Source organism: Staurois parvus, unplaced genomic scaffold (assembly GCF_062004578.1).
Source record: "Staurois parvus isolate SC_StPar_1 unplaced genomic scaffold, SC_StPar_1.0 ptg000893l, whole genome shotgun sequence".
NCBI classification, from domain to species: Eukaryota; Metazoa; Chordata; class Amphibia; order Anura; family Ranidae; genus Staurois; species Staurois parvus.
The window spans coordinates 239,428-311,516 of NW_028318689.1; the positions used below are offsets into that span (position 1 = coordinate 239,428).

General features: G+C 46.7%; 1 protein-coding gene across 1 annotated transcript; it reads right to left on the reverse strand.

Moving 5' to 3' along the window:
- Window positions 1-10,104: 10,104 nt before the first annotated feature.
- LOC149442378 (vomeronasal type-2 receptor 26-like) lies at window positions 10,105-60,729 on the reverse strand. Its single transcript, XM_089656169.1, has 3 exons — window positions 60,685-60,729; window positions 44,882-45,005; window positions 10,105-11,503 (listed from the first exon to the last, which is right to left on the reverse strand). The coding sequence occupies exons 1-3, from the start codon at window positions 60,712-60,714 to the stop codon at window positions 10,611-10,613; spliced, it is 1,047 nt and encodes a 348-aa protein (XP_089512295.1). The 5' UTR covers window positions 60,715-60,729; the 3' UTR covers window positions 10,105-10,610.
- Window positions 60,730-72,089: the final 11,360 nt, after the last annotated feature.

Here is a 72,089-nt window from a genome sequence, read left to right on the forward strand (position 1 = left end):
CTTACATTTTTTTAAGCAGTGTATTATTATGTACTGTGGGGACAATACTGATTTGAACCCCTGCAGATTTTGGTCTATAATTTTTATCATATGTGTGTTTTAAATGGTAGAGACAGAATATCAACCAAAAATCCAGAAAAAAACACGATACAAATGTTATAAATGAAGTTGCAGTTCAGTGAGTAATATAATTATTGGATCCCCGAGCAAAACATGACTTAGTACTTGGTTTGGAAACCCTTGTTGTCAAGCACAGAGGTCAGACGTTCCTTGTAGTTGGTTCCCAGGCTTGCACACATCTCAAGAGGATTTTGGTCCACTCTTCTTTACAGATCTCCTCTAAATCCTTAAGGATTCATGGCTGTCGCTTGGCAACTCAAAGTTTCAACTCCCTCCATAAATGTTCTATAGGATTAAGCTCTGGGGACCGGCTAGACTACTCCATGACCTTCATGTGCTTCTTCTTGAGCCACTCCTTTGTTGCCTTGGTGGTATGTTTTGAGTCATTGTCATGCTAGAAGACCCATTTTCAGTGTTCTGGTTGAGGGAAGAAGGCGCTTATCCAAGATTTTACAATACATGGCCCCATCTATTGGCCCCTCAATGTGGCAAAGTCGGCCTGTACCTTTAGCAGAGAAACAGCCCCAAAGTATAATGTTTCCACTTCTGTGCTTGACTGTAGGGATGGTGTTCTTAGGGTCATAATCAGCATTTTTCTTCCTCCAAACACGGCAAGTTGAGTTAAAGCGGAGCTCCACCCAAAAGGGGAAGTTCCACATTAAAGACTGGTCCCCCACTCCCCATTAAGGATTGCCACCTTTGGGGAGCGGGTCCCTGAAACTGGCAGGTACCCGCTCCCACTTCTGCTGCCATTGCCTAGGTGACCTGAAGCAGAAATTGTCCTCCCCCCTTCCTCCCTGTAATTTTCTGGGACACGTGACAGGTCCCAGAAGACTACGGGACCATTCAGAACGCGTAGTGCTTATTACGCATGTGCAGTGGGCACCCAGCTGTGAAGCTGCAAGCTGTTACAGCAGGGTGCCGACCCTGAAGATGCTGGCATTGAGAACACTGGACGGCTGGTGAAATGGGCTGCGGAGAGGAGACAGTGGGATTGAGGAACAGGTAAGTGGATGTTTTTAACCTCCTTAGCGGTATTCCCGAGTGTAGTTCGGGGTAAAATTCCTATACCAAAAGTGGTAACCCTGAGCTACACTCGGGCTTACCATGCGGCACTGCTCTGGGGGTCCCTGCAGCACTTACCTTGTCCTTCGCTCCCGCGATGTGTCCCCTGCAGCGTCCCCGGCCATCTCCTCCAGCCGAGGCCGGCATCCGGCTTCTGTGTTCCGGTCCCTGTGACATCGGGACGTACGGGTGCCGGAACCGGCGGGAAATTTGAAATTTTAAAAAAATGTCATTTTTGCTGTCATTGCTGTTACAATGCATTTCACATACATTTTGTCCCGAGTGCTTTGTCCGGCGCCCTGCCTGCATTTTGAATGTTCTTTCTGCCTGGAAACTGAGAAAAGTCCATGGCGTCCAAAAAGCGTCCCTTTAGGTCAGAAGCGGTTTTAGACCGGCTAGAGAACAGCGATAGTAAATCAGAACCACTTGCAGAATTGAGTGATAATGATTCGTGGGGGAAATTCCTCATCAGACACTGAAAACGATTTTGCGACTGAGCTCAGCGATGTGCGAATTTGCCTCTGTATTTCACATTTCAGTGTTTTTGGTTTGATTATATTATTGAATTAAATTTATTATTATTATATTATTATTTTTTATGATTATTTATTAAATTATAATTTATGATTTCGTGTTTCAAAGTTTATCCTACCCGGGATGTTTACTAGACTCTTGTTCGGACAGATTTCAGTGAGTTTTTCCTAAAAAACTACAATAAAAAACTACATATTTCCATGCAAAAAAATGGTACCACTTTCAGCACAAAAAATCGGAAAGAATCATACCGCCAGGGAGGTTAAAAGTCAGCAGTTACAGTTTTTTTTACTGGAATTCTGCTTTAATGCCAAAGAGCTGAATTTTGATCTCACCTGACCACAGCACTTTCTCATAATCCTTCTCTGAATCATTTAGATGTTCACTGGCAAACTTCAGACGGGCCTGGACATGTGCCTTGGTGACTGTGGTCCACACTGCCTTGAGATCCTTCACAAGTTCCTCCCATGTAGTTCTGAGCTGATCCCTCACTTTTCTCATGATCATCCTTACCCCATGAAGGGAAATCTTGCATGAAGCTCCAGACCGAGGGCGATTGATGGTTATTTTGTATTTCTTCCATTTGTGAATAATCGCTCCAACAGTTGTCTCCTTCTCACCAAGCTTCTGCTGATGGTCTTGTAGCCCATTCCAGCCTTGTGCAGGTCTACAGTCTTGTCCCTGATGTCCTTTGATAGCTCTTTGCCCATGGTGGTGAGGTTTGAATGGAAGACAGAGATTCTGTGGACAGGTGTCTTTTATACGCATAACGAGTTGTCGTGAGGAGAACCTTCTTGCATTGACAGGACTGATCTGTGTACCACATGAGCACATCGCCAGTCTGTGGGAGCCAGAATCATTGGTGGTTGGTAGGGGATCAAATACTTATACTACTCACTGAACTGCAACTCCATTTATAACATTTGTATCATGTGTGTTTTCTGGATTTTTGGTTGATATTCTGTCTCTCTCATTTAAAATACATCTATGATAAAAATTATAGACCAAAATCTGCAGGGGTTCAAATCATTATTTTCCCCACAGTACATAATAATACACTGCTTAAAAATGATAGACCCTTCATTTCATTGTAAGTGGGCAAACATACAAAATCTGCAGGGCATCAAATAATTATTTTTCCTACTATATTTAATTACTTTAGACAGAATGGGGATGGGGAAACTTTTCACTGGAACAGGAAATGTGAGAAAATATAAATGGGGTCACAGATTTGATCGTTAAACTAAATTTAAAAAATGAAAACGTGCCATGTTGCAGGAAAACATTGGTTGTGCCTAAGCCGGATCCTGAAAGGTTTAACCTTTTTCTGGGATTCCTCTTGAAAAATATCCTTGTGTTTCTTGGTACTGGTGATGTGCCAAACACCCCCCTCTTCGGTTCGCGGTCGAACATTCAAACCTAAAGAATATTCAGCTGCGAACTTCGAACACAAACCCAACAACTGGACGGTATCTTACTGCATCTGAGTATGGGGTGAGATCCCGCTCAGTTACTAAAATACCGCATGAGTTCTATTATGAAGTCACGCGGTATTTCTGTAGTGAGTCATTCATTCATGTTCCAGCTGTCAATGGGGCTCCTTGCTGACAGACCTTCGGGTCTGTTATGGATTTTGAGGGGAATCCCCATGCCAAAAATAAAAAAAAATCCATACCAGACCCTTATTTGAGCATGCAGCCTGGCAGGTCAGGAAAGAGGGGAAATGAGCGAGAGCCCCCCCCCTGAATCATACCAGGCCACATGCCCTCAACATGGGAGAGTGCTTTGATGGGGATGGGGACAAGGGCCTCTTCCCTACAACTGTGGCCTGTGACTGTTGGGGTATGTGTAAGATGGGAAACAGCTCTCATTGTTTGAATACTGTGTGAAGTAAATTAGAGAACGTCCTGACTGACGTTATGCAGTTTGGCCACAAGATGTCACTGTTTTCTAACACAGCCTGAGACTGCATAGCTATTTCTATATTCAATAAGGGGCGGGGTTTTCTCAAGGAGAGTGAACAGGAAGAGAAAGAGAAGCCATACTGGAGAGAGAGAGAGAAGAAGGCTGAGTGATCAGAGAATCCATAGCCATCCAGCTGTGAAGACTGCCCTCCGTAATCAGAAATCCCATTGAGTGAAGCTGATGGTGTTCAAGATGCTAATCCTGTTCAAAGAGGGGAAGATTTGCTGCCAGGAAGCTGATGAGGACAGAGGAGCAAAGCAACATACATTGCTGATAATATCGCATGCTTAGTGGAGAGACATTTGTTCTGTTCGGAGTCACCAGCGGATGTGAAGCAGACCCGGGTCGGTAAGATCGTGCACACACCTCATTTCAGTGTTGGCTCCTATAAGACTGAGTCCAGGCCTATAGTTAGTTAGTTAGGGTCCCTGTTTGTGTCAGGCCACATGTTGTTACTGATCATTGGAAGGACTCCACAACTTAAAGTGACATTTCACATTGGAGAGCTGATAAAATCCCACAAACTCACCCCAGACTGGCGTTTTGCTCAGAAGGAATACTCAGGCACGTGCTACAGGACCAGTTATGGGGGAGGGGGAATACTGTAGATTTGTGTAGGATTGTAAGCTGTTGTGCTGCACCGCAGGCTAGCCCATACCGTACCCCCATACACTGATTCCTGCTCTGTAGGGTAATAACAGGTAAGGTGTGGCAGCTTAGTTGTGCCCCCCAGTAGGTAAATTACTGCACCTTCTGCCTTCATCCATCAGAGGGCGCCATGCTGTGCAGCACAAGGGTCTCAGCCTTTGGGCTGGGTGTATGTAAATATATTGTATGTTCCCAGCATTTGGGGTTGTGTTTATTTGCCACATCTAAGTAACATTCTGTTGTGGAAAAAGCTGGTGTTGGGGTTGCTTTCCTCGTTCGTGACTTCACTGTATCCTGGGGAGCCCACCCCGGTACACGGCTTACTACTGCGGCGTGTTTTTTTTTTTTTTCTACAAATAAATGATGCAGAATGTATGTTGTCAGTCGTGTCCATATCGGGGTCTGTTGAACACAGCCCTGGTGCATATACTGCACACCTAGGCACTGCCATCCTTTTGGGCTATTTTTTGCAAGTAAAGGACTCTCTAATGTTGATTTATAGATTTAGAAATGGATGCTGGGGGTTCTGTGTAAAATTGGGGCCAAGTGCAAATAACTGAATCGTGTGCACATAGGCAGAAAAATATATTGATTTGTTTTCTGTCAATAAATGACCTTTTTACGGTGATTTCAAGATCATATTTCTACATTTTAAAAAGCTGTTTGTGGGTCCTGTTCAGAATTGGTCCGAGTGCCCATCATTTAATCCTGCCCATGCAGATGCTGCAATCTTTTACAGCATTTTTTGTGAATGAATTACTGTGTTTTTCACTCCATAAGACGTACCTAGGTTTTAGAGGAGAAAAACAAGGAGAAAAAATTCTGAACCAATGGACTGCAGACACAGTACAGGAGATGACCAGAGACTGCGGACATAGTACAGGGGATGACCAGAGACTGCGGACATAGTACAGGGGATGACCAGAGACTGCAGACACGGTACAGGAGATGACCAGAGACTGCGGACATAGTACAGGAGATGACCAGAGACTGCAGACATAGTACAGGAGATGACCAGAGACTGCGGACATAGTACAGGAGATGACCAGAGACTGCGGACACAGTACAGGAGATGACCAGAGACTGCGGACACAGTACAGGAGATGACCAGAGACTGCGGACACAGTACAGGAGATGACCAGAGACTGCGGACACAGTACAGGAGATGACCAGAGACTGCGGACATAGTACAGGAGATGACCAGAGACTGCGGACATACAGGAGATGACCAGAGACTGCGGACACAGTACGGGAGATGACCAGAGACTGCGGACATAGTACAGGAGATGACCAGAGACTGCGGACACAGTACAGGAGATGACCGGAGACTGCGGACATACAGGAGATGACCAGAGACTGCGGACACAGTACAGGAGATGACCAGAGACTGCGGACATAGTACAGGAGATGACCAGAGACTGCGGACATGGTACAGGAGATGACCAGAGACTGCGGACACAGTACAGGAGATGACCAGAGACTGCGGACAGAGTACAGGAGATGACCAGAGACTGCGGACACAGTACAGGAGATGACCAGAGACTGCGGACACAGTACAGGAGATGACCAGAGACTGCGGACACAGTACAGGAGATGACCAGAGACTGCGGACACAGTACAGGAGATGACCAGAGACTGCGGACATAGTACAGGGGATGACCAGAGACTGCGGACACAGTACAGGAGATGATCAGAGACTGCGGACACAGTACAGAAGATGACCAGAGACTGCGGACACGGTACAGGAGATGATCAGAGACTGCGGACACGGTACAGGAGATGACCGGAGACTGCGGACATAGTACAGGAGATGACCGGAGACTGCGGACACAGTACAGGAGATGACCGGAGACTGCAGACATACTACAGGAGATGACCAGAGACTGCGGACAGTACAGGGATGACCAGAGACTGCGGAGACAGTACAGGAGATGACCAGAGACTGAGGACACAGTACAGGAGATGACCAGAGACTGAGGACACAGTACAGGAGATGACCAGAGACTGCGGACACAGTACAGGGGATGACCAGAAACTGCGGACACAGTACAGGGGATGACCAGAGACTGCGGACACAGTACAGGAGATGACCAGAAACTGCGGACATAGTATAGGAGATGACCAGAGACTGCGGACGTAGTACAGGAGATGACCAGAGACTGCAGACATAGTACAGGAGATGACCAGAGACTGCGGACATAGTACAGAGGATGACCAGAGACTGCGGACATAGTACAGGAGATGACCAGAGACTGCGGACACGGTACAGGAGATGATCAGAGACTGCGGACACAGTACAGGAGATGACCAGAGACTGCGGACACAGTACAGGAGATGACCAGAGACTGCGGACACAGTACAGGAGATGACCAGAGACTGCGGACACAGTACAGGAGATGACCAGAGACTGCGGACACAGTACAGGAGATGACCAGAGACTGCAGACACAGTACAGGAGATGACCAAGGACTGCACACAGTACAGGGGATGAAAAGGAGACTGTGTACCTTTGGGGAGGGAGGGGGAGGGGGGTATCTGAATTTGACAGGTACCTACTCCCACTTCCACGGAGGTGTCCTCCCTTTAGTGTGGGCTCTCGGCTGTGACAGCCGGGTGTCCACTGCGCATGCGCGAGAAGCGCTGCACTTTGTGAATGGCCCGACATCTGGAACACATGACAGGTCCCATTCACAAAGCGCAGAGCCGGGTTCCCGCAATAAAGATGGCGGCGCGGGAAGAATAAGGTAAGGTCCTGCTGCAGGGAAGAGCTGAGCGGCCGGCCCGTTATTCTGACACGGTGTCGGCGGCGGAAATACCGGTCCGGCCGCTCTATATTCGCTCCATAAGACGCACTGACATTTTCCCCCTTTTTTGGGGGGGGGGGAAAGTGCATCTTATGGAGTGAAAAATACGGTAAACTGTAATGTTGATTTGTAGATATTACAATGGCTGTTGTGGTCGTTTAGGATCTCCCGGAGCCATTATCTGAACTCTCTGCATTGAGGTTGTACAATCCGAATATAAAGGGGATTCAGCGCTGAGATGATGAGAACATAAACTGCTGATACACTGCAAGGAAACCACAGAACCTCCTGAATATATACAATATGAAAGAAATACTCGGCTAGACTGACAAAACGTCTCACATGTGGTACCCCCATACTCAGGAGAAGGAGCAGAATGTATTTTGGGGAGTAATTCCACATATACCCATGGCTTGTGTGAGCAATAAATCATTTAAGTGACAATTTTGTGTAAAAAAAAAAAATATTTATTTTTGTCATTTTCCAAAAACTTGTGGTAAAAAAATAAATTCTTCTATTGATTCAACATTCCTCTCAGAAAATAGTTTGGGGTGACTACTTTCCAAAAAGGGGTCGTTTTGGGGGGTGGGGGTGTTTTATGCCCAGCATTAGAAGTTTATGCCACACATCACTCACTCTTCTAACCACCTGAAGACCACGCCTTTTTGTTCACGTGAAAAAAATCTGTATTTTTTGCTAGGAAATTAATTTAAACCCCCAAACATGATATATTTTTTTAAATCAGACACCCTAGTGAATACAATGGTGGGTACTACAATTTTTTATGGCACATAGTACTCGCGCAATGATTTTTCAAAAGCAAATTTTTTTAAAAAAATACACTTTTTTTACTTTTAATGCACAAAATCACAATATATTGGCCAATTGTTTGGTAAAATATAAAAAATGATGGTATGCCGAGTAAATAGATACCAAACATGACATGCTTTAAAACTGTGCATGCCCCGTGCAATGGCGACAAACTGCATACATTTTTAATATCCATAGGCAGTGCTTTAAAAGCCACCATTTTAGATTTACAGAGGAGGTCGGGTGTTAGAATTACTGCCCTGGATCTGATGTTCATGGTGATACCTCACATGCATGGTGCATAACGGCACAGGGTCAAGGCTTGTGCACACAGGTGTGCGCGCATGGGAGGGGCAATTTTTTTTTAGCACTTTTAATGCTATCACAGGGAATGTAAATATCCCCGATAACTTCAATGGGCATTGTCATATATTCTTTTTTGAGAAATCTGGGGTCTATCAGACTCTAGATATCTCCTCTGCCCTTACATCATCTAATCAAACCAAGATCGGTGATCAGATGCTTTCCCAATTTACAAATGGCGCTGTTTATATCCTGCGAGACTGAAGTGATGAAATGCTTGTAGCTTCCGAATTCTTAGACTATAGAGATGATTGGCACCATTCTGGTCTCCAATCAGCTCTATGGTCAGCTGGCAGAGACACTGGCTGCATTCTCAGGTTCCCCCGATGACACGGGACTGCCCGAGAAGGCTGTGGAAGGCAGCGGGGGAGGGGGGACATCATCTCCCGCTGCTTGTAAAAGCAATCTTGCAGCTAATTGGCCACTAGGATTGCTTTTTTTGTATGCAGCCTGTGGACTGAATGAAAAAATGAGAAGAAAACTGCCAGAAAAAGTGTGTGGTATGCCCACCATTAGAATATACCGCCCTGCATCCACCCACTTCTAATGGTGGGCACACATTAGGTCACACGGTGCCACATGCGCCAGTTCCAAGACTGAATAAATGTCTAAATAGTGGCACGCTTGAATACCAATACAATACAGTGATCAGAGAAAACAAAACCCACCGACACTGTACTAATAGCACTGGGGAGGAAGGGGTTAACATTTTTTTTCACTGAAAGGGTTAACTGTGTGAGGGGAGTGTTTTACTGGGGGGCGGGGTGTGTGTTGGACGGGGACAGGCTGATCCGGATAGATAAACTTTTCTGTCCCTATCAGCTTGTCAGGAGCTGTCAGGGAACTGACAGAGAGCAGGGCTGTGTGTAAACAATGCAGCCCTGCTCTCTGTCAGCGATTGCCGCTAATCACCAGAAACGGCTGGTAATTACCAGCCGTGACCCGGCGGCTGAGACCCGCTGCTGACACCCTCGGGACAGGTAGGGCGGGCGCTCGCCCCACGCGCACCCCCTACCTGTTTTGCAAAACTACGTTTTTAACGAGGTTTTGCACAGCCCTGCAGCCCTGCAAACGTTTTGATGCAGTGGCTGGGGTTCAAGTGGTTAATTACCCTCTTCCAGTATTTCTCCTCCTTCTACCCTGCCTTAACTGTAAAGCGGAGTTCCACCTGGAAAAAAAATAAAAGTCAGCAGCTACAAAAACTGTAGCTTCTGACTTTTAAAATACAGCCACTTACCTGTCCCTGGGTCCAGCGGTGTCCTCACCACCACCGCTGATTTCACCGGCTGTCTTCTCTCCCCGGCATCTTCAGTGTGGGCACCTGGCTGTGACAGCTTGCAGCTTCACAGCCGGGGTGCCCACTGCGCATGCGGGAGAAGCGTTGCACTTCCTGAATGGCCCCATAGTCACGTGACACAAAAGACTACGGGGAGGGAGGGAGGAGGACAACTTCCACTTCCGATTGCCCAGGCGATTGCAGGGGAAGTGGGAGCGGGTACCTGTTAAATTCGGGTAACCGCTCCCCAAAGGTGCCAATCCTTAATGAGGAGCGGGGGACAAAGGCTTCAAGCGGAGATTCCCCTTTTGGGTGGAGCTCCACTTTAACTTCCCTCTCTATACTCCCTTTTCCTTCCCTCTTACATCCCCAAGATGAAGACATTTGTTCTCCACCATTTCTATGGCTGTAAACTTCCGTTCAGTCTACTAATTCTATGTGACCTGCTGTTTGCATTACTGTTTTTCTTCATGTCATTTATGTTCCTGTAATTTGTATGACTTCATTCTTCTGTACACCTTTACTGCTTTATGAATTTATTGATATAGTCGGATACATCTACATACAATGATAAATATAATGAATGTGACACTGACAAATGACATCACAATCATCTTCTAAGAGAACGTGTTTAATATTCACCTTTATGGAAGATGATGACAGAAATCTTCCCTCTCTTGAGTGATGGGTGGTTCTGGTATCTGACGGTTTAGGATGTTTTTGATACTTTGTCCCCCTCTGGTCACTGTGGTTTCTCCTCAATAAGTGACTACATTGTTCTGTAGTGATGTAACGGCTGATGGGAGGAATCACTACACCCAGCAGGGGACAAGGTTTCCAACACACCCAAAGTATCTGATACTAGTGGCATCCATAGCTCTTCAAGAGAGACTCAATTAGACTCACCATCTACCGAAGAGGTAAGTATTAAATATTTAAATTCCCAAACACGAGTACAATACTAAAATAAATAATAATAGAGATAATGCCATAACTACAGGTAGCCCAGTGTTGCTCCATACATATTAGCGGATAACTGTCTTTGTATTCAGGTCAGGTCTGAACAGAATTATGTAACATTTTGGGAAGAATATACAGCCAAGAAGTCCAGAACTTGATGCCATTATAGCAAAGACCTCCACAGCCACCATGTATTTCCCTCTGGTGCTCAGATAGGCCGGGATCATGGCAATCCAGACACTGCAGAACACCAGCATGCTGAAGGTGATGTACTTGGCCTCATTAAAACTGTCCGGTAATGTCCTGGCCATAAAAGCGATAATGAAGCTCACAGCTGCCAGAAGCCCCATATATCCCAGGACAGAGTAGAAGCCGATAACTGAACCCTCATTACACTGAATGATGATCTTCCCCTGATAAGAGTGAGTGTCTCGATCCTGGAAGGGGGGAGAAATAGACAACCAAGTGACACAGATTATGACTTGGACCAGTGAGAAGACACAAATGATACAATTGGGCAGTTTGGCTCCCATCCATTTCCTCCAGGGACTCCCAGGTTTGGTGGCCTTAAAGGCAATACACACCATGATACTTTTGGCAAGTAGAGAAGAGACGGCAACTGAGAAGATGACACCAAAAGAGGTGACACGCAGCATGCAGGTTACATCTATTGGATGGCCGAGGAACAAGAAGACACAGAGGAAGCTCAGCATGATGGAGACCAGGAGAAGATAGCTCAGGTTCCGGTTATTGGCTTTAACAATGGGGGTGTCCTGGTAATATATAAATATCCCCAATATTAAACCAGTCAGAAGGCAACAGAGGATGGAGACGGCTGAAAATACTGCAACAATGGTGTCATCAGTGTAGGAGAGAAATTCCACCACTCTTGGAACACACCGATCCTTCTTCTCATTTGGCCATTCATTGTCAGGACATTTCATGCAGTTTTCACTGTCTGCAGGAAGAACAATACAAACACAATGAGCATCGGGGTCAGAGCTTCTTGTGTTGTCTCTCAGCTAGCAATGGGATTTCCATCAGTTAAGTGTGGGAGATAGATAGATATTATTATTATTAATATTACATAAAGTTTATATAGCGCCAAAGGGTTTACTCAGCGCTGTACAATAGAGTGGGGGGACAATACAAGAAACAGAACAACAACAGCACACAAGGGGTTAGAGGGCCCTACTCTTTCGAGCTTACAACCTAGGAGGGAGGGGGTAGTGGTACAGGAAGAAGTGGCTGTGGGGGATGGAGTGGTAGGAGGAATGAAGGAGAATGGCTGTTAGGTGAGGGTGGGGTAGGCTTCCCTGATGAGGTGGGTTTTCAGGGAGCGCCTGAAGGTGAGGAGGGAAGGTGACAGTCTGATGGACTGGGGCAGTGAGTTCCAGAGGATGGGGGAGGACCTGGAGAAGTCTTGCAGTCGTGCGTGGGAGGAGGAGACCAGAGAGCAAGATAGAAGGAGGTCATGTGAGGAGCGAAGGGTACGGGTAGGGTGGTACTTGGGAATAAGGTTGGTGAGGTAGTTAGGGGCAGTGTTGTGAATGGCTTTGTAGGTCAGGATTAGTAGTTTGAATTTGATGTGTTCGGCAGTCGGGAGCCAGTGGAGGGATAGGCAGAGGAGGGTGGCAGAGGTGGAACGGTTGGTGAGGTAAATGAGTCTGGCCGCTGAGTTCAGGATGGTCTGGAGTGGGGAGAGCCTGCGCTGGGGTAGGCCAGTGAGAAGGGAGTTGCAGTAGTCAAGGCGTGAGATAATCAGGGAGTGTACGAGTAGTTTAGTGGTGTCTGGGGAAAGGAAGGTATGTATCTTGGCGATGTTCCGGAGGTGGAGCCTGCATGTGATGTAAGTAATTTGACATGAGGTTGGAAGGAAAGCTTAGAGTCCAGAATGACGCCAAGGACTTTGGCTTGCGGGGCGGGATTGATGGTGGTGTTGTTGGTAGTGATGGATAGGATGGAGGGGTGAGAGGGCAGGGGGAAAGATGAGGAGCTCGGTTGTGGAGAGGTTAGGCTTGAGGAAATGGAGCGACATCCAATCTGAGATGTCATTTAGGAGGTGAGTGATGCGGGCGGAGAATGTGGGGGTGAGGTGAGGGGTGGAGAGGTAAATTTGAGTGTCATCAGCGTAGAGGTGGTAGTTGAAGCCGTGGGAGTGTATGAGTTTATCAAGGGAGGAGGTGTAGATGGAGAAGAGAAGGGGTCCAAGGACAGAGCCTTGGGGGACCCCGACAGAGAGGGGGAGGGAAGGGAAGGTGGCACCGTTGTAGGAAACGCTGAAGGATCGTCGGGATAGGTAAGAGGAGAACCAGGAGAGAGCAGTGTCTCTGATGCCAAGGGAGAGAAGTTTATTAAGGAGGAGGGGGTGGTCAACTGGGTCAAAGGCCGCGGAGAGGTCCAGGAGAAGGAGGACAGAGTAGTTGCCTTTGGCTTTGGCGGTTAGCAGGTCGTTAGTGATTTTGAGGAGGGCAGTTTCAGTGGAGTGTAGGGGACGGAAGCCGGACTGTAGTGGATCAAGGAGGTTGTTGTCAGTTAGGTGGGCACTTAGGCGATCGTAGACTAGGCGCTCAAGGAGCTTGGAAGTGAGTGGCAGCAGGGAGATGGGTCTGAGGTTGTTTGGGTCAGTGGGGTCCAGGGAGGGCTTTTTGAGTATGGGGGTGATGTGCGCATGCTTTAGGGGGGAGGGGAATGCACCAGTAGAGAGGGAGAGATAGAAGATGTGGGTGGGGGAGTGGATGAGGGAAGAGGGTGGTGACTGGAGGAGTTAAGAGGGTCCAGGGGGCAGGTGGTGATGCGGGCTTCTGAGAAGACCCTGGTGACTTCCTCAGTGGTAGCAGGGCTGCAGGAGTACATTGTTGGGGGGGTTATGGTAAGCAGGGCCTTGGGTGTGGTGGGGGGCAGTGCGGATGTGAGGTCAGAGGAGGGGAGAGATGGGGGGGTGATGGGGGGGGGCTGGGTGGGGAGGTAGATTGTCAGTTGACTATGTCCTTACGGATTGTGTCAATCTTGTTGTGGAAATGAGTGGCAATCTCGTGGGCGGTGAGTGAGGTGCTGAGTGGAGGAGGGGGGGGAGAGAGCAGGGTGTTGAAGGTGGAGAAGTGTCGGCGAGGGCAGGTGGAGAGGGTGTTGATCAGGTTTATGAAGTAGGCCTGCTTGGCGGCGTGGAAGGAGGAGGTGTAAGTGAGGAAGGCAGATTTGTAGAGGGATAACGCATGAGGGGACCTGGTTTTACGTCATAGTCTCTCCAGTGCGCGACTGCGACGTTTGAGGCATTTAGTATGGTCGTTCTGCCATGGTTGAAGTGGTCTAGGTTTGATGTTGCGTGTGGTTAGGGGTGCCAGAGAGTCTAGGGCAGCTGACAGTGAGTCGTTGTACGTGGAGGTGGCTAGGTCAGGACATGACAGTGGAAGGATGCTGTCGTGTAGGCGATCGGCAGCCGAGTGGAGGGGGGCCGGGTTCAAGTTGTGGAGGTTGTGGCTGGTGATGGTTTGGCGCTTTGGGGGGGGGAGTTAGGGGAAGGGGAGACGGAGAACATGAGGAGGTGGAGGTCGGAGAGAGGGAAGGGGGTGTTAGTGAACTGGTTGAGGGTACAGAGGTGGGAGAAGACAAGGTCCAGGGTGTTCCCATCAATGTGGGTGAAGGATTGGGTGTATTGTGTGAGCGCAAAGGAGGAGCTTAGGTGGAGGAGTTGGGAAGTAGCCGGGTTGTTGTTGTTGATGGGGATATTGAAGTCCCCAAGAATGATGGTCGGTAGCTCAGAGGAGAGGAAGAAGGGAAGCCAGACGGCGAAGTCATCTAGGAAGCGGGGTATGGATCCGGGAGGCCTGTAGATCACTGCGATCCTTAGGGGTGTGGGGGAGAAGAGCCAGATGCAGTGAGCCTCGAAGGAGGAGAATGATAGAGAGGGGGGGTTAGGGAGGACCTGGAAGGTGCTCAGCTGTGATAGGAGCATTCCAACACCACCACCTCTGCGACCGCTCGGTCTGGGTGAATGGGACCAGACGAGACCTCCATAGGAGAGTGCCGCAGGGGAGGTAGAGTCAGTGACCTGTACCCAGGTCTCGGTGACTGCTAGGAGGTTGAGGGAGTGGAAGATAAAGAGGTCGTGGATGGCGGTAAGCTTGTTGCATACCGAGCGGGCGTTCAGGAGTGCAACCGAGAGAGTAGGGTTGGATGCGGGGAGGAGGGGCACAGGTACGAGGTTGAGGGGGTTGCGGCGGCAGGTGGGAGCAGGGGGGTCCCTACGGGGGGTGGGCTGGTGAGGGGCCAGGGTTCGGAGAGATGTCCCCAGCGGATAGGAGAAGGGTGAGGAAGGCGGCATGGGAATGGGAAGTGCAGGAGCGTGTGGGTCTGATAGTGGTGGCACGTGGGTCGACGGGGGAGTGAAGTAGCAGGAGGAGGTGGTGAGTGCCGTAGTGGGGAGAGGGGAGAAGTGAAGGGGCAATGTAGAGCTGTTTTGGGGGGGTAGGCGGGTAGAGGGAGGCGATTTTTGGGATGGAGGAGAGGAATACGAGGAGGAGGAGTGCAGGTGGCATGTTGGGGTGAGTGGAGTGCTGGACAGGTCGGGGGAGGTGGCGGGATACAGGTCAGGGCAAGGTGATGTGGAGAGTCTGTATCACCATGGAGGAGTCCATTTGAGTCCTTCTGAAGGGGGAGAGTGAGAGTGGAGGGCAGCTGGGTCAGCAGCTGTCTGGTTGCAGTCTGTGGATGCAGTATGCTGGCGTCCGTGGGTGCTGTGGCGCGTCTTCAGTGGGTACGGTGGTTCGGCGAGCGGAGGGGTCGTAGGGCACGATGTCCGGGGGTGTTGGTAGGCATGGCGTCTGGTGATGCTGGCTGCTCAGTGACTGGAGATGTTGAGGCCAGGCGTCAGATGCTGAGGGCTCGGCATTGGGAAGCGCTGAAGGTACGTCTGGAGGTGGAGTGGGCTAGGTGTAGCTAGGTGCAGTAGGACTCGGCGTCCATGGGCGAAGTGAGCCAGTGCATGCGGATGCTGTGGGCCAACGACTGAGGGTGCTAGGGGTCCAGTGTCTGTGGGAGCGGTAGGGCCTGGTAGATAGATAGATAGATAATAGATAGATAGATAGATATATAATAGATAGATAGATAGATAGATAGATAGATAGATAGATAGATAGATAGATAATTACACAGTTGAACTCCTATGTGTAGAGACTGCACATTATGCACATTAGCATGTGGTGAAAAAAAAATGATATGCACAATAAATAGACAAAAAGTCACAATGGGGAGTTTTAATTTAAATTGTCTGAAAACCCTGAAAATGAACATCTCTTTTTTCCTACCGTTTGGCCTGGTAAATATACCATTGTAAACATTTTGTTTCAATAATGAATGAAAATTAAAAAAAATACCTGTTTATTATGTCAGAAATTCAGAGCTGTCCTGTTATTATTATACAGGATTTTTATAGCTCCCACAGTTTGCACAGATCTTTAAAGGGATATAAAGGGAGACAATACAGTTACAATGCAATAAAAACTAGAGTATTAAGAGGGCCCGGCACATAAGAGCTTACAATCTAATAAGGTCTGGCAAGTGGTACAAAGGGTTATAACTGTGGGGGTAGAGCTGATGGAAGAGATAAATGTATAATTAGAGCCCTAAAAAGACAAAAGTCCATCCAGTTCAATCAAAAAACAAATAGTTATAATCCTACACCCACAATAGATCCAGAAGAAGACAAAAACCCAGCAAAGCACGATCCAATTTGCTCCTGCAGGGAAAAAATTCCTTCCTGACCCCCCGAGAGGCAATCGGATATTCCCTGGATCAACTTTCCCTATAAATGTTCTATCCAGTTATATTCTGTGTATCCAAGAAAGGATCCAGGACTTTCCTACAGCAATCCACTGAGCTGGCCACAACCAACTCTTGAGGGAGTCTATTCCACATTCTCACAACTCTCACTTTCCGTGTTTGGAGATTAAATCTCTTTTCCTCCAGAAGTAAAGAGCGCCCCCTTGTCCTCTGTGATGACTTCAGGGTGAATAACTCTAAACCGAGTTCACTATATGTCGAAGATGGCGACCGGAGTAGTCCTGTAGTCAGGAGCTCCATCGCCCAAGTCACCATCCGCTGCCATCCGGGCGGCAGCGGAATCCAGAGGGGCCCCCGCCACCCTTTGGCCCCCGATAAGCACCCAGGGAGGGGTGCTGGGCCAGTTTCAGCCCAATCCCGGAGCTCCGGGATTTGCGGCCTACGAAGCCGCGGCCTCAATTTTTGCCATGGCTGAGACCCGAAACGCCGATCAACGGCCAAGATCGCCGCCGCTCCACCCCCTGCTGACTTTCCTGCTCCCGGGGGCCCTCTCCATCGGTCCAGGGGCCCACCCCAGGCCACCCAGCACCTTGCCACAGACAGCAACCTGCACCCAGCCTCGGCCCACGGTCCACTCCAGGCCACCCAGCAACTAGCACCCAGCTAGCACCCAGCACCCAGCCTTGGCCCAGGGGCTAATTCCAGGCCTCCCAGCACTCTGCAACAGCCAGCACCCAGCAACCAGTTCCCAGCCTCGGCCCAGGGACCGCTCCAGGTCACCCTGCACTGACAGAGCACGCGGCTCACAGCGCCAAAATCCAGCCACCAGCACATGGCCTACAGCACCCAATCTGGCTGCCCTCTGGTCTCCTGCTGCCCCAACAACCGAGGGAGCAGAAGTGAGCCTGCATCCATGCCGCCGTACCCAACAGACGACCACAGCCTGGTGAGGCCTACCATCGCCTTCTACGATGCAACCCTGACCGGACCTGCTAAGCCCAACGGACGACCTCGACCTGGTGAGGCCTACCTTCACCTACCCCGGCACAACCCTGCCCTGACCCAAAGTCCATCCGATGACCTCCACTGTGGATGTTCACCTCACATCTCCTCAAGCCCGCAGTGAGCCTACTTCCACACCGCCAAACCCACCAGACGACCCCAGCCTGGCAAGGCCTAACATTGCCCTCCACGCCGCTACCCTGCCCAGACCTGATGAGCCCAACAGATGATCTCGACCTGCCCAATGGACGACCTTGACCTGGTGAGGCCCACCATCGCCTACCCCGGCACAACCTAGCCCTGACCCGCAGCCCTTCCGGCATCTACCTATCCCGATCCCAAGCACGAGAACTCTTGTCACGGAAAGATCCTAATCACTAGAATGCCTGCTACGAGAAGCTACTTCAATGTGATACGCCACTGCACGACGGACTATCCACAACAATGCGCCCTGAGAAACCTTTCACCTCCCTCAACTGTCCACCACTCTGCTTACCCTCCTAAAATGCCACCTGTACTCCTCCTCCTCATACTCCTCTCCTCCATGCCCAAAATCTCCTCTCTCTACCCCCCTACTGCTCCAAAACAACTACACATCATACCCTCACTGCTTCCATCTCCCCACTATGGCTCTTACCACCTTCTCCTAATACTTCACTCTCCCACCAACCCACACGCCACCACTAGCAGACTCACACGCTCTCGCTCATCCCGCTCCCATGCCACCTTTCTCACCCTCCTTCTTCTCCTAACCGCCGGGGACATCTCCCCAAACCCTGGTCCCTCACCACCTCACTCACCCACAGGGCACCCTCCTACTTCCACAAACTGCCGCAACCCCCTTAACCTAATACCTGTCCTCCTGCTCCCTGCAACTGCCCCTCCATTCTCGTGTGCACTCCTGAATGCCCGATCGGTTTGCAACAAGCTCACCGCCATCCCTGACCTCTTTACCTCCCGCTCCCTCAACCTCCTAGCGGTCACCGAAACCTGGATCCAGGCCACAGACTCTACCTCCCCTGCGGCACTCTCCTATGGAGGTCTCGTCTGGACCCATTCACCCAGACCAAGCAGTCTCAGAGGTGGTGGGGTCGGCATGCTCTTGCACCGCTGAGCACCTTCCAGGTCCTCCCAAACCCCCCCTCTATCATTCTCCTCCTTTGAGGCCCACTGCATCCGACTATTCTCTCCCACCCCTCTGAGGATTGCAGTAATCTATCGGCCTCCTGGACCCGTATCCCACTTCCTCGATGATAACTCCACCTGGCTACCATTCTTGCTCTCCTCTGAGCTAACCACTATCATCCTTGGAGACTTCAATATCCCTATCAACGTCAATAACCTGGCTACATCCCAACTCCTCCACCTAACTTCTTCCTTTGCACTCACACAGTGTACACAGTCCTCCACCCACTCCGATGGGAACACCCTGGATCTTGTCTTCTCTCATCTCTGCACCCCCCACAACCTCACAAAAGCCCCTTTCCCTCTCTCTGACCACAACCTCGTTATGTTCTCCGTCTCCCCGTCCTCAAACACCTCCCCCCATTCATCAAACCATCACCAGCCATAACCTCCGCAACCAGAACCCTGCCCCTCTCCACTCTGCAGCTGACCGACTCTACGACAGTATCCTTCCACTGTCCTGCACTGACCTGGCCGCTACTGCTTATAACAATTCACTGTCAGCCGCCCTAGACTCCTTAGCACAACACGTAGCATCAGACCCCGACTGCTTCAACCCTGGCAGAACGACCACACCAAAAATCTTCAACGACGCTGTCGTGCGCTGGAGCGACTATGGTGCAAAACCAGATCCCAACAAGCGTACACCCTATACAAATCTGCCTTCCTCACCTACACCTCCTCCCTCTATGCTGCCAAACAAGCCTACTTCGTAACCCTGATCAATACCCTCTCCTCCAGTCCTCGCCAGCTCTTCACTTTTAATTCCCTACTCTCTCCCCCCCACCTCCACCCAGTATCTCACACACCGCTCACGAGATTGCTAACCACTTCCAAAACAAGATCGTCGCAATTCGTAGGGACATCGCCAATGCTCAGTCCTCCACCCCACCTAGCCTCCCTCCAATGATAACCCCTCAACACTCCCCTCCTCTGACCTCTCAACTGCCCAGACCCCCACCCCACCCACCATCCCGAGCACTAAACCCCCTCCAACACTCCACTCCTTTGACATTGCCACCACTGAAGAGGTAACAAAGGTCTTCTCCGAAGCCCGCCTCACCACTTGCTCCCTTGACCCTGTCCCCACACAACTCCTCCTCGATCCTATGCTCCCTCACCCACATCTTCAATCTCTCCCTCTCTACTGGCACATTCCCCTCCCCCTAAAGCACGCGCACATCACTCCAATACTCAAAAAACCCTCCCTGGACCCTACCGACCTGAACAACCTTAGACCCATCTCCCTGCTGCCATTTACATCCAAACTCCTTGAACGCTTAGTCTATAATCACCTGAGTTCCCACCTCAATGACAACAACCTCCTCGATCCACTACAGTCTGGCTTCCGTCCCCTACACTCCACCGAAACCCCCCTATTCAAACTTACCAACGACCTGCTAACCGCCAAAGCTAATGGCCACTACTCAGTCCTCCTACTCCTCGACCTCTCCGTGGCCTCCTCAAAAAACTATACACCCTTGGCATCAGAGACTCTGCTCTCTCCTGGCTCTCCTCCTATCTATCCCAGCGCTCCTTCAGTGTTACCTATAACTCTGCCACCTCCCCCTCTCTCCCCCTCTCTGTTGGGGTCCCCCAAGGCTCTGTCCTCAGGCCCCTTCTCTTCTCCATCTACACCTCCTCCCTTGGCCAACCGATACACTTCCACGGCTTCAACTACCACCTCTACACTGATGACATGCAAATCTACCTCTCTCCCCCTCGCCTCACCCCTTCAGTCTCCACCCAAATCACCTACCTACTGAACGACATATCAGACTGGATGTCACTCCACTTCCTCAAATTAAACCTTTCCAAAACTGAGCTCCTAGTCTTCCCCCCAGCTCGTGCCCCCCCATCCTCTCAATCACGACCAATAACTCAATAACGCCACCATCAGTCCCACCCCGCAAACAAAGTCCTAGGGGTCACCTGTCCTTCCAGCCCCATGTCCAATTGCTGGCAAATTCATACAGGCTCCACCTCCGCAACATCTCCAAAATACGTTTGTTTCTAACCCCAGACACTAGTAAACAACTCATTCACTCCCTTATTATCTCACGTCTGGACTACTGCAACTCCCTCCTCACCGGCCTACCTCACCACAGACTATCAGTCCATCCTAAAATCATCGGCCAGACTCATCCACCTTACCAACCACTCCTCTTCTGCCTCCCCCCTCTGTCATTCCCTCCACTGGCTTCCGATTGCCCAACGCATAAAATTCAAACTACTAACACTGACATACACTGACATACAAAGCTATTCATAATACTGCCCCAAACTACTTCACCGACATGATATCCAAATACCACCCAACCCGTAATCTTCGCTCCTCACAAGACCTCCTACTCTCTAGCTCCCTGGACTCCTCCTCCCATTCCCGACTCCAGGACTTCTCCAGGTCTTCCCCCATCCTCTGGAACTCACTACCCCAATCATTCAGACTGTCACCTACCCTCTTCACTTTTAGGCGCACCCTGAAAACCCATCTCTTCAGGGAAGCCTACTCACCTAACAGCCGATCTCCTCCACTCCTCCTACCACTCCAACCCCCACAGCCTCTTCCTCTTGTACCACTTTCCCCTCCCTCCTAGATTGTAAGCTCGAAGGGGCAGGGCTCTCGAACCCCTCGTGTATTGTATTGTTACTGTATCATCTCATGTTCTGTCCCCACTATAATGTACAGCGCTGAGCAAACTTTTTGGTGCTATATAAATAATGTATAATAATAATAATAATAATAATATATGAACCACTGATGTATTATACATGGAGATCATATCCCCCCTTATGTATTATACATGGAGATCATATCCCCCCTTATGTACTATACATGGAGATCATATCCCCCTTATGTATTATACATGGTGATCATATCCCCCCCTTATGTATTATACATGGAGATCATATCCCCCCTTATGTATTATACATGGAGATCATATCCCCCCTTATGTATTATACATGGAGATCATATCCCCCTTATGTATTATACATGGAGATCATATCCCCCCCCCCTTATATATTATACATGGTGATCGTATCCCCCCTTATGTATTATACATGGTGATCATATCCCCCCTTATGTATTATACATGGAGATCATATCCCCCCTTATGTATTATACATGGAGATCATATCCCTCCTTATGTATTATACACGGAGATCATATCCCCCTTATGTATTATACATGGAGATCATATCCCCCCCCCCTTATATATTATACATGGAGATCATATCCCCCCTTATGTATTATACATGGAGATAATACCCCCCTTATGTATTATACATGGAGATCATATCCCCCCCCCTTATGTATTATACATGGAGATCATATCCCCCCTTATGTATTATATATGGAGATCATATCCCCCTTATGTATTATACATGGAGATCATATCCCCCCTTATGTATTATACATGGAGATCATATCCCCCCTTATATATTATACATGGAGATCATATCTCCCATATGTATTATACATGGAGATCATATCCCCCCTTATGTATTATACATGGAGATCATATCCCCCCTTATGTATTGTACATGGAGATCATATCCCCCCTTATGTATTATACATGGAGATCATATCCCCCTTTTTTATTATACATGGAGATCATATCCCTCCTTATGTATTATACATGGAGATCATATCCCCCCCTTATGTATTATATATGGAGATCATATCCCCCCCTTATGTATTATACATGGAGATCATATCCCCCCTTATGTATTATACATGGAGATCATATCCCCCCTTATGTATTATACATGGAGATCATATCCCCCTTATATATTATACATGAAGATCATACCCCCCCTTATATATTATACATGGAGATCATATCCCCCTTATATATTATACATGGAGATCATATCCCCCTTATGTATTATACATGGAGATCATATCCCCCCCCCCTTATGTATTATACATGGAGATCAAATCCCCCCCTTATGTATTATACATGGAGATCATATCCCCCCTTATGTATTACACATGGAGATCAAATCCCCCCTTATGTATTATACATGGAGATCATATCCCCCCCTTATGTATTATACATGGAGATAATATCCCTCCTTATGTATTACACATGGAGATCATATCCCCCTTATGTATTATACATGGAGATCATATCCCCCCTTATGTATTATACACAGAGATCATATCCCCCCTTATGTATTATACATGGAGATCATATCCCCCCCTTATGTATTATACATGGAGATCATATCCCCCCTTATGTATTATACATGGAGATCATATCCCCCCTTATGTATTATACATGGAGATCATATCCCTCCTTATGTATTATACATGGAGATCATATCCCACTTATGTATTATACATGGAGATCATATCCCCCCCCCCTTATATATTATACATGGAGATCATATCCCCCCTTATGTATTATACATGGAGATAATACCCCCCTTATGTATTATACATGGAGATCATATCCCCCCCCCTTATGTATTATACATGGAGATCATATCCCCCCTTATGTATTATACATGGAGATCATATCCCCCTTATGTATTATACACAGAGATCATATCCCTTCTTATGTATTATACATGGAGATCATATCCCCCTTATGTATTATACATGGAGATCATATCCCCCTTATGTATTATACATGGAGATCATATCCCCCTTATGTATTATACATGGAGATCATATCCCCCTTATGTATTATACATGGTGATCATATCCCCCTTATGTATTATACATGGAGATCATATCCCCCTTATGTATTATACATGGAGATCATATCCCCCCTTATGTATTATACATGGAGATCATATCCCCCCTTATGTATTATACATGGAGATCATATCCCCCTTATATATTATACTTGGAGATCATACCCCACCTTATGTATTATACATGGAGATCATATCCCCCTTATATATTATACATGGTGATCGTATCCCCCCTTATGTATTATACATGGAGATCATACCCCCCTTATGTATTATACATGGAGATCATATCCCCCCCCTTATGTATTATACATGGAGATCATATCCCCCTTATGTATTATAAATGGAGATCATATCCCCCCCCTTATGTATTATAGATGGAGATCATATCCCCCCTTATGTATTATACATGGAGATCATATCCTCCCTTATGTATTATAAATGGAGATCATATCCCCCTTTTTTATTATACATGGAGATCATATCCCCCCTTATGTATTATACATGGAGATCATATCCCCCTTATGTATTACACATGGAGATCATATCCCCCCCTTATGTATTATACATGGAGATCATATCCCCCTTATGTATTATACATGGAGATCATATCCCCCTTATGTATTATACATGGAGATCATACCCCCCTTATGTATTATACATGGAGATCATATCCCCCCCCCTTATGTATTATACATGGAGATCATATCCCCCTTATGTATTATAAATGGAGATCATATCCCCCCCCTTATGTATTATAGATGGAGATCATATCCCCCCTTATGTATTATACATGGAGATCATATCCTCCCTTATGTATTATAAATGGAGATCATATCCCCCTTTTTTATTATACATGGAGATCATATCCCCCTTATGTATTATACATGGAGATCATATCCCCCTTATGTATTACACATGGAGATCATATCCCCCCCTTATGTATTATACATGGAGATCATATCCCCCTTATGTATTATACATGGAGATCATATCCCCCTTATGTATTATACATGGAGATCATATCCCCCTTATGTATTATAAATGGAGATCATATCCCCCCTTATGTATTATACATGGAGATCATATCCCCCCTTATGTATTACACATGGAGATCAAATCCCCCTTATGTATTATACATGGAGATAATATCCCCCCTTATGTATTACACATGGAGATCATATCCCCCCTTATGTATTATACATGGAGATCATATCCCCCTTATGTATTATACACGGAGATCATATCCCCCCTTATGTATTATACATGGAGATCATATCCCCCCTTATGTATTATACATGGAGATCATATCCCCCTTATGTATTATACATGGAGATCATATCCCCCCTTATGTATTATACATGGAGATCATATCCCCTCTTATGTATTATACATGGAGATCATATTCCCCTTATGTATCATACATGGTGACCGTATCCCCCCTTATGTATTATACATGGTGATCATATCCCCCCCTTATGTATTATACATGGAGATCATATCCCCCCCCCTTATATATTATACATGGTGATCGTATCCCCCATTATGTATTATACATGGAGATCATATCCCCCTTATGTATTATACATGGAGATCATATCCCCCCCTTATCCCTTATGTATTATACATGGAGATCATATCCCCCCTTATGTATTATACATGGAGATCATATCCCCCCTTATGTATTATACATGGAGATCATATCCCCCCTTATGTATTATACATGGAGATCATATCCCCCTTATGTATTATACATGGAGATCATATCCTCCCTTATGTATTATACATGGAGATCATATCCCCCCTTATATATTATACATGGAGATCATATCCCCCTTATGTATTATACATGGAGATCATATCCCCCCTTAAGTATTATACATAGAGATCATATCCCCCCTTATATATTATACATGGAGATCATATCCCCCCTTATGTATTATACATGGAGATCATATCTCCCCTTATGTATTATACATGGAGATCATATCCCCCCTTATATATTATACATGGAGATCATATCCAACCCATATGTATTATACATGGAGATCATATCCCCCTTATGTATTATACATGGAGATCATATCCCCCCTTATGTATTATACATGGAGATCATATCCCCCCCTTATATATTATACATGGAGATCATATCCCCCCTTATGTATTATACATGGAGATCATATCACCCCTATGTATTATACATGGAGATCATATCCCCCTTATGTATTATACATGGAGATCATATAACCCCTTATGTATTATACATGGAGATCATATCCCCCTTATGTATTATACATGGAGATCATATCCCCCCCTTATGTATTATACATGGAGATCATATCTCCCCTTATGTATTATACATGGAGATCATATCCCCCCTTATATATTATACATGGAGATCATATCCAACCCATATGTATTATACATGGAGATCATATCCCCCTTATGTATTATACATGGAGATCATATCCCCCCTTATGTATTATACATGGAGATCATATCCCCCCCTTATATATTATACATGGAGATCATATCCCCCCTTATGTATTATACATGGAGATCATATCACCCCTATGTATTATACATGGAGATCATATCCCCCTTATGTATTATACATGGAGATCATATAACCCCTTATGTATTATACATGGAGATCATATCCCCCTTATGTATTATACATGGAGATCATATCCCCCCCTTATGTATTATACATGGAGATCATATCCCCCCTTATATATTATACATGGAGATCATATCCCCCCTTATGTATTATACATGGAGATCATATCCCCCTTATGTATTATACATGGAGATCATATCCCCCCCTTATGTATTATACATGGAGATCATATCCCCCCTTATATATTATACATGGAGATCATATCCCCCCTTATGTATTATACATGGAGATCATATCCCCCCTTATGTATTATACATGGAGATCATATCCCCCCTTATGTATTATACATAGAGATCATATCCCCCCTTATGTATTATACATGGTGATCATATCCCCCCTTATGTATTATACATGGAGATCATATCCCCCCTTATATATTATACATGGAGATCATATCCCCCCTTATGTATTATACATGGAGATCATATCCCCCCTTATGTATTATACATAGAGATCATATCCCCCCTTATGTATTATACATGGAGATCATATCCCCCCTTATGTATTATACATGGAGATCATATCCCCCTTATGTATTATACATGGAGATCATATCCCCCCTTATGTATTATACATGGAGATCATATCCCCTCTTATGTATTATACATGGAGATCATATTCCCCTTATGTATCATACATGGTGACCGTATCCCCCCTTATGTATTATACATGGTGATCATATCCCCCCCTTATGTATTATACATGGAGATCATATCCCCCCCCCTTATATATTATACATGGTGATCGTATCCCCCATTATGTATTATACATGGAGATCATATCCCCCTTATGTATTATACATGGAGATCATATCCCCCCCTTATCCCTTATGTATTATACATGGAGATCATATCCCCCCTTATGTATTATACATGGAGATCATATCCCCCCTTATGTATTATACATGGAGATCATATCCCCCCTTATGTATTATACATGGAGATCATATCCCCCTTATGTATTATACATGGAGATCATATCCTCCCTTATGTATTATACATGGAGATCATATCCCCCCTTATATATTATACATGGAGATCATATCCCCCTTATGTATTATACATGGAGATCATATCCCCCCTTAAGTATTATACATAGAGATCATATCCCCCCTTATATATTATACATGGAGATCATATCCCCCCTTATGTATTATACATGGAGATCATATCTCCCCTTATGTATTATACATGGAGATCATATCCCCCCTTATATATTATACATGGAGATCATATCCAACCCATATGTATTATACATGGAGATCATATCCCCCTTATGTATTATACATGGAGATCATATCCCCCCTTATATATTATACATGGAGATCATATCCAACCCTTATGTATTATACATGGAGATCATATCCCCCCTTATGTATTATACATGGAGATCATATCCCCCCTTATGTATTATACATGGAGATCATATCCCCCCCTTATATATTATACATGGAGATCATATCCCCCCTTATGTATTATACATGGAGATCATATCACCCCTATGTATTATACATGGAGATCATATCCCCCTTATGTATTATACATGGAGATCATATAACCCCTTATGTATTATACATGGAGATCATATCCCCCTTATGTATTATACATGGAGATCATATCCCCCCCTTATGTATTATACATGGAGATCATATCCCCCCTTATATATTATACATGGAGATCATATCCCCCCTTATGTATTATACATGGAGATCATATCCCCCTTATGTATTATACATGGAGATCATATCCCCCCCTTATGTATTATACATGGAGATCATATCCCCCCTTATATATTATACATGGAGATCATATCCCCCCTTATGTATTATACATGGAGATCATATCCCCCCTTATGTATTATACATGGAGATCATATCCCCCCTTATGTATTATACATAGAGATCATATCCCCCCTTATGTATTATACATGGTGATCATATCCCCCCTTATGTATTATACATGGAGATCATATCCCCCCTTATATATTATACATGGAGATCATATCCCCCCTTATGTATTATACATGGAGATCATATCCCCCCTTATGTATTATACATAGAGATCATATCCCCCCTTATGTATTATACATGGAGATCATATCCCCCCTTATGTATTATACATGGAGATCATATCCCCCTTATGTATTATACATGGAGATCATATCCCCCCTTATGTATTATACATGGAGATCATATCCCCCTTATGTATTATACATGGAGATCATATAACCCCTTAATCACCTGTTCTCAGTAGAGAATACATTCAGTTCCTCTAATCTCTCCTCATAGCTGATCTCCTCCATGCCTCATATCAGTTTAGTTGCCCTTCTCTGTACTTTCTCTAGTTCCCTAATGTTCTTTTTCAATTGTTACCCAAAACTGAACTGCATATTGCAGATGAGGTCTTACTAATGATTTGTACCGGGGGGGGGGGGGGTAGTATGATATCTCTCTCTCTGGAGTCTATACCTCTCCTAATGCAAGAGAGGATTTTGCTTGCATCAGAACCCGCAGCTTGGCATTGCTGCCATTATTAAGCTTGTTATCTACCAGAACCCCCAGATCCTTCCCCACCTTTGACCCCCTAGATCCTTCTCCATTGACTCCCCCAGATCCTTCTCCACCATTGACTCCCCCAGATCCTTCTCCACCATTGAACCCCCCAGATCCTTCTCCACCATTGAACCCCCCAGATCCTTTTCCACCATTGACTCCCCCAGATCCTTCTCCACCATTGAACCCCCCAGATCCTTCTCCACCATTGAACCCCCCAGATCCTTCTCCACCATTGACCCCCCCAGATCCTTCTCCACCATTTACACCCCCAGATCCTTCTCCACCATTGACCCCCCCAGATCCTTCTCCACCATTGACCCCCAAGATCCTTCTCCACCATTGACCCCCCAGTTGTACCCCCCCTAGTATGTATGATGCATGCATATTCTTAGCCCCCAAGTGCAGAACCTTACATTTATAAACATTAAACCTCATTGGCCCCATAGTCCCCCAATTACACAGAGCATTGAGGTCGGCTTGTAAGTTGGAGACATCCTGTAAGGGCATTATTCCCCGGCACAGCTTGGTGTCATCTGCAAAGACTAAAATGGGATTTTTAATCTCAGACCCTATATTGTTTATAAATATATTAAAAAGTAAGGGTCCCAACACTGAACTTCGGGGTACACCACTGATGACCCCAGACCATTCAGAGTATGAATCATTAACCACTACTCTCTGAATACGATCTTTTAGCCAGTTTTCTATCCATTTACATACAGATTTTTCCAGCCCGTAGAGTTTACCTTACACATTAGCCGTGTGAGAGGAACTGTGAGTAACGCTTTTGCAAAATTCAGGTATACCACGTCCACCGCCACCCCTCTGTCCAAGTATACAACATCCACCGCCACCCCTCTGTCCAAGTATACCACATCCACAGCCCCCCCCTCTGTCCATGGATACTACGCCCACCGCCACCCCTCTGTCCAAGTATACCATGTCCACCCCCACCCCTCTGTCCAAGTATACCATGTCCACCGCCACCCCTCTGTCCAAGTATACCACGTCCACCGCCACCCCTCTGTCTGAGTATACTATGTCCACTGTCACCCATCTGTCCAATATACCATGTCCACTGTCACCCCTCTGTTCAAGTATACCACGTCCACCACCCCCCTCTGTCCAAGTATACCACGTCCACCACCACCCCCCTCTCCAAGTATACCACATCCACAGCCCCCCCCACCCCTCTGTCCATGGATACTACGCCCACCGCCACCCCTCTTCCAAGGTTTTGCTCACCTCCTCATAAAAAGAAATCAGATTTGTTTGACAACTTCTGTCTTTCATGAATCCATGCTGTCTGTTGCTTACAATATTTTTCCCAGCAAGAACTCCTCTATGTGGTTTTTTTATTAAACTCTCCAATATCTTCCCAACTATAGAAGTTACACTTACAGGTCTATAATTTTGACCCCTTTTTAAATATTGGCCCCACATTGGCCTTACACCAATCCAGTGGTACTATGCCAGTTATTAAAGAGTCCCTAAAAATGAGAAACAATGGCTGTGAAATGACAGAGCTGAATTCTGTAAGGCCCCGTGGGTGTATGCCATCCGGTCCAGGGGCTTTATTCACCTTTATTCTGTCTAAATATTTCTGGATCATATCAATTGTGAGCCAATGTGGATCATCTGGAGCTGTGTCAGTACCATCCCCCATTATGGACAAGAGCTCCCCATGCTCCTTTGTATACACAGAGCTGAAGAAGGGATTTCATACATTGTCCTTCTCTTTGTCCCCAGTCACCCCTCTAGATGGTTCTGTAAAGGGCCTACATGCTCGGACCGGACCTTTCTACTATTAGTATATTGGAAGAATTTTTTGGGGGTTGGTCCTGCTATCTTTTGCAATCTGTCACTCATTTTAAATTTTTGTCCCTTTATTTCCTTTCTGCATATTCTGTTCTATTCTTTGCAATGTGTAAACGATGATCGCTTCCTTCATTTTTATATTTAATAAAAGCTCTTTTCTTTATTTTCTATAGCTTTTGTAACTTTGGCCGTAAGCCACATTTGATTTTTAGCCTTTTAAACTTTTTGCCCATGGGAATATATTGTGCAGTGTGGTCATATACAGTCTTTGTGAAGAACTCCCATTTCTATGTTGGGTTTCATCGATGCCAATATTCCCTCCCAGTCTATGTCTTGGAGAGCAGCTCTCAGCCTTGGAAAATTAGCTCTCTTAAAATGGAGCGTTTTTATTTTTCTTATATGTGCTCACTAGAGATGAGCGAATCGAATCAGGCGAAGTGGAATTCGTTTCGAATTTCAGGAAAAATTTGATTTGCGGCGAATCCGAATTTTTGACGACTTCGGATGGTCGAATCAAATTTTTCCTGATCGGCCATTTTCATCCCTTCAAAAGCCGGCAAAAATGTCCCTGCAGAGAGCTCCGCTATTTCTGACAGCTGTCTGACAGTTCTTTCACATTTCCAGCGGTTGAAACATTGTATGTATTTGTTTCCATTTAGGATACAGATGTTTTTATTAGGAAACAAATAGATACAATGTTTCAATCGCTGTAAATGTGAAAGAACTGTCAGAGAACTGTCAGAAATAGAGGAACTCTGCAGAAACACTTTTTGCTTTACTGGAATTATTCTTATTTTTATTCTTCTTCTTCTTATTTTCATTCTTCTTTTCATTCTTTTCATTCTTTTTTTCATTCTTTTCATTCTTCTTCTTATTTTCATTCTTCTTTTCATTCTTTTCATTCTTCTTTTCATTCTTCTTCTTATTTTCATTCTTCTTTTCATTCTTCTTGTCATTCTTTTCATTCTTCTTTTCATTCCTTTCATTCTTCTTTTCATTCTTTTCATTCTTCTTTTCATTCTTCTTCTTATTTTCATTCTTCTTTTCATTCTTTTCATTCTTCTTTTCATTCTTCTTCTTCTTTTCATTCTTCTTTTCATTCTTTTCATTCTTCTTCTTCTTTTCATTCTTCTTTTCATTCTTTTCATTCTTCTTCTTATTTTCATTCTTTTCATTCTTCTTTTCATTCTTCTTCTTATTTTCATTCTTCTTTTCATTCTTTTCATTCTTCTTTTCATTCTTCTTCTTCTTTTCATTCTTTTCATTCTTCTTTTCATTCTTCTTCTTATTTTCATTCTTCTTTTCATTCTTTTCATTCTTCTTTTCATTCTTTTCATTCTTCTTCTTCTTTTCATTCTTCTTTTCATTCTTCTTCTTATTTTCATTCTTCTTTTCATTCTTTTCATTCTTCTTTTCATTCTTTTCATTCTTTTCATTCTTCTTCTTCTTCTCATTCTTTTCATTCTTTTCATTCTTCTTCTTCTTCTTCTTTTCATTCTTTTCATTCTTCTTCTTCTTCTTCTTTTCATTCTTTTCATTCTTCTTCTTCTTCTTCTTCTTCTTCTCCTTCTTCTTCTTTGGCCCCGTGACTGCCCAAATGAGTGAAGTGTGCGATGATTCTAAGATGGACGGCACTCATCTGCATGTCATACTGACTGACAGTATTATTTCTCTTCCCCAGCAGACTCCAAGGACATTTAAATTAAAGGTACAGAGTTCTGCACTAATATAAAGGCTCTCTGAAGCCTAGAAACCCTTTTTATAAGTAAAATTTGCGGCGAATAAATTCGAATCAAATCAAATTTTTTCGGAAAATTCGGCGAATCAGGCGAATCGAACTTTTGAAAAATTCGCTCATCTCTAGTGCTCACTGTTTACAGCTAACAATAAATGATATCATGTTATGGTCACTGCTACCCAGATGTTCTTTTATATGGACATTCGTAATAAGCTCTGCATGGTTGCAGATGACCAGGTCCAGCAGAGTATCATTCCTAGTTGGGGCTTCTATGAACTGTACCATAAAATTGTGCTGTAGTAGGTTTAAAAATGTTTGCCATTTAACTGTTCCTACAGTACATTACTCCAGTGACTTTCCAGGTAGTTACCATCCCCCATTATTATCACAGGACCAGCCCTTGCAGCCCCTTCCATCTGTACAAGGAGCTGAGTCACCACCTCCTCATTAACACTGGGAGGCTTATAACAAACTCCAATGATTACCTTTCTAGTACGCCCCTCATGTGCAGTTCCACCCATAATACTTCAGCCTCATCACACTCTCCATCATCTAGGTCCTCTTTTAAACTCGCACTGAGATCACTTCTCACATAAAGACAGACACCACCACCTTTCTTATTCCCCCCATCTCTCCAAAAAATATTAATGGCCCAGTCATGTGAAGAATGAAGCCAAGATTCAGCAACACCAATTCAATCCTAGTTCTCTTCATGCAACAAAGCTTCCTCACCTACTTTGCTTGGCAGACTTCTGGCATTGGTGAACGAACACTTTAATGGATTGACACCTTGTTCACATGTATTTTGCATATTTTTTATTTTCATACAAATAGTACCAATTCCACTGGTTGTTTGTAACATGGGAACCTTCTTGTCTGCCATAGATTTTGAAATTATATGTTGGGCTAGTTGAAGCCAGTGAAGAGATAGGCAGAGGGGCAGTAGCCATGGATTGGTTAGTAAGGTGCATTAGTCTGGCAGCAGCGTTCATTACAGACTGAAGGGGGGATAGCTAGTGTAAGGGTAGGCCAGTGATAACGTGAGACACTAACGTGTGTGGAGGGACCGTTGGTTGTGCTGTTGATCTCAATGGTAAAGTCATGGGGAGGGGATACAGAAGGAGGAACTATTAGAAGCTCAGTTTTAGAAAGATTGAGTTTGAGGTAGTGGTGTGACATCCATACTGATATGTCACTTAGTAAATTTGTGATCTGTAAGGGGATTGAGGGGGTGAACTGAGAAGTTGAGAGATAGATCTGGGTGTTATCAGCATAGAGATGGCATTGGAAGCCATGGGAGATTATCAACTGGCCTATACAAGAGATATAGAGAGAGAAGAGGAGGAGCCCAAGGATGGAGCCTTGGGGGAACCCAACAGAAAGAGGAAGAGGAGCAGAGTAGATGGTATTGTATGTGACACTAAAAGTGCACTGGTACCAGAATAACCAGGAAAGAGCAGAGTCATGGAGGCCAAGGGAGTGGAGTTTGTTGAGGAAGAGTGGGTGGTCAACTGTGTCAAAGGCAGCAGAAAGGTCTAAGAGTATGAGTATGGAGTAATAGCCGTAGGATTTCCAACCGCATGTCAAATCACTCACAAACACATGCAGGCTCCATCTTCGCAACATTGCCAAGATAAGTACCTTCCTCACCCTTGACACCACTAAACTTCTAGTACACTCCCTCATCATCTCACGCCTTGACTACTGTAATTCTCTTCTCACCGGCCTACCCAAGTGCAGGCTCTCCCCGCTCCAGACCATCCTGAACTCAGCGGCTAGACTCATCCACCTCACCACCCGCTCCACCTCTGCCACCCCCCTCTGCCTCTCCCTCCACTGGCTCCCGATTGCCCAACGCATCAAATTTAAACTCCTAACCCTGACCTACAAAGCCGTTCACAACACTGCCCCTGACTACCTCACCAACCTGATCCCCAAGTACCGCCCTACCCGTACCCTTCGCTCCTCACAGGACCTCCTTCTATCCTGCTCCCTGGTCTCCTCCTCCCATGCACGACTGCAGGACTTCTCCAGGTCCTCCCCCATCCTCTGGAACTCACTGCCCCAATCCATCAGACTGTCGCCTTCCCTCTTCACATTCAGGCGCTCCCTCAAAACCCATCTCTTCAGGAAAGCCTACTCCACCCTCACCTAACGGCCATTCTCCCTCTTTCCTCCCACCCCTCATTCCCCTCAGCCACTTCCTACTGTACCTTTACCCCCTCCCACCTAGATTGTAAGCTCGAAAGAGTAGGGCCCTCTTACCCCTCGTACGTTGTTTGTTGTTGTTGTACTGTGCCATGTATTGTCCCCCCTTTTGTACAGCGCTGAGCAAACCCTTTGGCGCTATATAAACTCATAGTAATAATAATAATAATAATAATAATAAGTAGGTTTTAGCAGTTAGCAGGTCATTGGTGAGTTTTAATAGAGCATTTTCAGTGGAACATTGTGGGAGGAAGCAGAACTGTAGGGGATTGAAAAAATTGTTGTCAATGAGGTAGCAACTCATACCACTGTGGATAAGGCATTCAAGAAGCTTGGAGGCAAATGGCAGCAGGGAGATGGGTCTTAGGTTATTCAAATAGGAGGGGTCCAGTGAGGATTTTTTAAGTATGGGGATGGCCAGTACATGTTTGAGTGTGGAAGGAGACGTGCTTGAAGAGAGGGAAAGGTTGAAGATGTTGGTTTAAGAGTTTAGGATGGAGCAGGAAGGTGGTCATAGTAATTGAGAGAGGACAGATCCAGGGGAAAGGTGGTGAGGTGGACAGAGGAAAGGAGTTTGGCAACGTCCTCAGTGGTAACAGGGTTGAAGGAGGAGTGTGGTGTTGGACTTGGTGTGTTGATTGGGAGAGAAAGCTGGATGCTGGCTATCTCATGACGAATTGTGTTGATTTTGTTATTGGAATGATTGGCAATATCCTGGGCAGTAAGCAAGTTGGTGGCTGGAGGCAGTGTGGGGTGAAGTAAGGAGTTAAAGGTAGAAAAGAGTTGACAGGATTTGGATGAGAGGGTTTTGATGAGATTTGTGTAGTAGGTTTGTTTAGCAGTATGGAGGCAGGAGCTGTATTTGAGAAGGAGGGATTTGTAGAGGGTGAAGTCTTTCAGGGATTTAGTTTTACTCCATACTCGCTCAAGACCACGGCTGTATCTCTTGAGACTTCTGGTGTCATCTGTTTGCCAGGGTTGTGACAGGTGAGGCCTGGTTCTGCGTGTAGTGAGAGGAGTGTGTCCAGGAAGGATGACAGAATGTTGTTGTAGTCAGAAGTGCCCAGGTCTGGGAAGGACAGGGGAGCCATTTTATCATAATGGCAGTCAGTAGCAGGTTGAAGAAGGGAAGGGTTGAGGTGGCCAAGTTTCCTGCGGGTAACCGTTTGATGGTTGGAGGCATGGGAAGTAGGAGACAGGGAAAGTGTGAAACTGAGAAGGTTGTGGTCAGAGAGAGAGAAAGGGATGTTGGAGAGGTTACAGGGAGTGCTTAAGTGGGAGAATGCGAGGTTGAAGGTGTTGCCATTGGAGTAAGTGGTGGCTTGTGTCCATTGCGAATGGTTGGGACCCATCGGTGGGATGGTGTGTTGGGACCCATCGGTGGGATGGTGTGTTGGGACCCATCGGTGGGATGGTGTGTTGGGACCCATTGGTGGGATGGTATGTTGGGACCCATCGGTGGGATGGTGTGTTGGGACCCATCGGTGGGATGGTGTGTTAGGACCCATCGGTCGGATGGTGTGTTGGGACCCATCGGTGGGACGGTGTGTTGGGACCCATCGGTGGGATGGTGTGTTGGGACCCATCGGTGGGATGGTGTGTTGGGACCCATCGGTGAGATGGTGTGTTGGGACCCATCGGTGGGATGGTGTGTTGGGACCCATCGGTGGGATGGTGTGTTGGGACCCATCGGTGGGATGGTGTGTTGGGACCCATCGGTGGGATGGTGTGTTGGGACCCATCGGTGGGATGGTGTGCCCGGGTGTATTTCTAGTGTTAATATGTGGTTACACCCCTTTAGCACCTGATGGGTAAATGCATGTACTAGCTTTTGGGATTTGAGCACAGGTATATCTTGTTTGTTTCTTGGGTGTATTTGATCGCCTGTGCATCTTTAATTTTTTGCTCTATAAACAAAAAAAATATTTTCAGGAAAAAAACCTATATTTTGGACTTATTGATATAAAACATGTCCAGTGGGGGCGTGGTCTGCCGCGGCTGGATGATGGCCGCTTAGAGTGAGAGCTCCCGCCGGCCGGATCCCTCTACACCGCCTTACGGAGGAGCGGGGTGAGTGAGTGCTGTCTCACTATGGGGAAGTCGGACCGGACATCAGCCGGTGCCCGATCACGATCCCCACGGAGCCAGGGAACGCAGGGGCGGCATATACAGGAGCTCTTCCGCTCCCAGCAGCAGAGGGAAAGGCCGCAGTCATCTCCTTCTCCCTCTGCATCCCCCTCGCCCCCTCCCTCTGCTGCCACTGATATAACAGCTCCCTCCTGCTCTGCCTTGTCGGCTGCTCCGGACACAGTGCCACACCATGACATCCATCCTGCATCCCAATCCCTGTCCTTAAGGGATCTTCATGCAGTGGCAGCAGACATCAAGGCCACCCTGTCTGCCACGCTCACTAATGCCCTAGGAGATTTAAGGGAGGATATAAGGGCCATGGGCTCACGCATGGAGCAGGTGGAATCCACCTCCAGGCAAAACAAATCTGCCATTTTAGACATACGCCAAAAATCAGTGAGGCACACTTCTACTATCAGAGAACTTTGCAGACATGTTGAGGATCTAGACAACCGTGGCCGCAGACATAACATTAGAATACGTGGTCTCCCAGAATCAGTGGAAACTAACGATATCCCCAAAGCGGTAATGGCCATATTTAATGACCTCCTTGGTCGCCCGCCAGCAACCCCAATTGACATCGAACGTGTACACAGAGCGACCCGCCCTAGGAGGGGAGACGCAGACCCACCCAGGGATGTCATTTGTTGCCTTGTTAGTTTCCCGCTCAAAGAGGATATCCTCAGATGTGCTAGAGACAGAAGGCATCTTTCATATGAAGGCGCAGACTTACAACTGTTTCAAGACTTATCCAGCATTACCCTACAACAACGCCGTGCATTACGTCCCCTTCTGGACATGCTCCGATCACGTAACATCACTTATAGATGGAGGTTCCCGTTCTGCCTCTCTGTACAAGCTAACGGACAATCATGCAACCTGAGATCCCCTGAAGAATTGCCATTGTTTTGTTCCTCCCTGGACATACCTTTGATTGACCTACCTGACTGGTACAGCTCCATAAGATTGCCACCAGTTCAGGGCCCGGGATCGGTGGACAGTGCTATGGATTGGCATGCTCAATCTAACCGTAGAGGTCGGATGCCTCCGACGACTCCTCCGAGACTCCCCACAGGGGGCGCAACAGCCATCCTCAGCCCGACGGCCTCTCCTGCACATAGGAAGCCGCGGCGCGAAATCTAATAGTCCGGAATCCCCACACAGCAATACCTTTCCGGCGCATGTTTTCGCCAGGTTTCTATATTTTGCCAATTCCACGAACGCTTTCTTACAGTTTTGCCACGAAAGTTCCAGTTACCTCTTTGTGCACTGATCAATGCCTGTTGAACTTACACTTTGCGACACGTACCTCTTCTCCACCAGGATGGCATCCTCTGCTCTACAGAACTTACATACAGTTATGGCCCTGTATACACTTAAAGGGCCTCCTCACTTCTCCCTACATGATATGGGAACGGACATTGACCGTATGCAAACCGGTTTCACTCCCCACATTGGGGAACAGTTTTTTTTTGGATCCATCCAGGTCATCGCTCAAACACACTCAGCTTCCTTTGGCAGTCTCTCCGCCCCCCGCTGTTTCTTGACCTGCGCCTCTTCACAGCCTCCTGGGCCCTCTGACCATCCGTCTGCATTCTGGAAGACTTCCATCCTTCAGCTCCGTCCTTATGGTATTAAATGAGCTTCACTCTTACGTCCCTGAAGATGTCCTGCGGCCTGCAAGAGACTGCTCAGTATTACGCTGTTCGCTCCCCCTACACCTTGGACTGCCCGGCACATCTTGGTCCTTCGGATGACGCCTCTGCCTGATCTGTAATGTATTCTCTTTGTGGGATTGTGTCAGTGACCTAATTTCTCTCTTGGGGGGCGGTTTGAGGGGATATGGTTACTGTATGCTGGGATGGGCAGTAGCGTTATAGGGGTTGGTAGCGGCAATTACTGTGCATGGAGTTTGACTGTGTGGATGAGCACCGCCTCCCTATGCCACTAGATAGTTCACCCGGATTTGAGTCCTCCTTTTTTCTCTCCGGGTTGTCCTTCCCTACTACTTTGACTGACGAGGTTAACCTGAGGACTATCACGCCCTCGATTACCCTCGTACACATCCCCCTTTCGCCTCCTCGTCCCCTTTACTATGCTGAACTGGGAGAGGTGATGCCCGCCTCCCCTGCCACTCGGAGGATTCAGAGGTCATTTTGTTCTATGGGTGTGTGGGTTTTTTTTTTTTTTTTTTTTTTTTTTTATATGTTCTTGTAGGTGTATGTGTACATGTATGTATATGTGTATATATATATATGCATATCAGCTAGCTCATTTCAGTTTATAAGCTTGCATGCCTGGTTTTGATCCTAAGAAGCTTAGTCGCTCACCGGTGGTTGCTTAGGGGTTTCTGTGTGTTAAGCCTGTTATGACACGATTTCACATGTTTTGCTATTGATGTCTAATTTTCCTTACGCCTTATGATACGGTTTGCCTGTAATATTTGTGAGGGCCCCTCACTACTCTACTCATAATGCTAAGTCCCTAACCGGTCTTGATCTCACACTAGTATAGGCTATCCTGGTTGGTAAGCGTCCGCGCACTTTTTCTACACATAGTGTACTGTTGCTCCTCGTTTTGCGGCCCCCCAGTCATATTGCGCCTATGCCCCTTCTCCCAGTTCTCACCCTTTGAGCGTTACGTTACATTTCTTTCCCCGCAGAGGACAGGTGGTCATTTTCTGGTTATTTAATCTATAGGACTCCCGACACTATTTGCACCCTTCGTACCCCGCATCCTTCCTTTTTCCCTCTACATCATTGCTCACAGAGGGATGCCGGCCGGCAATGGTTCACTTCCTAGTTCTACGTCGACTTTGACCCCCACACAGTGAGCTCAGTGAGCTTATACTGATTCCTCTATTCGGCTACTATTATTATATCTTTTCTGGTCTCTTTCCCCTTTTTTTTCTCGCGCTTCTCTCTTTTTCTTCCCGAACTTCCTTTCCCTTTTTTTTTTTTTTTTTTTTTTCTCACGTGGAACAGCGGGTCTGTTCCCCAAGCCGTCTATTACCTACTTTCCTCTTTTTCCTTTTCTTGTTCTCATACGTCTGTTTTCTTTTTCTTTCTCCTTCTACTTCCCCCCCCCCCTTTTTTTTTTTTTTTTTTCCCCTTCTCCCCTCCTCCTTCCCCCCCCCTCCTGATCCGTAGTACACCGTTACATCTGACTTAGACGACACTAGATAGCAATCATGCTCTCTTCCACCTCAATGGCGGGTCATTTGTCTTTGAAAATCCTCTCACTAAATGTAAAGGGATTGAACACACCGGAAAAACGTTCCATGCTTCTCTCCTATTTACACAAACAGAAAGCAGATGTGGTCTTTCTGCAAGAGACGCACTTTCGACAAGACTCCATTCCCAAGTTATATAATTTCCACTTTCCTACGGTCCTCCATGCCACTAACCCTCTAGCTAAATCAAAGGGGGTGGCCATATTGTTCGCCAGGCACCTTCCGTTCCAAATAACAGATTCCCTGGCGGACCCCGAAGGTAGATATTTGCTTATAAAGGGAGTCTTTGCCAACAGACCAATCACACTTGCTAACGTATATGCGCCCAATATTAAACAGGTCCCTTTTATGCGTTCACTTACCTCCACTTTAGCGGCTTTTCAATCAGGGATGCTGATACTGGGAGGTGATTTGAATGTACCTTTGAGCCCCCTGATAGATTCCTCTTCGGGATGTTCTTTTTTGCCTTACAAGGCTCTGAAGCAAATACGCATACAACTTCAGCTCTTGCAACTACACGACTCCTGGCGTATCCTCAACCCTACCGTCAAAGACTACACTTTTTTCTCTCCGCCACACAACAAATACTCTAGGATAGACTACTTTTTTCTGTCGCAATCAGATCTTCCATTCCTCCATGCTGCTACCATAGAACCGATGACTCTCTCAGATCACCATCCCATCACTATGTCTCTACGGTTCCCCACTGCTCACTCACGCTCAACATATTGGCGTCTGGATGCTTCCCTTCTAGCGGACGCTGCTATTGAACAAGAGATCCGCTCTAAGTTGATTGAATATTTCTCTTTGAATAGCTCATCGGACACCTCTCCCCTCACGCAGTGGGAAGCTCATAAGTGTGTTATACGGGGTATCCTCATGGCTACTGCGTCGAGACGTAGGAGAGCCAAGCAGGAGCGCCTGAGACTCCTCACAGACAGGATTCACTCCTTGGAGAGAGCACATAAGCGGACTCTGGCTGCGTCGACCCTTGCAGACCTTACGAATACTCGCTCACAACTTCTTACGGAATTGGGTAAGGTTGTTAGGAAAAAATACATTCTTTCTCAAAAACTGTACTACGAATTCGCAAATAAGAGCGGGAAATTTCTAGCTAGAGCGCTTCGTGAGAAACGAGCCAGCATGACGGTACATAAAATCAGGGGCTCTGATGGCACCGAGGCTACATCTGACCCCGATATTGCCTCCCACTTTGAACGCTTCTATAGAGATTTATACAATCTTTCTCCGGAACGTCCCCCTATACATACAGACAGGTCCAGAACCTCCTTGATCTCCGAATTCCTTCGCCTTTACGGTCCTGCGGCCCTCTCCGAAGATCTGGTTCAGGCTATGGAAGGGGACCTGACCCTAACTGAGCTTCAGTCCGCGATAAAACAGATGAAACCGGGTAAGAGTCCGGGCCCTGATGGTTTTACAGTAGCTTACTATAAATCTTTCCTGGATATCCTAAGTGTCCCATTTCTTTTGGCTTTCAATACTCTCTCTCATCCTTCCCGATCGCAAAACCGCCTTTTAGAGGCTCACATCACAGTTATCCCTAAGAGTGGGAAAGATACCACACAGGTCTCTAATTACAGACCCATTTCCTTGCTGAATGTGGACATCAAGTTATTTGCGAAGATCATCGCTAATCGTCTTCTTCCCCTGCTCCCCTCCCTGATTGACCTAGACCAAGTGGGTTTTGTCCCTGGGAGAGAAGCAAGGGACAATACCATTAAGGCCCTTAACCTTAACCATTGGCTCCATAAGTCTAACTCTCCTGGTTTTTTTCTCTCCCTGGATGCAGAAAAGGCCTTCGATAGGATTGCGTGGGACTTCTTGAAGGCATCTCTAGTAGCACTGGGTTTAGGTGAGAAGATGCTTAACTTCATAATGGCCCTATACTCCGATCCGACAGCTCGAGTGAGGGTGAACGGTCATTTATCGAATTCCTTTCATCTAAGGAATGGCACACGGCAAGGATGCCCCCTCTCTCCGCTCCTGTTTGTCCTCTCCCTTGAACCTTTGCTACGGAAAATTCGCTCGAATTCCGATATCAAGGGGATTAGGGTAGCGGACAAAGACTACAAGCTCGCAGCCTACGCAGACGATATTCTCCTATTTCTTGCTGATCCTCACATCACCTTGCCCAACCTACTGAAGGATTTTGCCCTCTTCAGATTCTTATCGAATTTTAAAATTAACTTCTCCAAGTCGGCTGCCCTTAACATTACCCTGCCTGCTGAGCTTGTCTCCTCCTGTGAGCTCCAATTCCCATTCCATTGGGAAAAGGAATCCTTAACCTATCTCGGTATTCAGCTTACCCGTAATCTGGACGACCTCTATGTGAAAAATTTCCTTCCCGCTCTGCGCTCTCTGCAGGAAGACCTTAATAAATGGCATCGTCCTTCCTTCTCTTGGTTTGGAAGGGCAGCAATAATCAAAATGAATATACTTCCTCGCCTTCTATATCTCTTCCAAACATTGCCAATTCATTTACCCCTTGTCTTTTTTATATCGTGCAAAAGACTTTGCTCATCATTCCTATGGCATCATAAGCGTCCGCGCATTGCTTTCTCCCAAATGACCCTTCCTAAGCTTAGAGGTGGAATTGGCTTCCCTGACCTTCACCGCTACTACTGGGCATGTCACCTTTCCCGGGTAGTTGATTGGCACGTTCACACTGCCTCCAAGGACTGGATATATATAGAAGATGCGTGCTCACCCTTACCCCTGGCATCGATTCCTTGGCTTCTGCCGCAGCACACGCCTCATACCCTTCTCACTCACCCTTTGGTGGGGCCTACCTTAAAAACTTTTCGCTTGGCTTGTAAATTTGCATCCATCTCCGAAACACCCAACCCGTTAACCTCTATTCGTCTCAATCCTGCTTTCCCTCCAGGAATGCACAAGGACTTCTTACTGAAATTTTGGCCGCATAACCAGATCTTGGTGAAACATTTTCTCCACAAAGGCAAGGTGAAAACACTCAGAGAACTGACTGAAAGTCTAGGTGTCCGCGATTTCCCTTTTTGGGTATATTTTCAGATTAGACACTATCTGCTTTCACAGAAACCCCCGTTCGACTGGGGCCGTTCTCTTACCCCTTTTGAAACTATCTGCGCTAAAGCTGAACCACGAAAGCACCTGATCTCGGAGATCTATCCCCTCCTACTGGAGAATCGGACTTATGACTCCCTCCCATCATGTCGAGCGTGGAATAGAGATCTTGAAACTAACCTATTGGACTTAGACTGGGACCGGGTATTTAAGCATTCTCATAAATGCTCCCTCAACGTCTCGACTCAGGAAAATGGCTACAAAATAGCCTCGAGATGGTACCGAACCCCTTGGAAAATTCATCGGTTCAACCCCGCTTTCCCCAACAGTTGTTGGAGATGTGGGACCTCAGATGGATCATTCCTTCACATCTGGTGGTCTTGCTCTGTTCTGCAACCGTTTTGGCAAGAAGTACACAGGCTAGTGGTGTCTGTAACTACCTTGCCTGTGGATTTCTCTCCGGCTCAATTCCTCCTCCATCACTCTTCCCTTTCCGGGGGGCAGTATTTCAAATCCTTAGCTATGCACATGATCAATGCAGCCAGACTCTGCATCCCTGTTCTGTGGGGTTCCACACGCCCTCCTTCTATACGCGATTGGCTCACCCGAGTGGGTAAAACGGCAGTTATGGAAGAACTGATTGCGACTGCACTTGATACCCCTACGAAATTTTCCCACACTTGGGCCTGTTGGACTCATTTCCTGACCACCCCTGCATATCAGTCTCTTATGGACCAACCTGTTTGACTTGACTTAGGTTCCCTACTGTTGTAACTCAGTTGTATTTGACCCGATGGTGGTCAACATACTCCTCCTCCTTCGTGTGCATCCCACATTTATTTGCAACTAATGTTAATTTAGACTTCTACCGCACCTGATATGACCCGTATTGATGATCCAATAATTTTTGCAGTCACCCCCTCCCTCACTCCCTTCTACCCATATGTTTCCCTCCCCCCCCCCCCCCCTTTTTTTTTTTTTTTTTTTTTTCTTCTCTTCCCCTTTTCTTTCTCTTTCTTTCCTTCGCGCTTCTCTCCTTCCTCTTTTTTTTTCTCCTCTCTTATGCTTGTACAAGCTCCAGATAATTATTCCGCAGAGCATTAGGCATGATGTCAACATCTTATCTCCTTTCCCATTAGCGATTTCCATGACAATCTACTCCCATATACGCTCTCCGCCACCTCCACTATCTCAAACCTGTAGTTTGGACTTCTGCTTAGATATTGTACGCACCTTCCTTTCCTCCATAGCACCATACTTTGAGACATTACTGTAGAATGCCTGGTGCCTCCTTGCTCTATTCGTTTGACAAGCACACTGGAATATTGCAGGCACAACCTTGTCGTGGTTTTACTCATCCAATTTGTTCATTTCTGCATTGGATTGCATGCTCTTCTGTATGATATATGTTTTGCCACATGACCTATGTTCAACCCGTTTGAAATTTTATTCTGTCTTGTATCAATCTGTGTGTTTTGTTTTCAATAAACACCTCTTTTTTGGAAAAAAAAAAAAAAAAACATGTCCAGTAAAAAAAATTAAGAAATCTAATTTTGTCATAAATGTATTCTTCTCTGTGTCTTTGCTAAAAAAAAATCCAATGCGTGTAAATTAACTGGTTTAAAGTTATATATAGTGTTTACAAATGGCGGGATATATACTGGAATTTTTTTTTCTACTAGTAATGGAGGCGATCAGCGACTTATAGTGGGAATGTGACAGGCATTCTGACACTGGGGGGGGGGGGGGGGAACTGACTTGGTGTCACTGACATCCCCAATGACACCAATACAGTGATCAGTGCTAATAAAAAGCACCGACACTGTACTAATGGCACTGGGCAGGAAGGGGTTAACGTGGGGTGATCAAAGGGTTACTTGTGTGCTGTGTTTGTGTTTCACTGTAAGCATACTGCTATGCAGAGCCATACAAAGCAGTGTGCAGGAGCTGAGAGGCGAAAGATCCGTGTTGTCTATACACAGGTCTCTCCCCTGTCGGAGATACTCGGCGATCACCGGGTGCCAGCAAGTAATCACCGGCCGGGACCCGGTGATTGACAGCCGAGGCTGCGAATGGCGGTGCTACCCAGAACTGTGAAATCACATATATATACATGATTGTGCGCACCCGTTCCGAGCTGTAGCAGTATTTCTGCTATAGGGCGGCACGGAACCGGTTAACTACATTGGTAAAGTCTGCCGAGTCCAACAATCACTTACTAACAAATACAAACTGTACCGGAAATGTTGGATATCTCTCCTTCTGGACACGGGGAACACTCATAGCAGCATTTATATATGGAAGAGCCAAACTTTTTTCTGCTGCCGGGTAAACAGGGATCTGAGCATCGAGATACCGGAACCTGAAATCAGAAATTATTATTATTATCATTATTATTATCATTATTATTAACCTCTTCCATACCGGACACTTTTACCCCCTTCCTGCCCAGGCCAATTTTCAGGATTCAGAGCTCTCACACTTTGAATGACAATTGCGCGGTCATACAACATTGTACTCAAACTTAAATTTTATAATTTTCTTCACACAACTAGAGCTTTCTTTTGGTGGTATTTAATCACCGCCGGGGTTTTCATTTTTTGCTAAATTACCAATAAAAGACCCAAATTTTTGAAAAGTTTGCAAATAAATAATTGTTCTTCATAAATTTAGGCCGAGATGTATTCTGCTACATGTCTTTGGTGAAAATAACCCAAATTAGGATGTATTATTTATCTGTAGGAAAGTTATAGAGTTCACAAACTATGGGATAGATCTGAAAAAGATCAATCCTGAAGTACTGACAGCCAATCTCATTTCTAGAGGTCCAAGAATGTCAGAACAATACAGATATCCCCCAAATGTCAGGACAGTACAGATATCCCCCAAATGTCAGGATAGTACAGATATCCCCCAAATGTCAGAACAGTACAGATATCCCCCAAATGTCAGGATAGTACAGATATCCCCCAAATGTCAGAACAGTACAGATAGCCCCCAAATGTCAGAACAGTACAGATATCCCCCAAATGCCAGGACGGTACAGATATCCCCCAAATGTCAGGACGGTACAGATATCCCCCAAATGCCAGGACGGTACAGATATCCCCCAAATGTCAGGACAGTACAGATAATTAAAGAAATAAATGACTTGAGGTCTCCCCCAAATCCGTACCAGACCCTTATCCGAGCCTGCAGCCTGGCAGGTCAGGAAAGAGGGGGGGGGGGGGGGGGGTGATTGACACTCCCTCCCAAACCACACCAGGGCACATGCCCTCAACATGGAGGGGTGAATTGGTGCAGGGGGCTTCCCCCCACAAAGAGAACAGTATGATCTGGTGCTTAACTAGGACCAATGGTAATGCAAACAATATGTAAGGGAGTCCTTATAAGTCCTAATTACTCTGACAAAGTCCTTTTAAGGCCCAGAATTCCACAATATACAAAAAATCCAAAGAGTTGCCGGCGGCAGCCGTCCACAGGGAGTGACCAGCTATGTACGGAGGGACAGGAGGTGCCAGCTAAGTGCAGTGTTTTATATGCAGTATATATATATATCTGTGTGGGTTTCCTCCGGGTACTCCGGTTTCCTCCTACACTCCAAAGACATGCTGATAGGTTAATTGGATCCTGTCCAAATTGGCCCTTGTATATGAATGTGAGTTAGGGACCTTAGATTGTTCGCCCCTTGAGGGTTAGGGACTGATGTGAATGTACAATATATGTAAAAGTGCTGCGTAAATTGATAGCGCTATATAAGTACCTGAAATAAATAAAGAAAGAAATATATATACATGATTTCTCATTTCCTGGTAGGGGGCGCAGTCGAGCCATTCGTGTCTGCGACTGTCAATCGCCGGTCCTGGTCGGTAATTACCCGCCCAGAGATTACCGAGCATCTTCGATGGGCACACTGCACAGCACAGCCATCCAGAGCAGTGTGATTACAGTGAAGCACACACCACTGCCCCCTAGTAATACACTCCCAGCACACAGTTAACCCTTTGATCGCCCCTCATGTTAACTCCTTCCTGCCCAGTGCCATTAGTACAGTGTCGGTGCTTTTTATTAGCACTGATCACTGTATTGGTGTCACTGCAGATGTCAGTGACACCAAGTTGGTTCCCCCCTAGTGTCAGAATGTCCGCTGCATTGCCGCTAAAAGTTGCTGATTGTCGCCATTTCTAGTAGAAAAAAAAAATCTCATTATCTATACCGCCATTTGTGAACGCTATAACTTTCATGTAAACCAATTAATTTACACGTATTGGGATTTTTTTTTAGCAAAGACACGGAGCAGGATACATTTTGGCCATAATTTATGACGAAATTAGATTTTTAAAATTTTTTTACAGGACATGTTTAATAGCAAAATGTCCAAAATCTTGTTTTTTTCCTCAAAACTGTTGGTCACTTTTTGCTTATAGCGCAAAAAATAAAAAAATGTACATGTGATCAAATACCACCAAGAGAAAGCTCAATTCGTGGGAAAAAAAGGATGTAAATTTAATTTGTGTGCAGCGTTGCATGACCGCGCAATTGTCATTTAAGGTAACGCAGCGTCGTAATGAAAAAAATGGCCTGGTCAGGAAGGGGGGGATCCTCTGGAGGGGGAGGAGTTAAAGAGGTTAAAACACTCACAAGATGACAACAAACTTCAGACGTATCAGATTAGTAGGTCCTTAGCTCGCTGCTTTAGCAGGGTCTGCAGCTGTCATCTGGGCTGGAAGATGGGAGAATGGAGCCGGGATGTCCTGTGTATGTGAGGAAGTGCACCGGAACCCGCGTGGAACGCACAGGCAGAAGTGACGTCACTGGAAGGAGGCGAGGTTCGGGACCAGGAAGGAGGCGAGGATAGGGACCAGGAAGGAGGTGAGGATCGGGACCAAGAAGGAGGAAAGGATCGGGACCAGGAAGGAGGAGAGGATCGGGACCAGGGAGGAGGAAAGGATCAGGACCAGGAAGGAGGCGAAGATCGGGACCAGGAAAGAGGTGAGGATCGGGAACAGGAAGGAGGCGAGGATTGGGACCAGGAAGGAGGAGAGGATCGGGACCAGGAAGGAGGAGAGGATCGGGAACAGGAAGGAGGCGAGGATCGGGACCAGGAAGGAGGAGAGGATCTGGACCAGGAAGGAGGAGAGGATCGGGAACAGGAAGGAGGCGAGGATCGGGACCAGGAAGGAGGAGAGGATCTGGACCAGGAAGGAGGCGAGGATCGGAACCAGGAAGTAGGCGAGGATCGGGACCAGGAAGGAGGAGAGGTTCGGGACCAGGAAGGAGGAGAGGATCGGGACCAGGAAGGAGGCGAGGATCGGGACTAGGAAGGAGGAGAGGATCAGAACCAGAAAGGAGGCGAGGATCGGGACAAGGAAGGAGGCGAGGATCGGGACAAGGAAGGAGGCGAGGATCGGGACCAGGAAGGAAGAGAGGATTGGGACCAGGAAGGAGGCAAGGATCGGGACCAGGAAGGAGGAGATGATCCAGACCAGGAAGGAGGAGAGGATCGGGACCAGGACGGAGGAGAGGATCGGGACCAGGAAGGAGGCGAGGAACGGGACCAGGAGAGGATCGGGACCTTGAGGGAGGAGAGAATCCAAAAATCAAATCTATTTTAAGTACCCCGTTTTTCCCAGGACTGCACTGAATCCCAGCAGCCTTCCCCTCAGATCTTCTAAAAAAAGCACTGACACTGTACTAATGGCACTGGGCAAGAAGGGGTTAACATCTGGGGAGATCAAAAGGTTAACTATGTGCTCTGTTACTATAAGCTGTGTCCATGTGCTTCTCTGTAATCACACTACTTTGGATGGCTGTGCTGTGCATAGCCATCCAAAGCAGTGTGCACAAGCTGACAGGGAGGAGAACTGTCCTCCTCCTCGTCGGAGATGCTCAGCAGTCACCGGGTGAGTGATCACCGGCCAGGATCCGGTGATTTACAGCCACGTCCATGAATGGTGGCGCTACCCTACCGTATATATACGTGATTTTGCACACCTGTGCCGCCCTGTAGCAGTATTTCTGCTATATGGTGGACGGGAAGCAGTTAATTACCACCTTACTCAGCCACAGAACCTGTGTCATTAATATGTGTTCGGGTGTAAAGGGATGATGCAGCCACCCTATTTGGGCACAGAATGTGGAGATGAGTCCACTGCCCCCTGAACGTGGGCACGGGGTGCCTTGCAAGGGGGAGGCGTATGGTACATTAAGGAAGAGGCTGCATGATCATTACTTCCCATTTCTCAGCCACTAGTGATGGTCTGCACACCCCCTGTGTTCGGGTCGCGGTAGAAAGTTATACTGCGAACATCGAACATAATGCAGGTCTATGGGACTTGAAAATGTAAATTAAAAAAATGCCCATTTGGACGGCTTATATGCAAGTTATTGGTCATAAATGTGGGGACTCAGGCACTGCCCTGAGGGACATGAATCAGTGAAAGAAAACATTTCAAAAAGTACTGTTTTTAAAGGATTAGTCATTTTCATTGCTTAAAGTTAAAAAAAATGAAAAATTCCTTTAAATATCATGCCTGGGGGGGGGGGGGGTCTCCCTAAACAACCTGCAAAGTTGCACATCTGTGTATTAAACCTGCTGCAGCAAGACTGACATTTAAAAAAAAAAAAAAAAAGCATCATGGAGTCCCCCCCACCTAATCTATACCGGACCCCTTAGGCCTGGTAGGAAGGTTAGGAGGGACCCCACAGTAAAAATGTATTTTAAAAAATTTTTTGGGGTTCCCTCTAAAAGCCATACCAGACCCTTTAGGCTTGGTAGGACTTTTAGGGGAACCGCACCTCCCAAAATTTTGGAGGGGAGCATTGGATCCCCCCTAAATTCCTACCAGACCCTTGATCTAAGCACAGGCCTGGCAGGCCAGGAGAGGGGGTGGGGCAAATGACCCCCCTCTGGATCTTACCAGGCCACATGCCCTCAGTGTCCCCATGCCAATGAGAACAAGGGCCTCTCCCCCACAACCCTGGTCCAGTGGTTGTGGGGGTCTGTGGGCAGGGGTCTCATTAGTATCAGGGTACCCCTTAAATAAGGGGGCACCCTGATGCTGCTCCCCTTGTGTATGAGTAAGGGGTACTTGTAAAAAATAAATAGACTTTTGAAAATATCCTTTATTGAACAAAAAACAAAAAATCTGTTTTTGACAAGTCTTTTATTTTAAAAAAATGGTTTCAGTGTTGTAATCCATTATCAGTCACAGCGTCCCGTGTTGTCCTGACGAAATGAAAAAAATCCCGACACCCACCGACCCGTCTGCACCTGCGGAGTACTCGCCGATACCAACATTTGCAAGTCAGACGTAAACAAACATCACTGCTAGCTCCAGCCAATTATGTACCTGTCAGTACTGTCATCCACAATTGGGCGGAGCTAGCAGTGACATCCCTGCTAGCTCCGCTCAATTGCCGTGAGCCATGATTGGCCAAAGTCACTGAGACTTTGGACAATCATGGCTCTTATTGTGAACTCAGCTGTGATTGGCCAAAGCATTGCACCTGACCTGTGGTCAGGTGCAATGCTTTGGCCAATTACAATGCGTCACCAGAGCGCATTGCACTGTGGGGCATACGGGTGAATGGCCCGCTGAACGCCCCAGATGTTCGTGTGTTCAGCGAACACTCGAACATATAGACCATCCCTACAAGCCACCAAGGCTGTATGCCTGTAGGCAGGTGCAGTCTGCTTTCTTCACTGTAGGTGGCACCCGGCACATCCTGGAAAATAAGTCGAAGGAAAATCATTTTTTTCTATGGTTTCTTTGTTTCTGGAGGCAGCGTTCCGGTTCGCTACTATGTGTCCAGGTGTCCTTTGGTGGCCATCGTTGGTGACCCCCATGTTTTGTCACATCCCGTCTATTAGGGAAAGTGATAGTGGAAGGGAAAGGTTCCTGACGAATAGGAACAGGCTAGCACCCTCCTAGATAGCTAGAGGGAGATGGAGTCAATTGGTAGGTGGGAGGGCTGAGAAGCAGTCCAGGTGTAATAGTTAGCAGGGTGAAATTAAGTCAGGGCTGAGATGCTCTGTAGAGCAGTTCCCTGACACCTCCCCTGATCTAGAGACTTGGAGGAGTCTCTAGAACTCAGTGGGTGGGGGTGAGGTGGAGCTAGTCTGCACTCTTGAAGGATCCTGACCAATCCTGAACAGAAGGCTTGGCATGGGGCCAGGACAGCCCTTAAGAGTGACCAATCCTGCTCAGCAGCAGGGAGAGTTTAGGTGGAAGATGTGTGAGAAGCTGAAGAGCAGGAGCCTGGGAGGGGGCCGGGTGGGAAGGGGCTTACCTATAGGCAGTAGTCCTGGAAAGGAGGAAAGCTCAGGACTTCACCAGCCCCCAGAGCGAGGATCACCTATGCAGTAGGGAAGGAGCAGCCCAGCAGAAGGCCTGAGAGCATCAACCAAACCACCAGCTCATAGGAGGACTGTCAGGGATCTCCTCGATCCCCGCCGCGATGGTCCCAGCGCAGGCGCAGTGTGCCGCCCTGTGCAGGGACTCGGGCACTAGGTCCGGGCCGGCCGCGGCGTTCGAGTTCGCGCATGCGCAGTAGAAGCCGCGGCCGCCCACTGGGTACCAATGGCAGCGCAGGGCGGGATATTTAAATGGCCTGAGCTGTCATTCAGTGCCTTCTGGTCTTCCCTGTATCCTGTACCTGCGAACCTGTGAATTGTAAGTTGCTGACCCGGATTGTGCTCTGACCTTGTTGTATTCTCCTGCCCAGACCCTTGCTTTGCCTGACCTCTCTCTTGAATGCCCCCTATTGGATCTGACCTGCTGTTACTGACCTGGCGTGTGACCCGACTATTCTCTGCCCGCTGCCTTGTACCATACCGTCCTCCCTGTTACTGACCCGGCTTGTCTGACTTCGCACCTGCTCAGCCATCCATCCCTCCCAGTGGGGTCTTCTGACCTCCTCATATCAGGCTCTTCCCCGTGGGAGCCCTCGGCGTATACCACTACCACTGACGGGTTTACCCAGTAGCCACGACCTGGTCTCGGGGAGCTCCAAGTCCATCCCCACCATCAGGGGCCCTGGTAAACAAGCACCCTGGGACTTAGACTCCGTGCTCTGGGAACGCCTATTTAGTGGAGTGCTAGTGGTACCGCCGGGTGGTCCCTTACAGTACCAGAAGGCCATGATGGAGCCTCGAGGAGGACCCTCCCCGCTGGAGGAAGTTTGTAGGCACTTGGCTACCCTGACACAAGCTGTAAACGTATTACAGGACAGATGTTTACAGATTGAAAATCGGTTCCAGGCCTGCACTATATCTGTCCCTGCACCACAGGCCCTGGTCCCTGCACCTCCGCCCGTAGTGGCCCCTGAGCCCGCTTCAGGGGCTCCCGCACCACTTCCTATGGCCGAACCCCGAGTACCCTTACCGGAGCGTTTTCACGGGGACCGCACATGCTTCAGGTTGTTCCGTGAGTCCTGCCTTTTCTATTTCGAGTTACAACCTCGTACCTTTTTGACGGAATCAGTAAAGGTGGGGTTTGTCATCTCCCTCCTGCAGGGTGAACTCCAAGACTGGGCCCACCGACTGAGAGGGAACAATGACCCCCACCTAGGCTCAGTTAACGTTTTTTTTGACGCAATGGCCATCTTATACGATGACCCACAGCGGGCAGCTTCGGCCGAAGCAACCTTGTACACGACGAGCGGCAGAGGAATACGCCTCTGATTTTAGGCGTTGGATGGGGGACACACGCTGGAACGAGTTTGCCCTTGTGCACCAGTTCCGTATGGGCCTGTCAGAGGCCCTGAAAGACAAGCTTGCCCGAGTAGAAATGCCTGAGGCGCTAGAAGACTTAATTGCACTAACCATCAAGATTGACCGTAGACTGCGGGAACGCAGGTTTGAGAGGTCCGGTCAGGGTCGTGGAAGTACCTGGGGGTCTTTCCAGGGTCCCAGCCAATCCACTAGGCCACATTTCTAGAACCCACCGCCGGAAGATACTCCTGAACCCATGCAGCTAGGCCTGGCACGACCTAAGCTATCTCCAGAGGAACGCCAGCGCAGACGCTCCCAGAACCTATGCCTCTACTGTGGTGAAGCTGGTCACATGGTACGATCCTGCCCGCAGAAACTGAGTAAGTGCACCTCTTCTTCCTTATCTGTTGGCGATGTTCATTCTTCCCAATACTTAGTTGTGCCCCTCTCCTTTCAGCTTCCAGAAAGGACCGTGGAAGTGACAGCCATAATTGACTCAGGGGCATGCAGCTGTTTTGTAGATATTAATTTTGCTCACCAGCAGGGTATTCCCCTCCAACCAAAAGAAAAGGGGTTCAACATATTTCTGGCCGATGGGTCCCGGATAAGATCAGGGGTGGTTAACCAGGAGACCACTTCCATTGCCACCACCATTGCCAGCCAACACCAGGAACTCCTCCGCCTGGATGCTATCGCATCACCCCTTTTCCCAGTCATTCTGGGGTTCCCGTGGTTACGGGCTCATAACCCCCAGATTGACTGGGAGACCAGGGTAGTTTCGTTCCCTTCCCCATACTGTCAGGAACACTGTCGCAATTCGGGCCCGGGGGTCCCCCAGGTCCTCGTGTGCTCGGAAGGGGATGCCGACTTAAGGCAGGTCATTCCTGCAGCCTATCATGAATTCCTTGATGTATTCAGTAAATGGGGAGCAGATACTCTACCCCCCCACCGCCCGTATGACTGCCCTATTGACCTGTTACCTGGCTCAGAGATCCCTTTTGGGCGGATCTTCCCCCTTTCGGAGCTCGAATTGGGGGCCCTGAGGGAATACATTGAGGACAGCCTCCAGAAGGGATTCATCCGCCCCTCTACCTCTCCGGCAGGGGCAGGGGTTTTCTTTGTAGAAAAAAAAGACAAGACCTTGAGACCGTGTATTGATTACCTGGAGTTGAATAGAGTCACAATCAAAAATCGTTACCCCCTGCCATTGGTACCAGAGTTATTTCAGAGTTTAAAGGCTGCAGTGGTGTTCACGAAACTGGATTTAAGGGGAGCATACAACCTGGTTCGCATAAGGGAGGGGGACGAGTGGAAAACAGCATTCCGCACCCGCTTTGGCCACTTTGAATATCTGGTCATGCCTGTTCGGTCTGTGCAATGCACCGGCCACTTTCCAACACTTTGTGAACAACATTTTTAGGGACTTCCTGGATGTCTTTGTTATCGTCTACTTAGACGATATTTTGATTTTTTCACCTTCTCTGGGGGAGCACAGAGTTCATGTAGCAAGGGTATTGGGGCGGTTGCGGCAGCACGGCTTATACGCCAAGGCTGACAAATGTTGCTTTAAACAATCCAGCATTACTTTTCTGGGTCTGATTATCTCCACCGCGGGGGTCGCGATGGACCCTCAGAAAGTCTCTGCAATACTGGATTGGCCTGAACCCACAGACAGGAAAGGCGTCCAACGGTTTGTCAGGTTCGCAACTTTTACCGCAAGTTCATCAAGAACTTCGCGGGTCTGGTCTCCCCCATTACTCAGCTAACCAAGCTTGGAGCTCGGTTCAGGTGGACGCCAGAGGCGCAGGAAGCTTTTGAAGCTTTGAAGAAGCTATTCACCTCAGCACCCATCCTGGGTCACCCAAATGCCGCCTTACCCTACATCTTGGAGGTAGATGCATCAGAGAATGCAGTAGGTTCCATCCTATCCCAGTGAAAGGGCACCAGGGAATTGCTCCATCCTGTGACAGTCTTCTCACGGAAACTCACCTCGGCGGAAAGGAACTACGATATCGGCGATCGTGAACTTCTGGCTATTAAGACAGCGTTAGAGGAATGGAGGTACCTGCTGGAAGGTGCCTCACACCCCATCTTGATATTTACAGATCACAAGAATCTGGAGTACCTGAGGACCGCCAAACGCTTACGCCCACGACAGGCGAGATGGGCATTGTTCTTCTCAAGATTTAATTTCCACATTACGTACAGGCCTGGATCAAAGAATACGAAGCCAGATGCGTTGTCACACATGTATGAGGACACCAAGGAGGTCCCAGTGCCCGACACTATCCTGTCTTCGGGAAACTTCTTGGCGCTCCAGACGGACCTTCGTTCCAAGATAATGGAGGCATCCACGGCCATACCCATCCCAGCCGGGGTGCCCCTCCAGAACAAGGGGGGACTCCTATGGAAGGAAGATCGGATTATGGTGCCAGAGGAAATCCGAACCCTGGTCTTGGGACATTGCCATGACCACCCGATGGCAGGGTACTTTGGCTCGGCCAAGACCCTAGAGCTCCTCCGACTCTCCTTCTGGTGGCCTGACATGGCTAAAGATTGCAAACACTACGTTAACTCCTGCATCACCTGCCAGAGGAACAAACCATCAAGGAACAAGGCTTTGGGGCTTCTGCGGCCTTTACCGATTCCCGAATTTCTATGGATTTTATAGTCGAGCTCCCACCATCACTAGACCACACAGCAATCCTTGTGGTCGTGGACCGTTTATCTAAGATGGCCCACTTCATACCATTAAGGAAGACTCCGTCGTCAGCCGAAACTGCGCGAGTATTCATTCAAGAGATTGTAAGACTGCACGGGGTTCCTGAAGACATTGTCTCAGACCGAGGGGTTCAGTTTACCTCAAGATTTTGGAGGGCTCTGTGTAAAGCCCTGGACATCCAACTGTCCCTCTCTTCTGCATTCCACCCTCAGTCCAACGGACAGACCGAAAGAACCAACCAGACTCTGGAGCAATACCTGCGCTGCTATACATCTTTTGCTCAGGATGACTGGATACCACTTCTACCCTTAGTTCGTGTACAACAATGCGTGCCATTCGGCAACGGGGCAGTCCCCGTTCTTTTCCAATTATGGGTTTCACCCTATCTTCCTCCCGGACTTGGTCCCTGAATGCCCAGTTCCAGCAACACAGGATACATTGACATTCTTCTCCTTGAACAACAAGAAGCTACAGGAAGCCATCATTCGGGCCCAAGAAGACTACAAGAAGGCATTTAACAAGAAACGAAGGGGAGATCTGGTGTTGCGGCCCGGAGAGAAGGTTTGGTTGTCTACATTCAACAAAAAGATGCTTTGCCCCTCAAAGAAATTGGGACCTAAATTTATAGGACCCTTTTGCGTTAAGCGGATGGTCAACGAGGTGGCTTACGAACTTGTCCTTCATGACACACTCAAGATCCACCCAGTCTTCCATGTGTCCCTGCTGAAGCCAGTGATCCCAGATGCCTTCCCTGAACGAGAATCTAGACCTCCGGAGGCCATAATGGTCGAAGGAGAAGAAGAATTTGAGGTAGAAACAATCCTGAAGTGCCGAAGGAGGGGGGGCCAGACCCAATTCCTAGTCAAATGGAAGGGCTATGGCCCTGAGGACAATTCTTGGGAACCAGCCCATAATGTCCATGCACCCAGACTTGTCCGGAGGTTTTTTCGCGATCACCCGTGGTGGAGAGATCGGGTGGGCATCCGGAGGTTGCCCGTAGGGGGGGCAATGTCAGGGATCTCCTTGATCCCCGCCGCGATGGTCCCGGCGCAGGCACAGGTCCGGGCCGGCCGCGGCGTTCGAGTTCGCGCATGCGCAGTACAAGCCGCAGCCACCCGCTGGGCACCAATGGCAGAGCAGGGCAGGATATTTAAATGGCCCTGAGCTGTCATTCGGTGCCTTCTGGTCTTCCCTGTATCCTGTACCTGCGAACCTGTGAATTGTAAGTTGCTGACCCGGATTGTGCTCTGACCTTGTTGTATTCTCCTGCCCAGACCCTTGCTTTGCCTGACCTCTCTCTTGAATGCTCCCTATTGGATCTGACCTGCTGTTACTGACCTGGCGTGTGACCCGACTATTCTCTGCACGCTGCCTTGTACCATACCGTCCTCCCTGTTACTGACCCGGCTTGTCTGACTTCGCACCTGCTCAGCCATCCATCCCTCCCAGTGGGGTCTTCTGACCTCCTCATATCAGGCTTTTCCCCGTGGGAGCCCTCGGCGTATACCACTACCACTGACGGGTTTACCCAGTAGCCACGACCTGGTCTCGGGGAGCTCCAAGTCCATCCCCACCATCAGGGGCCCTGGTAAACAAGCACCCTGGGACTTAGACTCCGTGCTCTGGGAACTCCTATTTAGTGGAGTGCTAGTGGTACCGCCGGGTGGTCCCTTACAAGGACTGAGTGAGTGTACATGCACCCCCTGGGCCAGTTTCTCTAGTGGGAAACTGGATTAGCCAGGACTGCCTTACATTTAAAGTGACAGGCACTGGATCCCCTGCTTACGGATTCCTTCAGACAGCTGGATAAAGAAGTATCTAGGGTCTGGGGTGGTCCACCAGGAGAGGTTGGCTAGCTCTCCAATAAGATGATTCTTTGTTTTAAAGAGACTTGTACATAGTTCCAGGAAGATTGTCCTCAATTGCAGTTCCTTTGGGCATCCCATACGCCCCTTACCTCATCCAAGTTCAAAATCCCCTAATAAAACAAAAAAACCCAAGATCAAGGACTAAGGATCGATCTAAAGACACACGTTTAAATGTTCATGTGATCAAAATAGGCAATATGTGAACACAGCTGGAAATCTGGTCCGGGAAATGGCAAGAATGCGCACTCACCGACCGCACATAGGAAATGCGCGTTTACGTGTATCCAATCAAAACGAATGTAGATATCCCACAGAGAGAGATGTCCTCAATCGATCTGCTGGGCTGATGGATCAATCACAGGCACATGTTCCTTCCAGGTACAGGTGTTCCTCCTCTGGATGATATGTAGCTGTGTCAGTGCAGTTGATGTCTCCAACGGATACACGGAAGGTAAAGTTGGGTTGATGTGCTTGTCCCTCAGCTTTGAGCAGGTCATACACGGGGGTCTTTCCTACCCGAGTCCCATACTCTTGAAGTAAGCTGATAGGGGTCTTCCCTGGACTAGACGCCAGCATCTGTTCTACACTGGGACACCCGGAGTACGTCTGGCTGTCACAGTCCTCCGGCTCACTCATGAGTATGGGACTCGGGTAGGAAAGACCCCCGTGTATGACCTGCTCAAAGCTGAGGGACAAGCACATCAACCCAACTTTACCTTCCGTGTATCCGTTGGAGACATCAACTGCACTGACACAGCTACATATCATCCAGAGGAGGAACACCTGTACCTGGAAGGAACATGTGCCTGTGATTGATCCATCAGCCCAGCAGATCGATTGAGGACATCTCTCTCTGTGGGATATCTACATTCGTTTTGATTGGATACACGTAAACGCGCATTTCCTATGTGCGGTCGGTGAGTGCGCATTCTTGCCATTTCCCGGACCAGATTTCCAGCTGTGTTCACATATTGCCTATTTTGATCATATGAACATTTAAACGTGTGTCTTTAGATCGATCCTTGGTCGAACTTTTGAGGTCGAACTTTTTAAACCTGTTTTAAAGCGCTGCACTTTGTTTATTTTATTTATACCGAAGGTGGTTGTGATCATCTTCAGTGCTATTAGCTGCTTACTTGATTATTCTATTAGTAGCGCTCACTTTATTACACAAGATCAAGAACTGGTTACTGTCTCTGGATTGCAAGTCTGGAAGGAAATGCATGTTGCCTGGGTGTGCAGGACTATAGGGGGACCCAAATCTCTAGTGACTAGTGAAGGGGGTAATGCTACACTAGGGACTCGCAAACCTGTGCTGCAGCTTCCTTTTGGGACCAGACCACATTCTGCCTTCTAAAGACAGATACTGTTGGTGCATCTTTACACATCGCCCCTCTGCCAAGAACTGAACTCTGAGTGATACCCTTAGCGGCGCTCTCCCGCTGGGGTTGTTTGTAGTTTACATGTTTCTACAACACAAGTTCTAATTTATCTGCAACTGGACTCTGTGTTTTTATTGCTGCACCCACACGTGCCAAGATAAGGGGGTGGTATAAATGTTATGGGGGCCCATGCCATTGTTTCTTAAATGGGACAGTACACAGTTTTGTGTAAGCAAAATGGCATGGGATCCCACCAAAAATCATAGTAAACCCTTATCCCTGCATTCAGCCTGGTTCCCAGGAAATGGGCAGTCCTCCCTTTCTGGCCATGCCCAACCTGAGCTTCTATGAAGCTGTTCTGTCACTGATCTTCCTATAGCTCCATATTCTGCACATGACTATATTGAGGTCCCCGACTGCTCGTAGCACTAGGGTCATGACAGGTTGGCTCTCACTATTTTACTGTATCTAAATCTATCCCATAATAAAATAAGTCATTGTTCAGAATCTCCCATCAACCGTGATACTGACTGATGTCACTGCCCACCGAATAATATGCACTCCCCGGCCACTTTATTAAGTACACCGTGCTAGTAGATGGTTAGACCCCTTTTGCCTTCAGAACTGCCTTCATTCTTCATGGCATAGATTCAAGAAGGTGTTGGAAACATTCCTCAGAGATGTTGGTCCATATTGACATGATAGCATCACGCAGTTGCTGCAGATTTGTCGGCTGCACATCCATGATGCAAATCTCCCGTTCCACCACATCCCCAAGGGGCTCTATTGGATGGAGATATGGTGACTGTGGAGGCCATTGGAGTGCAGTGATATCATTTTCATGGCCAAGGAACCAGTTGGAGATGGTTTGAGCTTTGTGACATGGTGCATTATCCTGCTGGAAGGAACCATCAGAAGATGGGGACACTGGAGTCATAAAAGGATGGATTTGGTCAGCAAAAATACTCAGGTAGGCCTTGCTCATTTGGTACTAAGGGGCCCAAAGTTGCCAAGAAAATCTCCCCCACACCATGACACCACCAGCCTGAACCGTTGGTACAAGGCTGGATGGATCCATGTATTCATGTTGTTTACGTCACATTCTGACCCTACCATCTGAATGTTGCAATTGAAATCCAGACTCATCAGACCCAGCAACGTTTTTCCAATCTTCTATTGTCCAATTTTGGTGCGCCTGTGTGAATTGTAGCCTCAGTTTCCTGTTCTTAGGTGACAGGAGTGGCACCTGGTCTGGTCTTCTGCTGCTGTAGCCCATCTACTTCAAGGTTTGACATATTGTGCATTCAGAGATGGTATTCTGCATACCTTGGCTGTAACGAGGGGTTATTTGAGTTACTGTTACCTTTCATCATCTTAAACCAGTCTGCCCGTTATCCTCTGATCTCTGACATCAACAAGGCATTTTCCTCCACACAACTGCCACTCACTGGATATTTTCTCTTTTTTGGACCATTCTCTGTAAACCCCAGAGATGGTTGTGCAGGAAAATCCCAATAGATCAGCAGTTTTTTAAATACTCAGACCAACTGGTCTGGCACCAACATGCATGCCACGTTCAAAGACACTCAAGTCCCCTTTCTTCCCCATTCTGATGCTCGGTTTGCTTTAGCAAGATGTCTTCACCACGTCTAGATGCCTAAATGCATTGAGTTGCTTCCATGTGATTGGCTGATTAGCAATTTGTGTTACCGAGCAATTGAACAGGTGGACCTAATAAAGTGGCCGGTGAGTGTATATCACAACTGTTACACCCACTCATGTCACTGTATATAATCTGTCACCAACTTGAAGATACATTCTTGTTTGGTCACATTAGATCAGTCACCATTTATCCAGGAGACACCTCTAGGGGGTTCTAAATGTTCTTATGGAATTTATGTTCACCAGCAACATGGAAAACACAAAGAGCTGCCCAGTTAGATTTATTTTCTATCCATTTATATTTCTTTTATACATTTCATGGACATCCTGAACTGCTTTGAAGACCCAATTGGATGTATTACTAATAATGTCCTGATTGTAATGCTGCTGTTTTCTGTAATAATTATATCCCGTGTCATACTGTATGTCAGAGATTTACAGACCTCATTACCTTCTATGACAACTTTATTTCATAACACATACATACACAAAGTAGGAAATAGATCACTTATAGGAAACTTTGCACAAAATGATGGCAGTTAACAACCTTCACCGACTCCAAGAATGACCCCTTTCATGAACAGACGTATCTGCTGGTATATCTTAAAACAAGGACACAAATTCCTAGAAATCCTAATTATGAACCTCCTCAGCAAATGATATGAACAGAAAACATTGAAGTCATTTCTTACGTTGCCATGTTTCCAGAAGATGTTACTCATATCAAACGTTTTGGGTACAAAATCCGGGTCTTGAAAAACGGAAATTTTGCTTTGAGGAAAAGATATATTGTTTATATAAAGGCAGCTCTGTACAATAAGATCGGTTGGAATTTCTCTTCTCTCATTGAAATAGATCTCTCCTCCGTCTGGGTCGGTGTAATGAACATTTCTCACATATTTGTGCAGCTTTTCATGGAAGACAGAAATACTCACATTACTATATACAGGTATAAAGGTTCTGAAATTAAAGTCTAATTAAAAAATACAAAGTGGTTAGATCCAAGTTATTATTATTATACAGGATTTATGGCACCAATAGTTTACTCTGAGCTTTTATCAGGGTCCTGTCCACGGCAGAAGTTCTGGAAGATCTGGCATTTCTGCCAATACTCTGCATGGCCGTAGAAGCACACATCAGGCTCAGTTTGGTGCCAGACAGCCTTTAAAAGGAGGCTCATCACTTCCTCAAGTTGCTGGATGATCTCTAGCTCCCCGTACCCTGTTCCTGTTTCCTGTGATTTCCTGATACTGACTTGGCTTGCTCCTGGACCTGTCTACTCTGTTTAACCCCTGATCTGACCTCGGCTTGGCTTACAGATACTCTCTCTCTCTCGCTCCTCTGTGTATGACCTCAGCTATCCCATCTGACTACATCTGCGCTGATTCCCACCTGGTACCTGACCTTGGCTTGAACCGGCTATCCAGTAAATCTCTAAATCCCGGAAGGGCTTGCATACCACGCACAGGCGCCTCCTGTCTGCAGACCTATCTCTGTACATCAACTGCGCTTCTGGGTGGACCACCAACCAGCACTCCTACAGGCGACCTGTGCCACTTTGGGCCTGACTCCCGATGTCCCACTCTCAGGGGAGTCTGGAACTTAGCCGCAAGGGAAGCCCTCTCTCCTTTGGCCTCCATCACCAGCTACGTGATAGCTTTACAATATAACAGGAGACAATACAGCAACAATACAGTTCAATAAAAGAGGGATAGGAGGGCCCTGATTCTGAGAGCTTACAATCTAAGAGGGAGGGGCTAGTGGTACAAAAGATAGGAACTGTGAGGTATGGACTGGTAGGAGGAATAGAAGATTCCGGTATTAGCTGAGGGCAGGATAGGCTTCCCTGAAGAGAGAGGTTTTCAGAGATCGCCTAAAAGTGAGCAGAGTAGGCGATAGTCTGATAGATTGGAGTAGAGAGTTCCAGAGGATGGGGGAGGCTCTGAAGAAGTCATAGAGACGAGCATGGGAGGAGGAGACAAGGGAGCTAGAGAGCAGGAGGTCATAGGAGGAGCGGAGTGCACGGTTTGGGTGATATTTGGAGACAAGATTGGTGATGTAATTTGTTGGCAGAGTTATACATGGCTTTATACAGTATGTTATTGTTAATGTTTTGAATTTTATCCATTGGGCAATGGGAAGCCAGTGGAGGGAGTGGCAGAGAGGGGTGGAGGACACTGAGTAGAGGCCAGTGGAGGGATTGGCAGAGAGGAGTGGAGGACACTAAGTGGAGGTCAGTGGAGGGAGTGACAGAGAGGGGTGGAGGACACTGAGTGGAGGCCAGTGGAGGGATTGGCAGAGAGGGGTGGAGGACACTAAGTGGAGGCCAGTGGAGGGATTGGCAGAGAGGAGTGGAGGACACTAAGTGGAGGTCAGTGGAGGGAGTGACAGAGAGGGGTGGAGGACACTGAGTGGAGGCCAGTGGAGGGATTGGCAGAGAGGGGTGGAGGACACTGAGTGGAGGTCAGTTTAGGGATTGGCAGAGACGGTTGGAGGACACTGAGTGGAGGCCAGTGGAGGGATTGGCAGAGAGGGATGGAGGGCACTGAATGGAGGCGAGTGGAGGGATTGGCAAAGACGGTTGGAGGACACTGAGTGGAGGCCAGTGGAGGGATTGGCAGAGAGGGGTTGAGGACAGTGAATGGAGGCCAGTGGAGAGATTGCCCATACCTCCACTGGCTTCCACTCGGTGTCCTCCACCCCTCTCTGCCAATCCCTCCACTGGCCTACATTCAGTGTCCTCCATCCCTCTCTGCCAATCCCTCCACTCGCCTCCATTCAGTGCCCTCCATCCCTCTCTGCCAATCCCTCCACTGGCTTCCACTCAGTGTCCTCCACCCCTCTCTACCAATCCCTCCACCGGCCTCCACTCAGTGTCCTCCACCCCTCTCTGCCAATTCCTCTATTGGCTTCCATTCAGTTTCCTCCATCCCTCTCTGCCAATCCCTCTATTGGCCTCCATTCAGTGTTCTCCACCCTATCTGCCAATCCCTCCACTGGCCTCCATTCAGTGTCCTCCACCCCTCTCTGCCAATCCCTTCACTGGCTTCCAGTCGTCCAACGAATAAAATTCAAAATACTGACAACAACTTACAAAGCCACCCACAACTCTGCCCCCGGCTACATCACCAACCTGGTCTCAAAATATCAAGCAAACCATTCTCTTCCATCTTCCCAAGACCTTCTGCTCTCTAGTTCCCGTGTCACCTCCTCCCATGCTCACCTCCAGGACTTCTCCTGAGCTTCTCCCATCCTATGAAACTCCCTACCTCAATCTGTTCAGCTATCTCCTCATCTATCCACCTTTAGACGATCCCTGAAAAGCTTTCTCTTTAACCACTTCCTGTCCAGGCCAATTTTCAGCGCTATCACACTTTGAATGACAATTGCGCTGTCATGCAACACTGGACCCATATTTTTTTTTGCATTTTGAGACAGATAAAACTTTATTTTGGTGGTATTTATTCACCACTGGGATTTTTATTTTTTGCTATATAAATGAAAAAGTACAACCATTTAAAAAAAAAAATTTCTTATAAAGTTTTTCAAAGAAATAATCTTTCTTCATACATCTTGGCCAAAATGTATTCAGTTATCTTTTTAGTAAAAAAAATAACAAAATTAGTTTATAACCAAAAATTATAATTTTTCAAAAAAATGTTTTTACATTTTTTTATATTATTATTTATGTTTTTTTTTACATACTGTCACCCTAGCAGTACAATGTCACCATGGTGATACTGTACTACTTGTGGGGGGTGATGAAGATTTTTTTTTTTTTTTTTTTTTACACTGATTGTTTTTACTCCCATAAAGGCTGTAAAAGCAATAATGTCTCCTTCTCGCTGGCTACATTCCTGCAGCCATTGAGAAATACTGTGTAACGGAACCGGACCCCAACTGCACTAGAGTATTTCTGTTAGACTCCCGTTTCCCCTAAAACTGCTTTATTTTAACACAAATGCAAGATATATACACAGGGCGGGGCAATACATTTAGTAAGGAGACACACAGCAGACACCCCTCACCAAGCCAATACACAAACACATACATCCCATAATAGTTTGCTCCCAAACAAGACACACAATGGGACAACCACATGGCATTAAACAATGAACAACCCCCACACCTCCTATACATGTCTACACAATATCAGGACATTCCACCCGGTACCCCTAACAGGCACAGGGTGACTTACACATAGGGATATGGAATGCTGAGACAGGGGTCTCCCCACCTCTCTAAAGGGGGCTGGGTTCCATGGGCCCTCCACCCAAAGTCACTCGCATCACATACTGTGAGAGCGGTGATTGGTCACAGCTTGTCACATGATACAAGGTTGTTGTGAATAGCCCTGTACCATGTGATCTCTGTGATCATCATTCACAGATTTCACATGTAGTAAGCAATGATGTCAGGAAGTGACATCTTGTTTACTACTGTTCATGTGATCACTGATTGGCCAATCACTGATCACATGATCGGGACCTCACACAGAGGGTCCCGTACAGCGATCGGACACAGCTGGCACCAGATGGCGGTGCCACATGCTTCCAGGGAACAAGCACAGGCAGTGAATGCGGAAGGATGTTTATAAATGGCCACCTGCCCCTGCACTGCTCCCCTCCGGCCGTATACATGGGCCCGACAGGAAGGGGTTAAAGCAGAAAAATTGATTTATGGACACACATTTATGCACTTTTTTACTTATTTATACAAGTTAATGGACTTTATTTTGGACACTTATTTGACATATATTTTCTGTGTTCCCTCATTTAGAGATATATTACTTTGAAGATTTTTGTATGAAGAGTGATATCAGATTCCATTATCCACCATCAAAGACTTCACTGTATATGTGTTAATTCCCAGGAAATTCAGGCCGTCTTGGATACCACACGCGGTCCAACACCGTATTAGGTGACGATTTTGTTCTTTTACTGTACTTGTTTCCAAAATTGTGTCCAACCCATATATATATATTTTCCCCCAAAAAGGTCCGCAGTCTCTGGTCATCTCCTATACTGTCCGCAGTCTCTGGTCATCTCCTGTACTGTCCGCAGTCTCTGGTCATCCCCTGTACTATGTCCGCAGTCTCTGGTCATCCCCTGTACTATGTCCGCAGTCTCTGGTCATCCCCTGTACTATGTCCGCAGTCTCTGGTCATCTCCTGTACTGTGTCCGCAGTCTCTGGTCATCTCCTGTACTGTGTCCGCAGTCTCTGGTCATCTCCTGTACCGTGTCCGCAGTCTCTGGTCATCTCATGTACCGTGTCCGCAGTCTCTGGTCATCTCCTGTACAGTGTCCGCAGTCTCTGGTCATCTCCTGTACTGTGTCCGCAGTCTCTGGTCATCTCCTGTACTGTGTCCGCAGTCTCTGGTCATCTCCTGTACTGTGTCCGCAGTCTCTGGTCATCTCCTGTACTGTGTCTGCAGTCTCTGGTCATCTCCTGTACTGTGTCCGCAGTCTCTGGTCATCTCCTGTACTGTGTCCGCAGTCTCTGGTCATCTCCTGTACTGTGTCCGCAGTCTCTGACCATGTCCTGTACTGTGTCCGCAGTCTCTGGTCATCTCCTGTACAGTGTCCGCAGTCTCTGGTCATCTCCTGTACTGTGTCCGCAGTCTCTGGTCATCTCCTGTACTGTGTCCGCAGTCTCTGGTCATCTCCTGTACTGTGTCCGCAGTCTCTGGTCATCTCCTGTACTGTGTCCGCAGTCTCTGACCATGTCCTGTACTGTGTCCGCAGTCTCTGGTCATCTCCTGTACTGTGTCCGCAGTCTCTGGTCATCTCCTGTACTGTGTCCGCAGTCTCTGGTCATCTCCTGTACTGTGTCCGCAGTCTCTGGTCATCTCCTGCACTGTGTCCGCAGTCTCTGGTCATCTCCTGTACTGTGTCCGCAGTCCATTGGTTCAGAATATTTTTTTTCTTGTCTCCCTCCTCTAAAACCTAGGTGCATTTTATGGAATGAAAAATACGGTGTGTATATATATATATATATATATATATATGTATATCAATTATATATGAATCTGGACTATATGAATGTGTCTCTTAACATGGCATATACAATTAGTAAAATAAACATCCCCCCCTTTTAAAAGCCAACCATTTATTTAATTATATTTAAAAACTGAATAGGAGAAACAAACATTGTATTGCCGGCAATTTTGCGGACAGTGAGAGGGAGGTCGGAGGTCGCGGTCCATCTCACTTTGGTCACACAATTACTATGTAATCTATGATAGGATCGTAGTAACAGCAGCGGTGTACTTAGGTATTGTACTGCCCTAGGTAACACAAAAATTGGACAGCTCCCCTCCCGACGGAGAGAGCCTGCCACCAACCAACACCAGACCCTCCCCCCCGCGGAGAGAGCCTGCCACCAACCAACACCAGACCCTCCCCCCCGCGGAGACAGCCTGCCACCAACCAACACCAGACCCCCCCCCCCGCGGAGAGAGCCTGCCACCAACCAACACCAGACCCTCCCCCCCGCGGAGAGAGCCTGCCACCAACCAACACCAGACCCTCCCCCCCGCGGAGAAAGATTGCCACCAATGAACACCAGACACCCCCCCACGGAGAGAGCCTTCCACCAACCAACACCAGACCCTCCCCCCCCCCCCCGAGGAGAGAGCCTGCCACCAACCAACACCAGACCCTCCCCCCCGCGGAGAGAGCCTGCCACCAACCAACACCAGACCCTCCCCACCGCGGAGAGAGAGCCTGACAGTGACTAACCACACCCCTGCCCCATCCCCAGGAAAAGACACTCACCTTCAGAGCTGTGGGCACCCCCCCCCCCCATGGAGAGAGCCTGATGGTGACCAACAACACCCCTGCTCCACCCAAGAAAGTCTTTCACTAACACCCCACCCCCAACAGAAAAAAGACACTCACCTTCACAGGTCTGGCTATCCCCAGGAATGACAGTGGGACTCTGCATACACCATCAAGCAGCCCACAGCCTCTCTCAGATCCCACCTGGTCCCCATGTCCCTCCTGCAGGGGCCAGTGCTGCCCCCCTAAAAAAATGCCGCCCTAGGCAAATGCCTTGTTTACCTTGTGGTAAATACGCCCCCGAGTAACATAAGCACTTATTATCCAACTCACTCTGTGCTGGAATCCAGTTTGTTCAGATTGTATTTTCTTGGTGTACATTCCGTGTAGAGCGTGGGCCAGAACATACACAGCCCTGTATGCATAGGACGGTATAGATGTATAATTAAAAAATACTTCAGAAATATCATTTACATCTGTACAAGGTCTGAGACGGACACCAATGAATGAATAAAAATGGTTATTTTTGTCCAGATTTGGGGAAAGGCACAGAAGCAAAGAAATCCAAATATCTTGCAGTATTGGGTCAGTTAAGCAGCTGGAGAAGCTGACACCGACACCACGATGATTGAAGTTCACGCTTTTCATTTGTGGCCACTGAAATATGAAGTTGCAGCTGAGTGGTAGAAAGTCAGAGGCGATATGAAAGCCTTTACTCCACGACGGCGGGAAAATAAATGTGGTATTTTCTAAAGCAGACTCTATAGTAGAAGCAATCTGAGAAAAGAACTCTGTGAAAGTTCCACACATTACCACGACTTTAGCTGATAATTCATTCATCATCTTTAATTGCCGAATATTATCTTCCATATTTGAAGAGATTTGAAAGACATAATATGTGCAGATCCCGTGTTGGCTCATCATCCTGCTCAGTTCTTGGGCCTCCTCATCACCGTAGCCATCCCATGATGTTACTATTCCAACCCAGTTCCACCCAAAATGCTTCAAGAAATGTACAACAGCCGTATAATAGGCCCGACTGTCCGGTGTCATACGGAATAAAGTTGGATACATTCTTCCATCACTCCGGGGAGGGTGAGTGACTCGATAACTAAGCTGGATGATACGTTGGGAGATATTTTCATGGGATGGTATTAATATTATTCAAACAAAGAAAATATATAAATGACACACAAAGATCTCTATCATATTTTAATGGTTGAACTGGATGGACTTTTGTCTTTTTTCAGCCAGACTAACTATGTAACTATGTTTGTTTTTTATGTTCTAATAAAAAGAAGTACTTGCCAGAATTTATATCCTAGAGATCTAAGTAGATGACGGCACACAATGCCTACTTACCAGAAAAATAAGAAAAGTGCAGCGCTAAATAACACAATATAAAATATGATAAAATTCGATCTAAATAGTTCGATCAAAGATAAATGTTCATAAAAATCCTGCGATTGATTCATAAATAAGGTGAACACAGCTTGTATCAAATCCGGAAAATGGCAGAAATGCGCACTCACCGACCGCGCATAGGAAATGCGCATATGTGTATCAAATCCCACAGATGTCGTTATCCTCCAGAAAGAGGTGTCATCAGTCGATCTGCTGGGCTAACAGGGCCTCCTAAGATTTGGATCAGCCAAGGTATGTGTTCCTTCCAGGTGCAGGATTCCCTCCTCTGGATAAGATATGTAGCTGTGTCTGCCAACCCCTCAGTGAGGGGTAAAAATAGGGAAAGTACCCATAGTGTAGTATGTAAATGCTTTATTGGTGCATGAAATCTTAAAAATCAGGTCAGTGAACAAAATTCTGGCACATTGCCAGAAGAACACACAGTGAGGAGTTGATAAAAGAAGATAAATACTGACCCTAGTAATGGTTGGCCGCCAGACCTCCACGTGGTCTGGACGGCTAGATCAGGCGTCACAGGCTGTCAGTTCCTCCTGAGGCCTTTCGTGCCAAGGCACATCATCAGAGGGGATACTGACAGCTCTGTGACAGACGCCAAATGCTTAAATGCAGACCGCGGGGATTCGCGCATGCGCACTGAATCGCCGCCATTTTGCCGAAGACCACGCTACTGCGCATGCGCGCAGATCGAAGCGCCATTTTTCCATAGATATACAAAACTGTCAGCCGAGGCACATTAAGCCAGGCTGACAGCGCACAGACATCAGCGCGATTGAGCCTGGAAAAAAAGGCTCTTTGTTCCCAGGGAGGTGAATGCAGTGACATCACTGAACAGGTTGTTATGGCCACCTCCCTCCTCCCAGTCAACACCCATTCGGGTGAGGATAAAGGAATTGGAGCTACTATATCCACGTTATAAAGGGGTGCTCCGAATGTTCGGGTCTCCGGCTGATGGATTATATAAAGCATATAAAATAAATAGAAATAAAACAAAGATAAGACAGGCATCAGTGTGCATAGCTAAACAGCGGTAACTCAAGAGGGGAAATCTGAAGAACTATCAAATTCTCCACCGCCATTTGCCATCAACTGATAATTTCCATCTAGAGGCACCATTCATTTGCCAGCTTATCATAAGAAATAGCAGTAAGCGCTGCCATCCTAGCGTATAAACAAACGCTGATATGCCACTACAGAGTGGTTAAGAAATCTCAGGGAGGTAATAGTATCAGTCACACATCCCCTATTTGGTGATTCAACACCGGGAAGGTGAGTTATATGGATGACATGGTATAGGTTCATAGCATATGTAGGTACTCTAGGTGCAAAATGGATAATGTCCAGTCGAAGGACTCCATAAGTCCCTACATAAGATGACCGGATACATCAAATATAAGTCATTCTTAATTAAAACAACATAGCAAATTGACAAAATAATAATATAAATGAATAGGATAGCTAAAAATATCATAAAACACATAAAATCTGTTTAGGGATAATGCATAGTGTATACCATATCTCGCTCTTGTTTAATTTTGCATTGGTAAACACCATCTGCTCTACCGAAGAGATATACCCAATTGTGTATAGTGCATATTATGCACAATCACTCTGCCACATAGGGATATATTGTGTGCCATTTATGGGGAGAAATGATCTCACAGAAATAATGATAATATCCAATCCTTTATATAATAATTAGTCTTGAAACCTGATAGGTATGTGGGAGAAGGTACCCCCACATTGCCCCCATTGCGACACCCTTGACACAAACTTTGCCCAGCTTGGCGAACCTCTTTATGGCCCGCTGGGAGGAAGATCTTATTTATGCCAGAGATTGGCCGGAATTAGTTATGTATAAGAGGTATATAGATGATATTATTCTCCTCTGGAATGGAGAGGAAGAATCTCTTGTTAATTTCTTCACTAGCCTCAATAATAATAAGCTCAATATTAGTCTCACGTTCACATATAGTCAGTCTGAGATAAATTTTTTAGACCTTACACTCATCAACCTTAATGGTAAAATTGCAACGAAATCATTCTTTAAGACTACTGACAGGAATAGCTACATTCCAACCAGTAGCTGTCACCACCCCAATTGGCTTAATAACATTCCGAAAGGCCAATTTATGCGCATTCGACGCAACTGTTCAGATCAGAACACTTACTTTGATCAAGCATCTGTATTAAAAGAAAGGTTCCTTGAAAAGGGCTACAAGGAGGACATACTAGATAATACAATCCAAATGGTTGCTCAATACGATAGGAACATGATGTTATCTAACACATCTAGACCAGTCAAAACGAGGGTCTGTCCCTTTATCACGACATTCTCCACGCAATTCAGACAGATTGGGGGAATTATAAAAAAGAATTGGGACTTACTAAAATTAGATCCCATATTATCTAAAATTTTACCAGACAAGCCCGAGGTCATCTATCGGAAAGCGACAGCAATTCGGCATCAAATAGCCCCTAATGCAATTAACCCTCCAACTGGTACCACATTCTTTGAAGAACTGAAAGGGTTTTACCCATGCAACAAATGTGTTATCTGTAAGTGTAATGGAACTAGGAAACACAGGATTAACAACTTTACATCTTCCAGAACCAGTAAATCCTACACTATCAAACAATTTATTTCTTGCAATAGCAAGTTTGTAGTGTACCTTCTCCAATGCCCGTGTGACATGCAGTATGTAGGGCGGACGACCAGACGTCTCCGTGATCGATTGAGAGAACATGTAGCCAACATTAAGAAGGGCTATAGAGAGCACTCACTCTCAAATCATTATAGGCGCTTTCATAATTGCGATCCCTCTTCCCTCAAATTTGTGGGAATCGAGGTAATAACACCATATTGGAGAGGCCTGAACAAAACTAGGGCTGTATCACAAGCTGAAACAAAATGGGTGTTTGAACTAGACACTTTACATCCCAAAGGACATAATATCGAAATCGATATTAATTGTTATATAGCAAACAATTAGCATCATGGACATCCAGCAATAGACTGGCTTGCACAAACCCCTCTTGCACTATTGCTTTGCAATTTTTACAGAGTATACTAGCTTTAGACTGACGAATATAGATCTTATACCTCCATTTCAACCTTTTCATCTATAAGCTATTATTCATTTTAGTTACCCCATTCAATTCAGTTATCCTATTCAGTTTCTGAGTTATTTTTATTCATTTATGGAAATAACATCTTCTAATTATTCCATAGGGAATTTTTTAGTCCTATGTTTATATCTATCCTCTTCCCCACATCGGTGGGTTGTTAACCTTTATCTGTATCACAATAGCGTTATTTACTACCGCATTTAAACACCCATATCTGCTAAGGATTCACTAAGGTTACTAAGGGTACCTTCTCCCACATACCTATCAGGTTTCAAGACTAATTATTATATAAAGGATTGGATATTATCATTATTTCTGTGAGATCATTTCTCCCCATAAATGGCACACAATATATCCCTATGTGGCAGAGTGATTGTGCATAATATGCACTATACACAATTGGGTATATCTCTTCGGTAGAGCAGATGGTGTTTACCAATGCAAAATTAAACAAGAGCGAGATATGGTATACACTATGCATTATCCCTAAACAGATTTTATGTGTTTTATGATATTTTTAGCTATCCTATTCATTTATATTATTATTTTGTCAATTTGCTATGTTGTTTTAATTAAGAATGACTTATATTTGATGTATCCGGTCATCTTATGTAGGGACTTATGGAGTCCTTCGACTGGACATTATCCATTTTGCACCTAGAGTACCTACATATGCTATGAACCTATACCATGTCATCCATATAACTCACCTTTCCGGTGTTGAATCACCAAATAGGGGATGTGTGACTGATACTATTACCTCCCT

Bases quoted from the DNA above. Each gene is read 5' to 3' on its own strand.
- LOC149442378 (XM_089656169.1), bottom strand. From the start codon at position 60,714: ATGAGTAACATCTTCTGGAAACATGGCAAC. The intron at 45,006-60,684 runs GTAAGAAATGAC...TTCTGATTTCAG, and splicing joins TCTTCTGGAAACATGGCAAC to GTTCCGGTATCTCGATGCTC. The intron at 11,504-44,881 runs GTACAGTTTGTA...TTCTTCCTGCAG, and splicing joins AGAGATATCCAACATTTCCG to ACAGTGAAAACTGCATGAAA.